Consider the following 59,580-nt stretch of genomic DNA (forward strand, 5'->3'; position numbering starts at 1 on the left):
CTTATTATACACCAGTAGCCAAAATGAGATGTGTTTTCACTCTCCTATTTTCTTTTGTGGTTGTTTTGTACGTGTTTGTAAGAGGATTCCTTTTTGGAGGGGTATTTTTCATCGAAGGGATAGCTCTAATACCAGGGATTTTGGAATATGTTTTATGTTTATGTTTTAGGAACTATAGTTATTTTCTTTAAACACGTTCCCTTAATTTTGTAATAGATAGGTGTTTAGCTTTTGAATTTTGAATGTGATACTCTTTACATTTGTTGAAGATATTCAAGTACGACATTTCCTTTTAATAAACATTATATTCATTTAATTATAAATACGAGGTAGAGGGTTTCTCATTTAGTGATATCAGAGTTTGGTTGATTCTAACTAGACGTGTGTTATGTGCAATGATTGCATTTGTGTGCACTTTGATTTATGCTTGGTTGTGTTGTGTGTCATAACTGCAATTCCCTTTATACTTTGATAATGAGTTGTGTGTTGTGGTATGTTGTTTAAAAGTTGAGAAACATTGCTATAGTAATTGATTATTCAGTGAAATAATTGATTATCTTGAAAAATAATCGATTAAACTGTTCTTGGTGAATTTTCATATCTGCAAAGAAGAAAATAATTGATTATCCATAAGAATAATAGATTATTTCTGTCAAAAAACTCTATATATCATTTTTCACTTTTAAAACTCAAAGAACATAAATCTTTGTGATACCACTTTTGATAAAATCTCTCTAAAAAATGTATCTCTCCAAAATAAGAGGTTTGATACCCTTTGTGAGAACCTTAAAAAAGAATTTAAAAATTGAATTGATCATCATCATCTTCATGGATATATAAGCTAGACTACACTGGTTGATTCACCCATTTGATATATTTTATACATAAGGTGAATTTATTTTTTAATCTTTCTGTATAGTAAGTAGATTTCTTGAGTGTGTTTCTCAACAAGGCAAGAATCTTGTGGTAAGGTGCTATAATAAATTACTTGGTCCAAGAAGTGTTTCTTTAATAAGGGAGTGAATTGCATGTGTGAGTGTGATTGTAAATCCTTTGACATTAGAGATTAGTGAAAAATCTCAGTTCAATTGATTGGGGACTGGATGTAAGTCATACGTAGATGTAACTGAACCAATATAAATTTCTTGTGTATTTTTCTTTATCCCTACACTTGTCTTTACACTCTTACAAATTTGATTATATGCTTACTGTTGTAAGGCATGAATTATAAACTTTGCATATATAAGACTAATAGAATATGATATTGCATGTACAAGGCATCTTAACACCATATCTTATATACAATTATATTTCAATATACTTCATTGAACTTTAGAAAAGCTTTTTAACCTAGAAAAAATGAAAGATTTTTTAATATCCAATTCACCCCCTCCCCCTCTTGGATAGGTAATTTTTTCTAACAAAAATTATTGTGAATAAGTTATAATGTGAATTTATTGTTAATGACTTGAAGTATTTTGGTGATAACAATGTTTAAGAAATTAATGTGTAATATTTATCACATTCAAAGACTAGTTAAGTCATTAAATTAAATGTTTAGTTTGGTGTAAATCTCTTAGTGACTATGATTAAGGTATTAACATATGATTAGATGTTTTCATAGTGATTGTATTTGAGGTGTTATTGGATGATGTTGTGGACATTGTTATGTTTGAACTATGAATATGTGACTCTTGTGGGATACAATGTGTTGTGCTTGAACCATGTGATTGTCACATAATCTGAACTCTAAGTTGAAGCTTAGCAAGGATAAAGTCTCGGCATGTTAGCTTAGTAGTGATATGAGAATGTGTGCAATATGTACTTCTAATATTGTGGTAATGCGATAACTTAATAATCGCATTGGGTCATGTACAACATACATCATATACATAAGTGTTTTGATGGTACAATACATAATACACTACTAGGGGAAGGTCTCCTTGTATAAAAGTTTGGAGATTCATGACCTTGAGGATAGTCGGGTTTGGGAGCCTTAATTCTGCTTATTTGGGTGCATGGGGTGTAACTTGTGCGACACCACTATCCCAATGCGTTCTGGTGTATCTTCTCCTAATATAAAGTGTGATGAGTGTAACACCCCAGTTTTCATACTTTTTATGGAGGGTAATTTAGTAATTTTCATAAAATTTATTAAGGGTAATTTAGTAGCCTAGAACAGGTCGTTCCAGTACTAAAAAGACCTATTTTTGGTAGCCTAGAACGGGCCGTTCCCAATTGGAATGGACTGTTTCAAACTATTAAAAAGGCCTATAACCCTATTTGGAAACGGACCGTTCTGGTTTAAGAACGGGTCATTCCAAACATGGTCGTTGTGAGTTAAAACTCATCTCCAGAACGGACTGTTCTAGTTTAAGAACGGACCGTTCCAGATGTGAATTTTGCACATGATGAAAGGATCCAAAACGGGTCATTTCGGATTAAAAATGGACCGTTCTGGCCACTCTTGAAATCTATAAATAGAAAACTTTAGCACTGTTTCTAGACACACTCTCTAAAGACCAAGGAGAACCAAGAGAAGAAACCTCGCTCTAGGTGTGGAGCATATGTTGGGTAGTGGGATTGGCCCCCAATCCTATGTTTGTTGTATACTCATGTATGAAGGGTTCTTCCCAATTGTATCTGTTTCATCTTTGTTTCTCCCTGAATTTTCTAATTGATGTAATTAGTATGAATGTATGAGTAGTGTTTGTGTTTGGGTCATATTTGCAGACTTTGGTGTTCCTATAGGTTCCTATGGGAAACCCTAAGGGAATGCATTGATGATTATAAGATGAGATTGTTTAAGAGACAAATATATGAGTAAATTGTATTATTTTAAATGTTTATTGTATGAATTAGGGTACTTTGTGGGTTCCTGAGAGAACCCTATGAGAAACAGGCAAAATATGAATGTTTTTTGTTTTGCTTTCTGATTGTTCTATTGTATTCCTTGTGAATGAGATGTACGAATATGTATTTAATTTCGCAAATAGACAAGTGTTGATATGAATTAAAGTGCTTTGTGGAGACTATGTGAATGTGATGAGATAATGTGAAATGTGAATATGAGACATGAGATATGAGGATATGTGATAATGTTACATGATGATGTGATATGATAATGAGACATGACGATGTGATAAGAAAATGAGACATGATAATGTGATATGAGAATGCATAGAGTCGTGACTGACATGCATCATTTGCATAAATGTTTTTAAGGGTACGATATGGAATACATTGTCAAGGAAGGCCCCCTTGTGTAAAAGCTTGGGGATTAGTCCTTGGGGATAGATAGGTTTGTAAGTCTCAGTCTCGCCCATCGTGTGCATGGGATGTATCTTGTGCGGCTTAGCTATCCCGACGAGACCCTAGTAGTATGTCCTTCTAGTAAGAGTGCGCAGAGGGTGTGACCCGGCATGTATTCCTAGACTACTCTCGTGTATTGCTAGCGGTAATACGCCATGTGATATGTGTTACTAGTGTCACATGCATGATAATATGTAGTCCGTGTCCATTACATGTGCATTTTAATGTTACATGTTAAAGTGACTTTTATGTCTTTGATGAGTGGAATGTGATATTGTTTTTAATCTATCTAAGCTATGTACATATACATGTCTTGTTTGTGTTTGGCTATCCGGTGTATTCCTACACCGTGAGCTAGAGTGAGATGTTTCTCACTCCCTTTTCTTTTGTGTTGTTTTCCTTTGGTTATTATACAATTGATCATCAGCATGAGGCTTAAGATTGTTGGTGATGAAGCTTAGGCTTCAGTGTTGGGCTTTGCTCTGATAGGACATGTGATATCGAGGCGTAGATAGAATTAGCTTAGGATGTTATTTCTATTAAATTATTTTGAAAACCTTAACTTTATTTCATTGTAATTTTCGCTAATTATGTTATTTGTTTAAGTTATGGATGTGGTGCTTTCTATCTAAACATGTTTGGTATTTCAATTATAAAAGATTGTGTTATTCAAATTTTATTATTTATGTGTTATGGTATGCGGGGTAGATGGTGTCACAATGAGGGTATGACCTGACAATTTCTCCTAGATTACTCTTTGTGTGCCTTAGGATAATACATCATGATGTGATTTAATTGGCTCTACATACATATGCACATTGAAGTTCATGTTCATTACATTATGTGTGTTAATGTGTAACTGTGTGATGAATTATATTATGGCTTCATGACTAAATACGCTAGGCTATTTCATTATTGTTATATCTTGTTATTTGTTATATCTTGTGGTTGTTATCTCTTGGTATTGTGTATTTGGCTATCCAACCATGTTTTGCACTAAGTCAAAGTGAGATGTTTCTTGCTCCCCTTTTCTTTGTTGCGTTTTGTGTGCTTGTTGTTGTAGGTGAGGGTCATGATGGCATTGATGATGTTGGAGACAAGGCCTAGACCTTGTGTTGAGTTTTACGCTTTAATAGGATGTGACATCGAAACTTTTAGAATTTGAGTTTTTGCTATTTATTTATGTTTAGCACATGATGTTAGACTTCATTTGGTGTTATTTATCGTTATTAAACACTTAGGTCGAAGTATCGTAATTGTTATGTAACATTCCTCTTAAGGAATTTTTTTTATTTAGTTAACTTCTCTTTTATGAATTTTGTTCTTATATTTTAATTTATATGCTTATGGTAACATATGAAGTAGAAAGTGTCACAATAATAATAATAATAATAATAATAATAATAATAATAATAATAATAATAATAATATATACTTATATATAAAAAGATACTTCTTTTAGTAAGTCTCTACATTTGTTAGACCATTATATCCTTATGTTATTATAAAAAAATAAAAAAAATTAATAAAAAAATTTTGTAACTACTATTCCTTTTTAATAACTATCCATTCTACTATTTTTATTTTATTTTTAAAATAAAAATTAAAAAGCACAAAATGTTTTTTCTTTTAGTTATAATACACTGGACATCTCTTTTTAATGGACACAAATTTTAGACTAATTTATTCTATAACTACTTCTAAATCACTCTCTCTTTAATAATATTTTAGTTATTTATTTATTATCTCTTTTTCTATTTCAATGACATTCAGATCTCAAATTTCTCACTTTTTAAGTAACCACTCATTATCTTTCTTTTTTTTTTTTTTTGAAATCTGATTCCAACTAAACCAATCTTTTGTAATTTAGTTTGGTTTGATTTTTACAACTTTAAAAATTTGTTATATAAAAATAGCTTTTGTTGTGAAATTAAAAATAGTTAAATATATGTAATATCATGTTATTTGTGTAAGAACCCTCCGTCAAGAATAAAATTAAAAGTTTACAAATAAATATATAAATAAATATTATATTTGAATGTACAAATCATATTTAAAATTTATATAAATAGATACTTTCAAATATATAAATTATATTTATGATAAATAATTTATATTTTTGCATAATATTATTTTTATTTATTGATAATTTATTTTAAAAATATTTAAAGTTAATTCATAATTGATTATAATAAATAAAAATTGAATTAAATAAAAAATTAAAAAGATTTCTAAAAATTCACAACACTCTCATACAAGATTGAGAATTTTGTTTAATATATATAAGTTGATTAACTAAACATGTCAAATCAATGCCATATATTTATTATCTACTATATGTATTTGAAAATAAAAATATATATATTTATTAAAAAGTGTTGTTTTATTTTATGGGAGTTGCTACGGTACCCTCAAAGATGGAAGGGTTTCAATACATTTTTCTATGTAAACTCATAAAAAATTTTAAAAAAAATAATTTAATTATAAAATAAATAATCTAAATTATACTTATAAAATAAAATGTAAGATAAAATTATAGAGATTAAAATTATAAGTTTTCAATAATATTATAAAATATTAAAGAAAAAAAAATTAATAAATAGTAGAAATAAAAAGTTATTAAAATTACAATATAGAAATTCAAAAATTTAAGACAAAAAGACAAAAAATATACTTAAAAAATTATTAAAATTAAAATATAAAAATTCAAAAAATTTAAGTGAAAAGATAAAAATATACTTAAAAAATTATTAAAATAAAACTATTTAAATATATAATAATATTATTACAAATAAATTAAAATATATAAAAAAAATAAAATGACTAAATAATTTAAAAATTAAAAAAATAAAATATCATAAATATTATTTAAATAAATTACTAAAAATATAAAATATAAAAAACTGTACCGGTACCCTCTCAAATAAGATGGGTACCATAGAATTTCTCTTATTTTATTTGGGTCACTTTCATATTCAAAACCGCAAGCCGAATTGAACCATTCAATCTAGAGAAATAAAAAATAAAACTGAATCGCTAGTTTGAGATTTTTGATCAACTTTTGGTTTTTTATTTGGGTTAGTTTGATTTTGAACACTACTATTTCATTGGGTTCTTATGAATGGATTAGTTTAATAAAAAAAATTATTCTTTTATGTTTTTTCCCTCAAAAAAAGAAAATTTCTTTGATTGACTTGAGTGTTTTCATCCAAGCATATTTCTTCATCTTTACATAGATACAAAGATCTATTCATATATATAAATATTGATGGAGAAAATATAAACACAATAATCTGAAATTGGTTATTATGTATTTATATATTAAAATAGTACTTTTTGCTCTAACTTCAATCAAAACTAAATCTAATTATTGCTTGATTTTAGTGTTGTTTTCTTGATTGATTTCCCAATGAACTAGTATTTTATTTTATTTTGAGTGTCCTTCCATTTTCATTAAAAAATATTATTATCAATTTACAACAACAACGACAACAACAAAAAAACATTATTACCTAGCTTCACTACTTTCTAAATTAATTAAATCATTGATTTTATGAGAATACCTTTTTCCTTTAACGAGTAGTTTTCTTTTCCCGCTCTCACTAGTCACCATCTATTGTTGGATGTTATCATGTAATTAATGACAATGCAGGTAAAGAAGTCTGGATATAAAAGATAGTTTCAATACCAAAATTATTTTGGCTTAATTGCGTTTTTGATCCTTCAAGTATTATAATTGTGTAATTTTGATTCTCAAAATTTTAATAGGGTAAATTTAGTCCCTAAAAAATTGCAATTGTGCAATTATGGTCCTTCAATTTTTAATTAAATAATTTTAGTCCCTTAAATATCATAATTATGTAATTTTAGTCTTTTCTATTAAAAATTTAATAATTTTAATATATATATATATAATATATAATATTTTAAAATTATACAATTATTTATCATTAACACATATATATTATTTTTTAATAAATAAATAAAATTTATATATTATTATTTTTATAATATTACTAATAAATTAATATCAATAATATTATTAGTATATTTATAGATAAATTATTAATATATACTAAGTCATATTTATCAAATTATTAGTTTATCTATAAATATACTAAAAATATTATTGATACTAGTGGGGCCGAGGCACTTCGTGCCTCTATATATGTATTATCTTAAAATTTAAAATAACTCATATATGGAATGAATTCATTTGTTGGCATATAATTATATAAATAATTTTACACAATATGATGTTTTACTATCATAAAATTTTCTTAATAGGAATACCAAATAAAGATTCCACTTCATGACGATTTTTATGTTCCTTGCAATTTATGATAGAAATTAAATGTCATTCTGCTATTACTTTTAGTTAACATTAACATAACTAAAACATATATCAGAATTAATAAATAATTAAATTGAATAATGTCATACTTTTCAATAATAAATTTCAATTCTTTATATAATACATCATCCATAATTTCTTTGACTTTAAAAAGCTACAAAAATAAATAATACAATGTCATGTATCAATATGAGATATTTAAAATTTCATGTAATTTATTTTATTTTATGAAAGAAATAACCATAACCTAAAAAATAGAGATATTTTATTTTGCATGAAAGTTGTCAATATAATAGGTATTACTCAATCTTGCATTTTCAAGTGTCTTAATATTGAGAAAAATATGAGTTAGAATTGATTTAAATGAAGAAATGTTAAAATTATATTTTTATATATATTAAATTGACACATAAAAAATATTTTCACAACCACATTATTATATTACCTTTCTAATTTTTTAGATAACAATTATTTTTTCACCATTTTCCAAATTTTAGTTAATACAACAGAGTTAAACACTACAAAATAAATATGTGACATTAAAAACATAACTTTTGAAACTAACATAATTTCATGGAAAAAAATGATTAAAGTTGAGAAACATATTTAATTTAGTAAACTCAATTTTATTGAAAAAAATAGAATAAATTTAAGATACACATTTAAGTTCAATCAAACATAGTGATATATTATTTGGGTAACATAAATCAAATTTTATGTTTCATGGTTGAATTGTAACATTTTTTAATATATAATATCTACTAAAATTATATTAGATATTTATAAATATATTTAAGTTTTTAAATATATTAAAATAATAAGTTTTCAAATAAAATTTTATAATATTAAATCTATAACTTAGAAAATAAAAATCAAAATAAGAAACAAACATATTTTAAATATGGACATTTAAAAAATTGATTAAACATAAAATGAAAGAAAAATACATTTAAATTTACTATTGACTAAACTTGAAATGAATTCAATGCAAAGGATGTCCTCCAAATATAGTTAAATTTATTTATGTCTTTGTAAATTTTAATACTTTTAAATCGAATAACTTGTAGACATGTTACATGTCATTTTTGTATAACTAATAGCATTGATGCGATGTCATCATTGAGAAAAGAAAAACAAAATTACACTCCTTTTTTGTTTGATGGACTTATGAGTCTTAAGTCATTTCTTCATCCTCATGTAAGTCATGATCATCAAGGGTGTACTAATCATCATAACCACAATCATGCTTCTTAATGGTATCTTTATTGGGGTCAGAGTATTATTCTTCTACACCATGTGTCACTATATCCAACATTAAAGAAGATGACTTAAAATATAATACAACTTGTTTGCAAATGTGATTCATACCAGGATAGAGTGGGGATGAGTTTGGAATAAAGTGAAAGTTGAGAATTGATTGGGATGAGAAAAATGTAGAGAGGGAGAATGGAAAAAAATTGTACAAAGTAGGTAGAGAAAATTTCTAAGAGCGAGAAGATAAAAAATGGATAAAATTATAGAAATATTGTGTAGTTATTATTTTAAAAGAAAGTAATCATCAATAAGGGTAAAATCTTAAGTTATATAAGTTATAGATAGAAGTTATAAGAGAATACTAACCTAGAAACTATGAATGGGAAAGCATAAGATCAAAGGTACTAATGGCCTTCATCGATCAAAACACAATATGAAAGACATTCATGTATATCATTGGCAATGAGTCATGGAACCAGGATTCAAGCGGGTAAGTCAATTTCAACGTGTTTTGACTTTTTTTAGGACAAAAAATATGTTTTTTTTCTTGCTTGAAAGTATAGGGAGTGATGTTGTAGAAGAATCATGTGCAACCCAGTTAGATATGATAATTGTGTGATTTGGTGATAGCGTTGAATGAAAATTTTGGTGAGAGAAAAAAAACATTATGTTACAAAACGTTGGATTGGGACTTATAATAGAGTGATAATGGATTTGGTTTATAATTTTTTTGAAAATAACATACTTAACGACGACTATTTGTGTGATTATTATTTTGAAAAAAAGTAACCACCTTACGGTTATTATTTTGAAAGAAAGTAACCACCTTACGGTTATTATTTTGAAAGAAAGAAACCATCAACATCAATAATAATAAGGGGTAAAATTGGATAAAAGAAAGTGGAGACCAAATATTTATAAGTTTTAAATATTATTTTTTGTAATTTTAAAACTATTAAAAATTAAATAAAATTCAAAATTCAAAATTATGCAAATTTTAAATTCAAATTTTTAATAAAATATGATTATATATTTAAAATTTTAAATCTATCAAGATAATAAGTTTAAAAATGAATTTTTATAATTTAAAAGGAAAAAAATGAATTTGGAAAATAGAGATATCTTAAATTTAAATTTTTAAAAAGTTGAATAAATTTAAATTTACTGTAAAAATAATGCAAAAAATCATGGTAAAAAATGACTAAATTTACATAATTTTATGTAGAATTTTTTTAATGAGCGTGAGAAAATAGAATTGAGAAAAGAGAATCGACCTGAAAAAACATGGTTGAGGAATCTGAACGAAAGAGAGAAAGTCTTAATCCTTAGACGCAATTGTGAAACTGTCAATCCTTGAAATCCTTCCCATGTTGTTATCCCATCTATTCGTACTCATTCTACGTCAAAACCAACGAACAATGATGGTCGTAATGTATACAATTGATGAAATGTTTATTGTGGGCAATTTAAGTGGATTGAAAAATGAAAAAAAAAAGTAGAAAGGTTTGAAGGAAAAACAAAGAGACAAAGACGATAACAGGATATGATAGAGAGAATAAAAAGAAGAAGAAAGGTGTGAGGGGTTTGTTGCGAGAAGAAAATAATGAAATGAAGTGGCTGGTGGGGGAGGAACAATTTGCTTTCTCTCGAATCTCGACTGCCATGAAAAAGGATGTACCATGAAATGGAGGATATATTATGCAGGGATATGAAGTCACTTTAACAAAAAAAAGAGGAAGCAAGAAAGAGAGAATGTGAAAGTACGAACAATGAGTGCAATTACTTAAATAATATGTGGTTAAAAGAAATAAAAGTGAGTAGTTACTTAAATAAAATGACATAATTACTTGTATTAATTATTTAATATGTAATATTATTAAGGATAAAAAGGTCATAGTAAAAGTGGAGACCAAATGGTAGTTACAAACGTTTGTATCCCCTTTATATAATGTTATAGATTAATTTATCAATAATATTAAAATACTAATAATATATAAATTTTATTTATTTAGTAATAATAAATATATATCACTTGATATATTAACAAAAAATTATAATATACATTAAATTAAATAAGCAAATAATTGTATAATTTTAAAATATTATATATATATATATATATATATATATATATTCTAAAATTACTAAATTTTGAATGAAAAGACTAAAATCGCACAATTATAATAGTTTAGGGACTAAAACTATTCAATTAAAAATTAAGGGACTAAAATCACATAATTACAATCTTTTAGGAACTAAAATTACCCAATTAAAACTTTAGGGATCAAAATTGCACAATTACAATACTTGAGAGATCAAAAACGCAATTAAGCTAATTATTTTTCAGTTCTTGAATTTATATTGTTCATGATTTTTTTTCCCTTTTATGTTCTTTCCCTCACAGGAAAAACATATTTCTCTGTTTTACTTGGGGGTTTCCCTCCAAGCATATTTCTCCATCTTTACATACATACATATAAAGATTGATTGAGAACATATGGTCAAAACATTCTTAAATTGGTTTTTTATATATTTATAAATTATAATAGTACCTTTTTATTTAACTTCAAGCCTAATTAAATCCAATTATTGCTTGATTTAGTATTGTTTTCTTGATTGATTTCCCAATGAACTAGTATTTTAACTTATTTCGAGTGTTCTTGCATTTTCAAATAAAAAAAGTTTTTATTACTTATCACAACAAGAATATATATATATATATATATATATATATATATATATATATATATAATCTAGTTTCAGTACTTTCTAAATTAATCATATCATTGATTTTATGAGAATACTTTTTTCATTTAATTCCTCAAATTAGCGGCCAGTTTTCTTTTCCAGCTCTCACTATCTATTGTTGGATGAATAATATAAGCCTTTATTTATCATATATTTAATCAGAATGCAAGTAGTGAAGTGTTGATGTGAAAAGATAGTGAATTAATTTCAGATAGATTGTTTCTGATTATACTAAATGCTAAATCCTATTTAAATTTGAAATTGACATTGATAAACAAACCACAATCTCCGATTTCTTTCGCTTGCTTTCTTTCTCCAAGAATTTTCAGAACAAGTTTAGTCTCAAACTGACCAATGTCTGATGTTTCTCAATTCCCAGCTGGTCTTAGGGTCCTTGCAATTGATCATGACCCCTCAGTTCTTGAATTCACTGAGCAAATATGTAGTCAACTCAAATATCACGGTAAGATAATTGTTCACTGTTTCTTGGACAGAGAATTAATCTCTTTTTTTTTTGGTTAATGATATAGTTTCTATGTTGTGGGCAGTTGTCACATGCACCGAATCTCCATTTGCTTTGAATCTTGTGAGGGAAATAAAGGCTTGCATCGATGTGATACTCATCGAGCTTCACATGCCAAACATGGATGGCCATGAATTCCTTCAACATGCCAAGAAGGATATTCAAATTCCTGTCATCGGTGTGTAACTATACTTGCTCTGTAAATTCTTGTGTATAGATTTTGGTTGGAACTTTGATTTACTTTTCAAGTGTAATGTGCAGTGATGTCTGCTGACAATTCTAAGGGTTCTCTGATGAAGGCTGTGAAAAATGGGGCTTGTGATTATTGGAATAAGCCTTTGCATGTGAATCAGTTCAGGAACATGTGGATACATGCAGCTAGGAAAGCCATTAGTGAAAACAAGAATTTTGTCATATTGGAGAATAATAATTCTGAATTTGGTTCTGCTACTGTTATTGAAGCCACAGAAATATTTAGAGACCAAAACAATAGCAGTTCAAGAGAATCTGATGAATCGGAACATTCTTGTCAACCCCCAGCAAAAAAGCCACGTGTAATATGGACACCATCGCTGCATCGTGAATTTCTCAAGGCAGTGAAGCAAATTGGGGATGATAGTATGATTCTTGATTCATTCTTTTTCGCTGTTCATACAGTCACTGAATTTTTCTTTGGTGGTTTTGTGATTCTTATACAAGGTATAGTCTGATTCTTAAATTATTTTTCAGAGGCTGTGCCAAAGAAAATTCTTGAAGTGATGAATATCCCTGGTTTGACAAGAGATCACGTTGCTAGTCATTTGCAGGTTAGTTTCTGCTTTGGGTATTTCATTTTTCATAATTGCACTTGGTTATGACAAAGATAGCATTTCTCTTAAATTTATTGGCATTGTAACTGCAATATTGACTGCAGAAATATAAGCGTCATATGAAGAGTACATCTAATGGGGCAACACAGCAACAGAATGAAATGAAGAATACATCTAATGGAGCAACACAGCAACAGAATGAGATGAAGAGTACATCTAATGGAGCAACACAGCAACCGAATGAGATGAAGAGTACATCGAATGGAGCAACACAGCAACCGAATGAGATGAAGAGTACATCAAATGGAGCAATACAGCAACAGCATGAGATGAAGAGTACATCTAATGGAGCAACACAGCAACAGAATGAGGTAAAGAGTACATCTAATGAGATGGCAATGCCAAACACAGAATCTGGTGCACTTGTGAGAGTGGACTTCCAATCTTTGGCTGCTCCTAACGATGTTTCCTATAACACATTGACAACCCTTGATACAGAAAAAGAGGCTAACCGTTCCAATCAAGAACAAGGTGTGACACATGGTCATCCTTCTAACATTGCCATTGTCAACAATTTCTCTCAGCCAATCATGGATCCATCTATATATGGAGTGGTCAAGGATACATCGCAGCAGCAGCAGCAGAAGACAATGATGCATCATCAAATTAGTCCTATCAATATTCAGCCATCTTTTGCCACCCAGAATATTAATAATGATTTAATATCACCTCAAACTATTGATGCAAACAACTTAGGTTTCACAAGTGGTGATATGAGATCTTTTTCTGCAGAAGGGTCAGATGCACTAGTTCCCTATGGTTCACAATCTGGTGACTTAATTTATGATCAAGAGTATACCGACATCCTAACTTGGTTACTTGAAGATTCAGCATTTGCAAGAGATTCTACTAACCCAAATTTCTCCAAAGATATAGTTGATCACAACACAACAAATTTGATCAGCTAAAGAGGTTTTATATATAAAGATTCACTGAATACTTTTTGGGGTTTATTTTAAGGAAATTTTTATGTTGATGCCCGTAGCATGAAAATAGATTATATGAATGATTGATCTAAACTTCATCTTTCTTGATATTTTTTTGGGACATTATATTCTGCACTTTTTTTTGTTACAACTATCCAGCATAAGCTATCAACACGCTAACTAGAAATTTGGTATACACTATTATACCCCAAATGTATATAAGGCATTATTGGCTGGAACCAAGTGTTTTTGTTTTTTATCTTCAGTAATTGCTGCAAATATATTTGGGATGACGTTTAAGCTAAATTATAATTGAAATTTGTTGGACCAAATTAAAAGAGCCTTATAAACTAGTTCAGACTTAAGTATGTTTTTAGTCTCTCAAACTTAAGATAAATTTGTTTTTGATCTCTTACATTTAATATTATTTGTTTTAGTTTCTGTAATTTTCAAAAATCTTGTTTTATTCTTTCATGTCACCAGTAATACATCTGAAAGTGACAAATTGAGAGTTATACAGCATCAACCGAGTTTAATGTTATGTTTTCACCAACAGAAATAGTAGTAAGTTTTTGTGCAATAATATTTAACAATTTCCCTAAAAACAATTGAGAATAAGAACTAAAATGAGATATTTTCAAATTACAGGGAGTAAAAAATTCAGTTTTAAATTTAAGGAAGTAAAAACAAATTTACCTTAAATTCGAGAGATTAAAAACATATTTAAGCAACTAGTTTATTATAACATTTTTATGGTTGTAAGCTAATAGCTAGTGTAAGTTATACCACTATAGTTTTTAGGTTATAGGCATCTTTAACTAATTTATTCAATTTAACAAGAGTTAAAATTATTGAAAAATAACTAATATAAAAAGTACATAAGGATGTTGCCCCATTCATGTTACTAATCATAAACTAAAGAGTCTTTTATAAACAAGGTGTAAACCAAATACCAGTTGGGCTCAATCGACTTCCCATCTTCATTCAAGTATTCATGGAAGATGCACCGGGTAAAAGTGTTTAGTTCAGTGTACATGTATCTAGCACTAGCATGATCCTTCACACCCTGAAAGGTTAACAAATTACCCCGTAAATACAAGTTTCAAAGAAAATCAAACACGGATGATATTATAACAAGCATAAGGTTTTGAATCAAAGTACAGATTCATCTCACCAGATTACAAGTACCAAATTGACCATTTGGTTTAAGGATATTGATATTGTTGCTATACACAAAATCATGCCCCATGTTAATAATTGTGCTGGCTAGACTTTGCTCACCATGGTGGTAAGCAGAGGGCTCAGACACAACCAAAAAACTGGCCTACTTTTATTTCTTTAAACAACTTAAATGAGCAGAAAAGAATCTTCCTTTGACCAGGTTTGAGGCCATCAACCAGAGAGGGAATGAACCTTTGAAGATCTGCCTTGGAGAACAATATAAGCTCTATATTGACAAAATCCCTGTGGTTTATATCTGTCCATATTATCACCATGATTACCAGGCTGCAAGAACTGGGGCAGATTTTTCTGAGCAGATTCTCCCAAAATTTCACATCTATCAATCAAAATGTAAAATATTCTAGATTGGTAAACACTTCACACCTCAAAATTACAAATCCAGATCTTCCTATCTTCAGTTTTTTTCTATCTGAATCTCATCTCAATTGCAGTTCCATCTTGCTCATCATCCCAAACAAAGTCTTTTTTATGCTTAACATGATCTCAAAAGCACTCTCTCCCTTCATGAGGAGTACTTGTACCCAAACCCTGTAGAGAGAATGGAAACAAAATAAGCACTCTGAAAGCAGAATGATTCATACTCAGGCTATTAGTCTTTCTTCTCTATGATTCAAAACAAGCACTATGAAAGGAGAATGATTTGTACTCTCTCCCTTCAAGGTTCTCTATGCTTATAAAAACAAACCTTATAGTACTTTATCTTCCAACCATTTGCATTATTCCCCAACTTTTCTCTCTGTGGTTCATACTCGGGCATGGAATAAGAGGACAATATTGTCCCATTAGAATGAAAAGCCTGCAAAGACAGGAAATTCAAAATAATAAATCCATGAAATTCCATAGTGTGTAGAAGTAAACTTTTTTTTCTCAATAACAACAAAACCTACTATCCCTTATTATGGGAGTGGTAAATTCAACCATGAAATATGGAACTTTTAGCAGTGACGACCACAACGAATGAATGAAGTTTATCAGTAGCCCTTTGATGTGGGAACCATCGTGATCCTGAACCACCCATAACGTTGAAACATTAAAATCTCCGTCAAAGGAAAGACTAAAGTGAAGACTATAAAGACAAAACAAAACTTATGATATCTAAATAAATCCACCTGATCAGCTATCTTCATATATAATAAAAGATAAATAATGTCAAAACTCATAAACATAACATCGTTCGAGATTGGGTTAAAAAAATATTTATAAACCAGTAGAGAATGAAGCAATGAGTATATAGAAGAAAAATGAATCGTAGTTGGTTATTTGTTGGCGAGACTAAGTTTGTAACTGGCTATTTAAAGAAAATTCTTACAGCAGTTGTTTCAAAATAGAAACTCTTAGTAAGCGGTTGGCATTTGTGATTGAATTTGAAAGATCATGAGCTTCTAAATTTCTTAAGCAGATTATTTGGGTTTGTGGAAATGTAAAAAATAGCCATCAATTCATCAAAGATTGAAATGTATTTCTTTATAATTACAACTTACAGCCAGGGCCTTAGCAGAATCTCCCTTTGTTAATACTCTAAAACAACCCCAATACCTTAACCTTTTTAAACTCCAGAGCAAAAAATAGAGCCAGAATTATACCAAAGCTACACTACCAAATAACTTTTATAAAATAAACTTTTAGAAAGTCCAATGGATCAAAAGTTCACAAGCTAAAGATCTTGCACCCGTGTGCAACATTTTTAAGAACTAGTACTTGAAAGAGGCTCAACCTTTTAATTCCTATCTATCTTTTCTTACTTTTCCTCTGTATCTCTGCACCTTGACTTTGACTTGCAAAGCCCTTTGCTCCTACAAAAAAGCAAGCAACTTTCACAAAATTCCCTTCATGTATTTTCTCAACAACCAAAACTACTAATCAAAATACATAATTGTTAACACTGGTCAATATTTACATTAATTATGAAGAAATATAAATAGTTGAACACAATTAAGGGTAACAATTTTATCAAACAGTTGGTGTGCAATTTCAAAACATGCAGGAATTACACACAAAAATGGATGCATGACTGTCTAAAGATGAATAAATTGAAGTGCTAAATTAATAACATATAAAAATCAGAAATTAAGGGGAAAATGAGTTCAAAAGACCAAACCCGTTACCATTTTGTGAGAAGAAATGCAAATCTAATATGAGAATTACAAATATAAGAAGAGTTAGTTTAAGAAGAAAGATGATAATTAATAGTTTAATACCTTGTGCGTAGTGTAGCGGTGGTGTTATAGAGTTCAACCAAACCGTCGCTTAGATTTAATTCAGTATTTTTAAATTAAAATTCATTGTCTAAATGGATTTAGATTTTAGACCGGAAAAAACATAAAAAATAAAAATAAAAAAAGTTATATAATTAGATAAAATTTTAAAATAAATTTATTAAATTGACCGTGAATAGTCAATACAGTATGACCGACTCCATGTACTTCGAACTTCGAATCCAAAGCCGACACTTTATGGTTGACACTAATTTCTCGCATTCTTGTAGTCTCAAGATTAGTAGTTTATCGGTTAAATTATTAAATTAGCATCTGAAATCATATGTTATGCTGAATTTAGTTTTTGACTTTAATGAAATTTAAAAAAAGTTTTTGAAAATATAATGTCACTTATTTAAATCTTTTTGTAAAACAAATTCTGTTTTTATAAAATAAAATTGTCTATGTGATACGATAATACCATGGGATATATAAGTGGTATATATGTGAAGTAATACATGACATATATGTTCCATGTGATATATGACTATAAAATATAATATTATTTTAATCTTTGAAAATTATATTATGTCTCTAACATTGTAATTCAATGCTAATTTAGTTCTTAAAATTTTAAATTGATGTTACTTTAATCATAAAACATTGTCATAATTTTATTTTAATCAATTGTTAAGTCAAGAGATGATCCTCTAAATTAAGATTTTTAATGCTAACAAATAAAAAGGTTTTATATAAAAGAAATATATGTGAAAACGTCTTTAAAACTTATCTTTAGGCTTATTAGCTTAAGTGTAAGATAAAAATCGTCTTATAAGACAATTGTTATTCAAATAAAGCATACAATTTATCTCATATACATTAAATATTTATCATTTATTAAGATTAACGATAAAGTTCACTTTAAATGCTTCATTCCTTAACAAATCAATTCAAAATATCATCTTCAAATTCACAAATTTGTTAAAAAGAAGAATCATGTTTTTCATCAAAACCAAATCCCTAAAAATCATGGAGAAAAAGTAACTACTATAGCTACTTTGCGCTGACATTATTTCTGCAAGTTCTGTTTGGTATGGAAAGTTGATAAGTTGAGCTTCTTTGAGATATATCAATATTATGGATCCATTTTTTTTCAACTTCTAGTGGTCTCTAAAGATAATTCATAGTTTCGTTTTAATGTATCATATGTTTAATAATTCTTTTTAGCAATTATGTGTTTAATTGTTTGTGTTTTACACTTTTAGGTTTAGGAATTAAGGTTATAAGTAATATTCAAATAATTATAAGGGTGTCATTTTTTCACTTCATTTAAGACACCAAAAAATTCAAGGTCATTTATGCTTGGTAATGTTATTTTTTAAATAACAAACTGAACGTGGGAAACTAAAAAAATTTCATGTGCCAAACACCTCTAAAAGTAAAATTTAACCAATTATTAAATATTAATTCTAATGTCATTTACTTAACGTTAGATCATGAACATTACACTTTTAACGATCTGCACACGTTACACCTTTAACGATCTACGGATAAATATTAAGTAAGGGGATGTAAATTATGAATTTTATAAAATTGAGAGAATAAAATTATACATTTAAAATTTGGGAGACCAGAATTATGAATTAACTATTATAAGAGGACCAAAAGTGTAATTTATCTTAAGTAAAATATATAGAAACACAAAGTGTCTCTTTTCCATCCCATTAGTTTTCTATATATATATATATATATAAAGATAAAGGGAGTATATTTTTTGGTTTCCATTTTTCTTAATACACATTTTTATAATTGTAACATAATCATTTGAGACTCTCTTTTATTGTTACTTGAATCATGTGGGTGCTTTGGCGAGAGAGATACTCTGACATTAATTCAAGTTAAAAGATAGTCTATATTAAGAATGTGATTAAGGTTATAATAATACATGTTGCCCTTTAAATATGTGCTTAATCTTATCATTAAGCGAGAAAATTTGGTTGTGTGATCTTTGGGGATATTCTTATAAATTAGGTGGAGATAATGTTCTTGATAGTGCAATATCAAATTCTGAGGAGATCTTACCTCATAGATAATAATCACCTAGGGTTTTACTTTGTGGTGTTAGGTTTAAGGCCTATTATGGGTGAGTGAGGTAAACTTGTCTTGACTAAGCTAAGCAAGATACCAGGTCAGGTTGGCTGAGTTGGATGATATATAAGTCCCTCAAACTCCAAGCTCATTTTATGCGAATGAGTTATGAGTTGTGCTTTAAAGGTCATATTTCGCTTTGGGTTGGTTTTAAGGGGCGAGCTTTGCTTGCTTAATTGTAGGAGTAACCAACACGAGGAAGAGGGGCATTCGGTTTCTCAACCACCGACATCACCTAGGGCACCGACTCCCTGGCCTGCCACACATCAGTCACACGCACCGACGAACAGGTCGGCCCATGAAGTCAGTGTTGCTCCTGCCCAGGCTCTAGGCAATCGGACGAGCGTCTGCCGCCATCCTTTTGTGGATGGCATTATGGAGACCCCCTACCTTTCAGCTGGAAACCCCTCGACATCGACCGCTACGACGGCACGACGGATCCGGATGAGCACATCGACCTGTATATTACGCAAGTAAACATTTACACTAATGATGATGTTATTCTGTGTAGGGTTTTTTCAACTTCGCTCAAGGGGGCTGCACTCAACTAGTATACCCAGTAACCTGCTGAGTCGATTGACAAGAAAGCCAAAAAACTTCGAGTAGACAGAACGGTGCGAAGAGGCTTTCAAGAGCTTCAAAGCCTTCCTCACAACTCCACCAATCCTACAGAGGTCGGATCACAAAGCCGACCTCCTACTCTATCTGGTTGTGGCAGAAGGCGCGATCAGCGTAGTTATAGTGCAAGAGCACCAAAAAATGCAGACGCTAGTCTATTTTATCAGCCGAGTTCTCCAAGACACGGAGAAACGATACCAGACGATTGAAAAGCTCGCACTGGCGCTTGTCACCACAGCTCGGCGTCTCCGACCTTACTTCCAAAGCCACCAGGTGGTCGTCAAGATCGACTACCCAATCAAGCAAATCCTGAGAAAGCCAGAGCTCGCCGGGCGGATGATAGCATGGTCGGTAGAATTGTCTGAGTTCGGCATCCAGTACAAAAGTCGCAACGCTCTGAAAGCTCAATGCCTGGCCGACTTCGTAGCCACCTCGGTCGATGAACCACAGGTATGGACTTTACATGTTGACGGGTCCTCCAACTCTAAGGGTGGTGGTGCAAGTATCATCTTGGAAGGACCGAATCAAGTCACTTTGGAGCAGTCCCTCAAGTTTGGCTTCAAGGAGACCAACAACCAAGTAGAATATGAGGCGCTTCTCGCAGGGCTAAGGTTGGCTCGCGATCTCGGAGCACGAAGAGTGAGTTGCAACAGCGACTCAAAACTCATGGTAGAGCAGCTTAGTGGGACATACCAAGCCAAGAATGTTCTCCTGCAACGGTATTTCCACGTGGCATCACAACAGATCTCGTCCTTCGATGAGTTCACTATACATCATGTACCGCGAGAACAAAATACCAGAGCCGATCTCCTATCAAAGCTCGCCAGTACCAAATGCCCTGGACAGCATCGGACCATCATCCAAGAAACCTTACATTCACCCAGTTTAGACGACAAGGTCGTTAACACCAGCGATGGCGAAGAACAAGGGTAGATGATAGGTATTTGGAATTACTTGCAGGCAGGGGTTTTACCCGAGGATAAAGATGAAGCTCGGAAGAAGAGGGTAAGGTCGGCTAAGTTCGTAATTGTCGGAGATGAACTGTTCAAGCGTGGCATCTCCACCCCTTTGCTCAAATGCTTGACTGCACCTCAAGTCGCTTATGTCATCGAGGAAATCCACCGAGGCATATGTGGCATGCATTCCGGAGCACGCTCGATGGCGACCAAGGTACTCCGAGCTAGATATTACTGACCCACTTTGAAGTCGGATTGCCAAGCCTACGTGCAAAGATGCAAAGAGTGCCAACAGTTCGGTAATACGCATTGATAGCCACCCGAAGCTCTCCACTAGATGATATCGCTGTGGCCTTTCGCCCAGTGGGGAATGGACATCCTAGGACCATTCCCCCCCGCAAAAGGTCAGCTCAAATTCCTCTTGGTGGCAATCGACTACATCACTAAGTGGATCGAGGCATGCCCACTCGCCAAGATCACCACTAAGAATGTATAGAAGTTCACCTGGAAGAGCATCGTATGCAGGTTCGGAATTCTGCACTCCCTTATCACCGATAATGGCCGACAATTCATTGCACAAAGCTTCGAGGACTTCCTTCGAGAACTCGGAATTAAGCACCTCCCAACCTCGGTGGAACATCCACAAACCAATGGCCAAGCCGAAGCCGCGAACAAGGTGATACTCCGAAAGCTCAAGAAGTGGCTAGGGAATGCCAAGGGACAATGGGCTGACGAACTCCCCAGCGTTCTCTAAGCGTACCATTGTACCCCCCAATCAACGACGCAGGAAACGCCTTACAAGCTAACTTATGGAGCTGACTCCATGATCCTAGTGGAAGTCGGGGAGACATCCCACTGACCCCATCTCTTCAACCGCAAGCAGAACGCTCAAGAGATAGCAGCTGATCTTGACTTAATTGGCGAGCTCAAAGACGAAGCTCAAATTCATGAAGAAGTCTGTAAACTCCGAGCTTCCATAAGGTACAATACGCGAGTACGACCTCGCTATTTCCGAGTTGGTGACTTGGTGTGGCGACTGTTAGGCGAAGCACGAAAAGACACATCGGAAGGAAAGCTTGCACCCACCTGGTGTGGCCCTTTCCGAGTTGTAGAAGACTTGGAAAATGGGGCATACCGACTAGAAGAACTCAACGAAAAAGCCATCCCGCGAACTTGGAATGCCACGCATCTCAAGTTTTATTTCAGTTAACTCTGTACAAATGAGATGTGCACTCTTTTCCCGACTCAGTCTTTTGTCCCAAAAAATAGAAAAATGGGTTTTGGCTGAGAGGGTTTTTAACGAGGCACACCCACAACATCAATAAAATGACTCATTCTTTTTCTAGTCATATTCTCTTAACTCTAAATTACTTTATCATAAGATTCTTTGTGTTAAGCCGAGGTCGAGTTCGAACCTTGACACAATTCGTTTTACTTTAAATCGAGGTCGAGTCCGAACCTTGGCGTGAATTATTCTATCTCAAGCTGAGGTCGAGTTCGAACCATGGTACGATTTATCTTATATTAAGTCGAGGCCGAGTTCGAACCTTGGCACGATTTATCTCATATTAAGCCGGGGTCGAGTTCGAACCTTGGTACGATTTATCTTATATTAAGCCGAGGTCGAGTTCGAACCTTGGTACGATTTATCTTATATTAAGCCGAGGTCGAGTTCGAACCTTGGTACGATTTACCTTATATTAAGCCGAGGTCGAGTTCGAACCTTGGTACGATTTATCTTATATTAAGCCGAGGTCGAGTTCGAACCTTGGTACGATTTACCTTATATTAAGCCGAGGTCGAGTTCGAACCTTGGTACGATTTATCTCATATTAAGCCAAGGTCGAGTTCGAACCTGGGTATGATTTATCTGACATTAACCCGGGGTCGAATACGAACCTTGGTACGATTCATCTTACATCAACCCGAGGTCGAATACGAACCTTGGCACAATTTATCTCACATTAAGCCGAGGTCGAATTCGAACCTTAGCGCGAATTATCACATATTATGCCGAGGTCGAATTCGAACCTTGGTGCAACTCACTTGAAACTAAGCCAAAGTTTGAACGTGTTTTGAAATCGCAGAAACGGGCTAAAACTAAGCCAAAAAACTGAATTCCATTTCGCGCGCAAAAACAAAAGGTCAAAAGAAAACCATCAAAAGCGCAGAGACGAAAACACAGGGAAACAATATATACACAACAATTATGAGTTCACAACACGAATCCAAAGAGGAAAAGAAATGAGCAAAACTAAATGAACTAAGCTATTACAAAAGATGGCCTAGGCGGAGGCATTCTCACTCGAGCTGTCGTGAAGGTCGTCTTCCTTCACCAGCTTCCCAAAGCGCAACTCTTTCTCTACATGCATTGCCGAGAGGTCGACCCCGGGCGCGAGCAACCTCGCCTGGCGAGCTACTTTGAGGAATCCCCTCTTGTGCTCGAACAGGACAGCTCGCTCAGTGTCGACGAGGTTCTTCTCCAGCTCCGCCTTCGCCTCAGCCATCTTTGCCAGGTCCACCCTCAACGCGGTGACCTCCTCTTCTTTCCCACCAAGAAGCACCTCATCACAAAGACACTTCTCGGCCACCACCACCAAATCAGCCTTCAGCGAGGTCACCTAGTCTTCCAAGGAACGCACCCGACCCTGGGAAAAACTAGCGAGTTCCTGCAACTCACCCACTTGCGCAGAGTAAGTCTCATTAGACCTCAGAGCAATCTCTAAGGACTTCTAAACTCTCTCCAACTCCCTCCTGGTGGCTTGGAGCTCAGCCTCGTTTTGCAGCTTGGCATCACCGAGAGCAGCCGCCAAGGCCCTATTCTCTTCCTTCATGGCAGAACACGCCCATCATTACACAACTGTCACCCCCATTAACACGCCGCCCACGCGTTACGGAAACAAGGTGACAGTTATGACACATGGCAGTATAGCAAGGAAGCGTACGCGAAGAGTCACGGCTCCCCTCCAAGCTCGGCATTAACTCTTTGACCCACAGTCTTCAGAGCTCGGGGGCTAGTGTAACATTCATATCGCGATGTCGAGGTCTAGCTCGGCATCACAACGCAGGACGATCTCGGATACGCACCTCGGACACGCGCTTTGTGACCTCGACCAAGACGAGGTCCGCTACCTAAATAAATCATAACTGATCTCAAGCCCAAAGCCAAGTAAAACCCTAATCCACACAAAGGTATGTGCATTACTTATACGAGACTCATACACTCACAAACACTAACTTTAGTATCGAAGTCTCTTTTGAAGGTACCACCCCCATCTTGGAACAGCAAACGTACCAGTGAAGGAGGCTCGTCGATCTTACCCAGCAGATCGTCCCCTACGACCGATCTCCAGTAAGAACAGTTGGTTATTTGAAAATTCACATGATCTAGGTCGTTCATTAGGGCTTTATTTTGAATGTGGGTCGTTCATGTGGAGAGAGAAAGAACAAAAATTACCTTTTGGTTTTCCCTCTTAAAAATGGATTTTTATATCTATTCATTTTCTTCGCTTTTTCCTCTTTTGTTCAAAATTGCACTTTCCCTCTTCTTTGTGTTTGCAAAGATTTCTTGCATTCTTGCGATTCTTAAAGTTACATGTACTCCTTTTTTCCTTCATTGATTTTTCATTTCCTGGTTTTGTTTCGTTATGGGGAGGATTCAAATGGAGATGATCGCAAGGGGCTATTAAACAGGGAATGTTACAAGTGGGTGAGGAGTGAGGTAGATTAGTACGAGACCCACCTTGATACAAATGATGCGATAGTGGTGTTGCTTGATAGTTGCGCTTTATCTACTTCTTAGGATCACCTGTTTGTGGTTCGTCCTTGTGTTGAGGATGATCATGTCTATTTAGGTGAGAACATTTGCTCTTGTTCATTTATGTGTATGTACATATGCATCCTTTAGGACATGGAGCTTACTCTTCCCTTTAGTGATTTGAAATGTGAGTTCTTGAATAAGGTTCCGTTTTGCAACATCAATTGATTTAATATTATGTTTTCACTAATAATGATACTACTAGAAGAATTCCATGTAACATTTACTAATGACATTTGAGCAAAGGACAAATAACACACACACACACACACACACACACACACACTGAGGACTAAAAACACACACACTGAAGACTAAAAACACATACTAAAAACACATATTTTAAATTTGAGGGATTAAACTAATATTTTTTAATATTTTAAGGACTAAAACTACAAGTTTTTTATTTCAGGGAAAAAATTATATTACACAAAAATTTAATTGATAAATATATATGTTAAATAAAAATTTGAATTAGAAAATAAGTTAAGAGAATCACTAAAGACACTTCTATTAAGAAATAGTTTCTAAAAATACTCTCATACAAGATAGTCATTCTCATTTAATGATAGAGATTATTTATTAGTTTTTATTTACATATAATCATTCTTTTTTAATAATAGAGGTTGATTATTATTTTTTATTTGCACAGTTGATCTTTTTGACTACTTATTTCCTTTAATCTACTATCTTTTATTTTTATATCTAAATTAAATTTGAATTATTATTCTAAAAAAATTATCATCGATTAAAAATATTCTCCTATCACAATATATAAATAGAATATAAAGTTTTGACTTCCATGTTTTAATAATTAATTTGACCTCTTAATATTATAATCACATCTTCTAATTATTTATTTATTTAATTTCAAAAATAAATTTAACTTAAATTTTAATTTTCACTCATTTTGTCGCCTTAATATAAGCAGTTACTTTTTTTATCTTAATATTTTATTTTTGTATTTTTGATTATTTATTAATTATATTTTATTTGATTTGTTTTATATTTTATTTAAATAAAATACATAAAGACAAAAAGTACTTTAACCTTACTAGTTTATCATAAATCTAAAATATAACTTATATGTAAAAATATATTTATTTATTATGAATTAAAGTACATAAAAATAAATATTTATCATGTAAAAAAAACTAAAATAAATATAGTTTCCTTTCTCTTAAAAACCCTCAACAATTTTTTTTCTTTGAGATTTGGCTCATGATATATGTATCTCCTTTTTTTATAAGTACACCTCCTTTATTAATTTTCTAAAAAAAATTCTTTAAATATCCTTAATTTTTTTTTAACTTTACACTTCAAAATTTTAATTTACTACTTTTGTTTTTCACACACTTTTTTCCTTCTATATTTCAGTTTTCACATGTATCTTTTTGTCTTTCTCCAATTTTTTACTTATTTCAGTAGGTAATTTTAGTTCACTTGATTTTTACATTACTCTTTTCTCTCATCATTTCTTTCACCTTTTCATATGCACTCATATCTTAGTACTGGTGTATTACAACATTATAGGTACATGAATCTTTCTTGATAATTTATATCAAATTAGACGTACATTTTTTTTCTTTCAACACTTTCTCTCCTTTCACACCTCCAAAAACTTTAACATTAAATTTAGTGTTTTGAAAAAAGACATTTTGGAACACAAATTTCACTATTTTGAAGTAATATCTGGGATAGTGAAACTAGTGTTTTGAAAAGTATTTTTCGAAATTATATTTTTTACATATTTTTGGAAAGTACTTTTCGAAACACTATTTTATTTTATTTTTCCAAAATTATGTAAAATACCACACTTTTGGAAAACGTTTTCTGGATTAGTAAAGTTAATATTCTAGAAAGTACTACCCAAAAGTATGTTAAAAATCCAATTTCAAAAAATATTTTCACAAACACTAATTTTACTATTCTAGAAAATACTTTCTAAAACACAAAAATTATTTAATGTTTTTTTTCTAGACGTATAAATGAGAGAAGTGCTTAAAGAAAAAATGCACATTTAGTTAAAACTTTCGCCACTATTAAGAAAACTACATATGCCTATAGTGTTGTTGAAAACTAATTTTACATTTCAGGTGTGTGTGAAAACTAAAAGAGAATAGAGAAGATAATAGTGAGAAAACTAAAAGAGGAGAAGGGAAGTGAGTAATGTAAAACTGAAAGAATTAAAATTAACTATCGATATCGGTGGGGGTGGAGAAATGGTAAAGAGATGCATGTGAAAATTGAAAAAAAAATAGATAAAGGAAAAGTAATGAGATGTATGTGAAAACTGGAAAAAAAAAAAAAAAGCAAGAAGAAGAATGAGAAAAAAAAAAGTTCACAAATAAAAAATATTAAAGAAAATAAGGAAAAATGCTATGGGCTCAAGCATATTTCAGAAGAGTCCAGACCCAAGTGTATGTTGGGCCGGGTCGAAAGCCTAAACAAAAACCCTAACAAACAGAGTGAGAAACCCTATTTTTGGTTGTTGAGAGAGATACTGAGACATAGAGAGCGCGGCATAACCTAAACCTATCAATCTTCTCTCTCTCTCTATCTGTGTCTGTGTGTGTGCATCAACCACAACGTGAAGCCGCCATGGCCACCGCAAGAACAGTGAAGGACGTTTCTCCCCACGAGTTCGTCAAGGCTTACTCTGCTCACCTCAAGCGATCTGGCAAGGTGCCACTCCGTTACCCCTTTTCTTCTCTCTCCAACATAAGAACATTGTCAACTTTGTTTATCAATTTAACGCCAAACCCTTTTCTCTGTTCCTACTTTTTGGTGCTGTGCGGACTGTTTCTGAGTTGTTTTCGGGTTTATTCTCAAAGTTGGTTCTTGGGATCATGCTGATTATATCTGTTATTGTTTACTGAGATTTTGTCATGTCCATGAGTGTGGGATGATGGTTTTGTTTTCAAATCGGTGCGTTTTGAATTGGGTTGTGTTGAAGTTTGCAGCTTGATCTACTTTGATGTGATTGTTTTTACTTGCACTCTAGGTACTATGAGTAGGTTTTCTGGGTTGTGCTTGGTAAGGAATAAGCATTTGAGCAAATAAACAAGTGAATTGTTGTGGCATAGAGAAATCGTTGATGGTTTGTGTAAGTGAGTGAGAAGCATTTGCTTGTGGTTGGAGCTTGGTTTGCATCTTTGACTAGTGTGTTGCCCTAGTTCTGAAAAGATGTTTCACGTGGTAGTGAATTTTTTTTACTGTAAACAATCTGCTATTGTGCTTTTAGTTGTTTTGGTTATGATTATTTCTCTTGATAATGTGGTACTATTGCTTGTGTTAATATCATGATGATATGATGATTAATTCTCTTCCAATGTATGTCAGGTCCTTTATAAGCTTCTGTTATTAATATTTCATGTTTATTTCGTTTTGTGTGGTTCTAAACAGATGGAGTTGCCAGAGTGGACTGATATTGTGAAGACTGCAAGATTTAAGGAATTGGCTCCTTATGATCCTGACTGGTACTACGTTAGAGCTGGTGGGTTTATTTTCTTTTCTTTTTACGGTGTTCATGTGTTTTCAATTAAGTGTATATGGCCAAGCATGAGACTATGAAGGAAGTCTTTCTGGTTGTTACTTGTTGAAGTTTGCAATAATATGATGTTTTGTGGGCTTATTTCATTCTTGAACAACTTCAGCTTCCATGGCAAGGAAGATCTATTTGAGAGGAGGACTTGGTGTTGGTGCATTTCAGAGGATTTATGGTGGGAGCCAGAGGAATGGTAGCCGACCTCCTCATTTCTGTAAGAGCAGTGGTGCCATTGCTCGTCACATTCTTCAACAGTTGCAGAGCATGAACATCATTGAATTGGACACCAAGGGGTAAGCTTTTCTCTATTCTGTTAGCCTCCTACAGTTTAAATATTGAGGATCATAGCTATAGTTAAATTAGTCACTGAGGAAATTGAAATTAATTTGTTCATTTTTTGATGTGAATATTTGCCTTTGATTTAATTACCCTTTTAGTCTCTATAATTACATTAACTTTATCTTTTAGTCCTTATGCTTAAAAATGTTACATTTTAGTCTCTATATGTACTTTTTATAGTCCCTGTCATCTATGAAACTATAGGGGTTAAAAAGAAACAAAAAATACCATGTGTAGGAAGTTATGAACTAAAATGCAATATTTTTAATTATAGAAACTAAAAGGTAAAGTTGATGAAATTAATAGGATCAAACGGGTAGTTAAACCTTTGTTTTCATTATTATTATTTTTAATTTTTTATTGTTGCATTGCTTATCTATGGGAATTTTTAACATTGATTTGTCTTTATCTCAGTGGAAGGAAAATTACCTCCAGTGGCCGGCGGGATCTTGACCAAGTGGCTGGACGGATCGTGGTTGCACCTTGATCTGTGAACTGCCGATGAGAGCTAGCCTGCTTCCATGAGGCATATTGAGGTTTTGGGTTCTTGTTAGAGAGATGTGATGATAACAGATTATGCTCAAGTTTTGATTTTAGACCGAGTGTCTTTTATGTGTTGGACATGCTTAATGTTATGTTGCTTCTGCTCTTTTAGATGATACTGCCACATTTAATTTTGAGGTGTTTTTGAGATTTTTGAACATTCTTGTTCCTTCTGTGTCATTTACGTAAGAAATGAAAAGTAAGGGTAAATTGGATTAGACTACTCATCATTGTATTATGATGTCAACATACACTCAACAAAGTTAGTCTCAAGTTATCATTCACGTCACATGAATTCAAGTATTTCCTTTGTTTTGGTTACCCATCAGAGACGGGAATATCCGCGGCCCTCTAAAAGAATACTTCATACTATTATGAGTGTTTGGTTTTCGTTTGGAGATGGCAGAAGGCAAAGGGACGCGTATTTATCTGATTAGTTGCAATGTGTTCTACTAGTTACTATATCATTTGGTAGATAAAGAAGAAATAAAAAAAGGAAGTAGGGAATAGTGGGAAAATTGGAGTTATCGGGTTGGAGTAAATAAAAAAGAAGGTTGGATAGATTTTTTAATTATGTATTAAATAAAAATGAAATTCATATTTTAATTATAATATTAAATTATATATATATATAATTTTTTTTATTTATTATGAAATGGGCTGGACATAAGCCTGCTACGTGACCCGAAACTGAGCCTATTAAAAATGGTCTTTGGTTGGATTTGGTCGAGTTAACTGGTTGAGCGGGTTCTTGTAAAGGATTTGTATGGGTTTGGGTCGGTTGATTCTAATTTTGATTATTTGTTTGATAATTTGATTTCTGTTGGATATTACAGTCATGGGGTAATATTTGTTTATGAATGATGATTTATGTATATTATAAAATTGTTTCAAATTTTTACATTATTATATTATTTACTGTTAAATATGTTACTCAGTCTTTTAATAAGTTTATATTTATTTTTTAGATAAAATTATGTATCTTGTTAAAAAATATTGTATTTATATTTTTCAGAACATCCAATTCATTAAAACGAAGCTAATATGTTGTAAATTAGAATTGTCCGGTTTAAATTGCTGATATTTTTTTGTTGTTAAACTTAATTTAAATTAAACCATTCAAAATTGACTTTTTATATTCCAAATTCAAACTAAGTTGACACAAACATATCTAATGAGATACAAGTTTTTTTGGTTATACTTGATCTCTTTTAATTAATTTATTAAGAAATTTAACCAATATGAAGTGATTCTAAAGCAAGTAGTAAAATCCATGTCACCATTAAAATGATACTTTGGTGGACATACATTCACATTAAAATTCTGTCCATTATTTAGTGAATAGATGTCTATTATTAAAAGAAATAAGTGACTTCGTTGAACTCTGATCCAGAATCCTGGAAAGTCTTACAATGCTAGCCTGTACCATCCAACGTAACTATAATTTGTTGGTTTTGGATGAACATTCAAAGGGACAAAAATTAAATATAGATCCTCAAGTGTTTTTGTAGTGACTTTTTATAGAATTAGAGTTTTACTTCAAGTTATGTAATAAAAATTTTCATTATAAATTGACATACAAGTAAAACTGATATAAATTTAATTAAAAAACAATATCCAAAAACATCTAAAGAACTATGGTTATTAATAAACAATGCCATACCATCACAATTTTTTTTAAGGGAGGAAGAAGTTTTAAAACATTGCAATTCAATTTAATTTACTGGCATTTACTAATTTTCAGAGATGCCAATTTGGTTGAGGGCACAAGTTCATTTTCCTGATAAATAGACACTTTAGTCTGCATCTGGTGCAGCAGAAGATGAAAAGAGGGTGGAAATGTGTGTTCTTACCAAGATAAATTTAGACGAATAGCTTATCTTGTAAGATTGATCTTTGGTCTTCTTCGAGATTGGAATGAATCTTGTTAACTTCTTGTCCCGGAATAGTGTTGATACCTAAAAAAATAAACACTCTAACGATCAAGTTAGTTTAGATGTCGCCTATAGTCTCTCTTTTTCTCTATATAATGTGTACCTCTTTTTCATATTAATTGTATTTGTTCATTTTCTTTAATTTTGTAACTGTCACAATTATCGTGTGTGTTAAGTTCACATGTTGACACCTGAATTCGGTATATGAACTTATTATATCACCTTGGCAATATAAATGTTTGATATCATCAACATGACAATAATGTAAAATATATGATCGAACTTATATTATCCAACGAGGTTGGTACATAAATGTATGGCCAAGTTTACGTTGTTTGCGAGGTTGGTATAGTATCCAAATAACATATTTGGTGTAATGGAACCGAGAAACAATGGGTAAAATATAACTTCAAAATACTTCGTGCAAAAATGAGATATGTGTGAAAGTCACGGTTAACCAAAAGTGTTGGTCATTTTGTTGTGTTATCTTATGCACACGTGCACGTACACACATATATATAGAGAGATTGAGTTACTTACTCTAAGAGTAAGTCTTTTTAAATTTATTCCACTAAATAACTCATATTTTATATCAAATTTCAACAATATAACCATTGAATAAAAAATTCTTAATGCATAAACCAAATTTGCAAACTTTTAAAAAATTTGAAATTTATTTGGTACTTAGTATCATTAATTCAAAGTAACGTATAAAATATTTTTATTATTATCCGTCAATTTGAATTGATGAAATGAAGTATTAAATAATTTTTAAATTTCTTAAAAATTTACAAAACTAATTTATGCATCAAGAATATTTAATTTTAATTAAGTAAACTTATTATTGAAGTAAATGAATCACTTCTCATATATATATATATATATATATATATATATATATATATATATATATATATATATATATATATATATATATATATATATATATATATCTGTGTGTGTGTGTAGATTAAATAATTCCAAGAGTAACTCTTCATAAAGTTAATCCACTCAATAATGTATGTTATGTTTCAATAATCTAACCATTAAATTAAAAGTTCCTAACGTATAGATCAAGTATAATTTTTTAAAATTTTAAAAATTATTTGATATTTCATTTTAATTAATTCAAATTGACAGATAATCATAAAAACATTTTATACATTGATTTGAATCTATATAAAGAAGTATTATATTGTTTTCAATTTTTTAAAAGATTTGTAATCTTGATCTATATATTATGAACATTTAATTTAATGGTTGAATTATTAAAATTCAATATATATCATAAGTTATTGAGTAAAGTAACTTTACCAAGAATTACTCTAGAAATTATTTGATCTCTCTTCATATATATAAAATTAAAAAATATAATATCAGTGTTATAATAAAATTAATAAAATAATTATAACATATTTAATACATTAAAATTTATCAATTTTTCTGTTTTATTTAATTCAAAATATATTAAGTGAAAATTTTATTTTTTCTTCACTTCTTTTTCACCAAACAATCTTAATTTTCCCTATTTTTTAAATATATTTTTCTTTTTTTTTTCCCCTCTTCTCTCTATTTCCTTTTTCTCAACCAAAACACTAGAAAGAATCCAAACCGGCATATGCAAGTATGTAGCTTTTTATTAGGCACACGTTTTAGAGGATGTATTTAAAAGCTGTAAAAATTATATTATTTCAAAAATCAATTGTGTATAATCAATTATAATCGAAATAAACTTTTGTTCGAGCAAATTTGTTGAAAAAAAATTATGAGATATTTAGTTTTGTTTAGATACAAAAAAAAAAGTTTTTATTTAGTAATATAGTTATAGGAGAAAAAAACTGTTAAAAAATAATCATAAGCTTCAAAGTTTAAGATTTATAAAAACTTGCTTTTTTAGAAAAAGAAAATCTGTTTATAATTTTCTGTTATTGTCCCAAACAATTTATAAACAGTTTTTTTTTCCCGACAACAATAGCTGAATCTAGGCAAAAGAGCCTTTCCCAAACAAACTCCCTTTGTGTTTTGAATTCTGAAATAGACAAATAGATTGAGATCATTGCGTTGATTTCAATGATTTGTATTACTTGCCAAATTTGAATATTGTTTGTATTACAAGCTCTCATACTTAATGGCTTTCGACCAATGTTCTCAAGTCTCAACTTTTACCTTCACTATTGAGTATTGAGGACCTGTTTGAATAAATTTTTTCATCAACACTTTATCTGATGACTTATGAGAGCATTTCTATTTCATCTTATTTTCTTATAATTGTTAAAGGAAAAACTTATCCAAATATGGACTTTCTCAAATTAAAAATCCTACATGTTTTTTTCTTCCAACTTAGCATAATCGATCGAACAGTTGCAGCAAGAATGTCTAATTTGATTCTGTTCATAGCAGAAGATTTTCATATCACATTATTCTCATGTACAATAAGACATTAGAAACCAAGAGAAGATTAATTTATTTTTCTATATAAATTGGATAGTACAATCCTTATCCTTACTCATACAGCCACTTAATTTCAAAACAGGTCTCAGTGCTACCCTTTGGAAGCAAAAGTTTCAGCAACACCGCTTGGATAGTAGAAACAGGAAGTTAAACCAAAGCAAAATTTCAGTGCCTAAAGTGCCTCACATTGGTAAAGAGTAGTGAAACACCATACTTATTACAACAGTCTATGGCATCCTGGTCTCTGATACTCCCACCTGGTTCTGCAATAACACCAATCCCGCTTTCACATGCTTCTTCCACAGCATCTTTCCAAGCTGTTAAAAAATTAATATACATCTTTGTCAAAAAAAAATAAAAAGAAAAAAGAAAAACACAATCTATCCCTTACCTATTTCTACTTTGCTACCAATATAGATTATTTAACAATTTACCATTATTTGCTGATAGTTTGATAGGAACTGAAAATGTAAGAATAATGTTCACTCAACAAAAAAAAATGGATCTCAGCTTATTTCTCTTCGTGTGCAGACTTTAGTTTCTGTGCCTAACAATGTCTCAGTGACCATCTTCTCAGAATGTATACATTAAACAGAATTGCTAATCCATCTACCATTAAATGTATTCTATACAACACAGCAAACACAATGAATTCCTGTTTTGCAAATATTTTATGACTTGACACTTACCAAATGGGAAGAAGGCATCACTGGCCAAAGCGGCCCCTTTGACATCATCTCCAGCTTTCCTTATTGCAATTCTCAAACTCTCGACACGGTTTGGTTGCCCGCTTCCCATACCTAACATACAGTTGTTCTGCAAAAAATCATTAACAAAAGGGATGAGATTCTTAAACCTGTTTCATTGCAGCATAGAAAAGTTTCATGCTATGAGAGATGACAACCTTAGCAATCACAATAGCATTGCTTTTGACATGCTTCACACACAACCACGCAAACTCCGCATCACGAAGCTCATTATCCTGTGGAGCCTTATCAGAGACTACATTGAACTTGATGTCATGTGGGGTTAAGTCATCGGAATCCTGAGCTAACCATCCTCCACCAACTTGTCTTAGAGAAAGCTTTCCTGCTTCATTCTTTTTTGCTTCAAGAATCCTTAGAGTCTTCGACTTTCCACGAAGAACCTCAAGTCCCTTCTCTGTATAGCTGGGTGCAACCACAATTTCATAAAACATTCTTGTCTCCCCATCTGTGGGACTTCTAAATTCTCGAATTTCTTTAGCAAGTGCCTAAGATATATATATTAAAAAGAATTAATTATGTATCATTGTTCCTCCTTGTTGCCAAGACAGGATCTTAAAAAGTAAGATAGGGAAAGTGCCTCTATCTTCATAAACAAGATAATGACATGTGACCCTAGTCCTTGGCTTAAAATGTGAAACCATGAGCTGGGTCACCTGGCATCACTTGAAAATAAGAAAAAATATAAAACTTTGAATTATGACAATAATGCAAAAAAAAAAAAAACGGTAAAATAATCATTATCCTACTAGGTGGAGTTAACTATTTGAAAACTGTATACCCAGATCAAATGCTTGCCAAATAGCACATGTTCCCTGGATACATACTCGGTAAGAGATTCCAGATTCCTAACAGACTAAAATTCATATAGAATATTTACCTCATCAATTTCCACGTTGAAGGCTACAATTCCCCCAAATGCACTCACGGGATCAGCTTTAACAGCCAGTCTGTAGGCTTCAAGAATATCATCACGTGATGCTACCCCACATGGATTTGTATGCTTCACTACTACACAGGTGGGGTTCCTAAACTCACATACACAGTTCCAAGCAGCATCAGCATCCAAGTAGTTATTATATGACATCTCCTGCATGATAATGTTACGGATGTAATGTAAGGGGTATTAACTTACATGAGGATTGATAGAAAATGTACAAATTTGAGTAAAAAAATCTTATCCCCAAACATTATATAATAGCCTTTAGAATATCTGAAATACTTTTACTAACTTGCGAGTAGTTTTAGATCATTAGACAAAAGAAATTAGTAGCTGACTCCCACCTTTCCATGGTGTTGGATAGCTGTAGCAATTCCACCAGTGTTAACCTCGGAAAGACTTTTGTCAACATAGAATGCAGCTTTTTGATGAGGATTTTCACCATAACGAAGAGAACTTTTGAGTGAAAGAGGCACTGTCAAGCTAGGAGGGAATTTATCTGTCATCAAAATGAGAATAAGTCGATCTGGTCAGCACATAAAGAATTAATAATAGCACTTGAAATATTTGAATTACACACATTTTGTATGCCATGAATTGCTTGACATAATTTACTGACTTTTTTTTTTGTGATACTGTAAGTTCTTTTAGAATTAAATACATTATTTTTAAATTAGTTCACTGATTTTAAAAACTTCAAAATTAGAAAATATATTAAAAATAGTACACCAATTAATCTGCTGGCTGTAAATTTAGCTTTTCCATTCTAGGATTATATATTTATAAATTATTTACATTTTACTGTAATTAACGTTTCCATCTAACAAGTAACATTTGAGTGTGAATTAATAAGTAATAATTCCTCACAAACTTGAAGCAAAAGTACCTCCCACACTCTGCTTCCACAACCACTCAGATACTGCAGAGTCATAGGAAGCAACATGCTGAAAAGCTTTCCATGCAAGCTTTAGCCTGAACTTTTGATCCTCCTGGTTTCCTTTAAGAAATTCCAGAAGGGCAGGGTAATCTTCTGTGTCAACCACTACCAAAACATCCTTGTGATTCTGCTCGAGTAAAAATATATCACCTTATGTTTAAGATATTTCAATAGAAAACTGAAGATTTCAGCTTAAAGACAGTATGAAATGCACAAAGGTTCTTTTACTTTCTACAGAAGAAGTTTATTGCAATTTGGCCAACATAATGCATTCAGAGCAATTTTACAGAACTTTTGTTTTAATGACAAGATTTATTTTATTCAAAGTTTGGCAACTGCCATTTTCAGTAAAATAAACCACCTTTGCAGCAGCTCTAATCATGGCAGGACCACCAATGTCGATATTTTCAATTCCATCCTCAAATTCAACACCACCAGCTGATGTGACGGTATCGTAAAATGGGTACAAGTTTACCACCACAACATCAAAAGTACCTGAAAAGGAGAAGATTAAGCAAAAGCAATAAAAAGCAATCTCACAAACTGAACAAACACAACTCCAATTCAACACAATGAATTTCTTGCATACTTACCAATCCCATGTGTACTGAGGGCTTCAATATGATGTTTTTGGTCCCTTCGAGCAAGGATTCCACCATGTATATTAGGGTGCAAAGTTTTGACACGACCATCAAGCTGTGAAGAAGGCCAAAACATTCCCATTACAAGCTTGTACAAATTTAAACAAAGTTCAAAGGAATTAGTGGACATTCTGCCAGAAAAGCAACTCTGGATTTGCACCAAGGTTTGACCTCAAGATGCATAGCTTACTGTCCCTAAACTTGTAATATATTCATTCTGTTCTGAGGGTGTCAGTTTATATATATTACAAAAGCAGGTAGATTATCATACAGTGGCTAAGGTGAATCACTCTTCCAAGTGGTTTATGGTGGTCTAGTAAAGATTATTTGTTAGATTTATTATTAACATATTTAATGGTTCAGATGAGTGACCTGTGATAGTAACAATTTTGTTAAATAAAATACTATTTTTGAGCATAATTGTATTTTATCCATTTATCCTTGTGTGTAAAAATAATGTTAAGCTGAGCTCCCAGGAAGTTATTCTCAGCGGCGGTGGAAGGAAGCACGGGTCGATGACAGCTCTGTCGGCTTGTGGCCAATGGTGTTGTTGGGTGACAGAAGCATGTGTGGGGTCAACAACAGTTCTGCTGGCTCGTGGCCAATGATGTTGACTCCAACGTCACAGTTGGGCGGGGCAAGGTGTCGTGACCCCCCTCTGTCCATGTACCTTGGCACTTCAAAGACGACAAACTCATTAAAACTGGATAACCGGATCCACCATCCTTAGTCATTGCCACCCATAACTTCAACCCTGCCATCACAATGGATTTGCTCATGGATACCACATTCAACTCTCTTTGCATCTGGCGATGCTATTGATGTTCATGGCCATGTCAAAGAGGAAGAGGGAGCACCGTTAAGGATATAACAGTCATTTATTTTAAAAAATCTGACTTATTAAAAAATAACCTATTGTTGCCGGTCACCATGAATGGTCCACAGTAGATCAGATACAAATCTTGATCGCCCAAGAACCCATCAATCTAAACTCTTCAACTTTGACAGCCCAATATTAAATATTGGAAATGTTTGCTTAAAGTTCTATATATAAGTAACCGAGAGATAAAGGTCATGATGCTAATACAGACTAAAGATAAGCAACCATTGATGGCTTAAGTACAGCTAGTTCAGTAGATACACTATAACAGCTAGTTCAGCAGGAAAACATCAATATAAAACCAAAATCTTATATTCCAAAAATACATTAAAAGAAACATATAAAAGCAACTAAAAACAAGATTAAGGCCCTGTTCGGATAAACTTCTCCATAAGAACTTCTAGAAGAAAATAAGAGTAAAATGAATTAAGCCTCTTTTATAAGTTAAAATCAACTTATGCACATTAGCTTTTGGAGAAGTTAGACAAGAGTTGTTATAAAAGTTAAAAAAGTTGATTTTACTATAAAGGAGAAACTTAACTCATTTTACCTTCTTATTCTCTTTCCTTAAAGTGCTTATGGAAAAGTTTATCTAAATAGAGCCTAAACCTATAATAATTCGTAGACATATTGTCTGAAGTTCCAATACAAGAATTGTTCATGAGATTTTGGGAAGGATAACTTGAGCTACAAAGCGCACACACCATTTCAGGGAATTGAGTAAGCTGCTCAACTTTAGTAACAGCTACTCCAGCACTCTCCAATGCAGAAGCTGTTCCTCCAGTTGAAACAATGGTGTATCTACAATTTTATTAGAGGGACGGTCATTAATTCAGTATAGCAATTGAAGCTGCTTGAAATGCATAAACCACGTCATAAAAACAGGTGTGTCTAAATTGTATCAAGAAAAATAAAGCATGAATATGAGAAAGAATGGTATTCTAATATGTTATTGTTATGATACAGGCACTCACTAATTGTAATAACTCACCCTAATTCCTGGAGCCCATTGCCAACAAATGCAAGATCCTTTTTGTTTGACAATGATATCAAAGCTTGCTTGGTTCCTGTTTAACAGCAAAACACAGTAGGCCAGAAACTGTTAGTTACATTTAAAATATAGAAAAACATCATTGAAGGGTAAAACATACTATATTTGGCACATAAAATTTATCAGCAAATATGGTATTGTCAAAACTAAATCACATAGAATAAATCCAAATTCACCCTAGAATAAAATCAACTGGTTTGTGCATGGTATATAGAAAAGGCAAATTATCCTCATGAAGTGCAACAGACAAGCTTGGGTGGAGATTTTGGCAATGCTTGCCTTCTATGTCATGCTTGTAGCAGCTAAAACAATACATATACTTAAATAGGTCCATCAATAATATGCCAACAATTCTTCCATGTTGGAAACTTAGGTTGTTGTACGGAACAAAGATGATTGTCCCATAAACAGTTATCAATTATGCAACTCTGCACTGCATTCAAACTTTAAAAAAGTGATACTCTTAGAAGTTGAAAGGAGAAGACATTTCAGCATAGCTCTAGTCTGGACAGGCAAATTTGAAGAGACGAACAAAAGTTGACAAATGAATGGTTGCTAAATGTGAACATAGTATGGTGTGTTGGCAGATTAGGTAAAAAATTACAGAGTTTAGTTGCATATCAGCCATATTGAAGAAGTATGATTACTGATAGAATAACAAAATTCACATCCTTCTGCTTCATCACTCGGTGCAAAACTAATAGGTAAAGTACAATCTGACTTTAATAAGTTTAAGTGTCTATGGCAGGGGGGTTCTTAGAAATCAATAATGAGCAAAACATCCACACAGAATCAATTATTCTTCATACTACACTCCAGGGAATAATGAATAGCTTATTTCTGAAAGGAAAAGGTCTAGTCGCATTAGTAAGCCTAAAATCTCAGCAGAAATCAGAGAGGATTAATCACACAGGTCAATAAACAAAAAAGTAAAGTGACATCAATAGAGAAATATAACAACCCTTTGAGGAGATTAGAATAAGAAAGATATTAATTTAAGCCGACCCATTTGAGGCCAAACACATGGTGTTCTATAAATCACCCTATTTGATTAAAAAAAAAGCCTTTTTTATATTAGCATTTGCGGTAAATAGAAAAATTGAAAACACATAAAAGGGGTGGTGGGAATGAAAGTACCAGGAGAAGAGGAAGCAGAAGCAGTTTTTGACACTGTTATAGTATCAATCTCAGTCATGGCTTTAATAGGAATACACCTGAAGTTCAGTGAAGATGACGGCACCTGCACATACCCATTTGAAAATCAATACTATTGAACAACAATAAAATCAGATATATGCAGATAAACAATAATATATATATATATATATATATATATATATATATATATATAAGAGTAGCGTAACGATAAACAAGAGAGTGAAAAATGAAGAAGAATACCCAAGTTGTGGAAAAGAGATGAGAAGAAAAGTTATGGGGAGTTGCGAGGGAAGAAGGAGAGTGAAAGGTTCCACAGAGAATGCGAGTGGAGGCGGAGGAAGCACCGGAAACAAACATTCTGAGTGTGTTAGTGTGACACAACCAATGAGTTATGTTTAATAATTCTTTTGACTTAGGTTTGTACTTTTCACTAAACGGGGTTGTGTTGTTTTGCGGTGTTCAATGGACAATGTCTTACATAAAACCCAACTCTTCGAAGGCCTCAATATTGCTAAGAGAGATTCTTTTTCTCTTTTTCACTTTATATCCACCAAAATGGTCTAGGTAATTCATGGACTCAATATTCCTTTTATGTTATTTTAATTTAGTAGTTTTATTATGGTGAAAAATCACTTTGTATCATACATGTAGGGGAAGTTTTTTTTTTTTTTTTTTTTTTGTGAAAATTGGTAAATATTTGAAGGGAGTTGAAGCGTAATTTAATATTAATTAATTAATTAAATATTAAATTAATAGAATAAATAAAAGTTAATAAATAAAGATAATGTGATAAGTAAAAAAGAGAAATAACGAAATGTTTACATCTTTATAAATAAATACAAAAATTAGAAGGTTAAAGTATTTTGCCTTTAACAATAGTTATATCTTGGATTACTATAAAATTTTGTATATATAATCTAAGAGTAAAGCACTTTCGATTTAATGGTTGGATTATAAAATTCACATTTAGTATAAATAAGTCAAACAAAAAATGAGACGAGAATGATTATTAAAAACTTAACTTATTATTTATCATACGTTTTTTTTTATAAGTATGGCCTAACAACCTCTTTGAAAGCCTGACTTATTAGTCTATTTTAAAACATTTAAATTATTAGTGTTAATTGGGTCATTAAACTTAATTTTTAAAAAAAATAATTTTTTTTAAATATAATTTATTCAATATTATTAAAATTTAAATTTAAAAAATATATAAAAAAATTGAATAATTTTATATTGAAAAAATAATTCGTGTGTAATTATGTATGTTGATATATACTTAAGCACAAATTGTTATAATAAAAAAATTAATTATATAAAAAATATTTTAAATATTAATAATTTATTTTTATTTTATATTTTTAATAATATGTATATATATATATATATATAATTTTATATTACGTAAATAAATAGACAGATTTATCATTTTTATAAGTTTTTTTTCCCTCGACAACAACGTTAGTTTGATAAGCTAATATCATATTAAAAGAAAATTAAAATCACGATAAAAAAAAAGGTATAATCAAGCTTCAGATTCAAATGTCTAAATATCATAATCGTTCTTTTTAACTCAAGAATGTGAAATCAAAAGTTAAAGATTATATACATTGATTCATTGAATAAAAATAAAATTTCTCTCTACATACTTAAATGGATATTTAATAGGAGAGAAATTTTTTCATATACAACAATCATAATTTCTTGAAATTATAAATTTGGAAATCATAATTTCTATTAATAGCTAAAATATACATAGTTACTCATAAAGGTTCCTAAAGATATTCATATAAAATTATTGGAAACTAAATATTTTCATATTTGATTATAACTGTATATTTGTATATAAATATTTTTTTACAAAAATATCATTTATTAAAACAAAATCATTAGATATATTTATTTATTCAAATCTTATTTCAAATATGATATTAAATTATTTTAAAAAGTTGAAAAATTATAGTTAAAACTATTTAAATATATAATTCAACAAAAGAAATAAACAAAAAAAAAATGTTACCTTATAATTAAGAATGATAAAAATATATTATTTCATTTCATTCAAATAAATAAATAAATAAAAGTGTTAATAAACACTATTAAAGTGTAGAAACAAAACAAATTTTAATAATATTATTAAAATTAACAAGGTCAAAAAATAATAGGATGTAAGCAGGTACAAGTAACCCACGAACCTGAATTGACGCAAACTAACCCGATGAGTTCAGATAAGATTTTTTCAGTATTCAGGTTAGACCCAACCCAAACCATTGTACGGGTCGGATAATGGGTTTTGTGTTTTCAACCTATTACCAACCCGACCCAACCCGATCATATATTAGAATAATAATAATAATAATAATAATAATTATTATTATTATTATTATTAATATTAATATTATAATAATAGTGTTTGAATGATTATTTGCTCAAGATAATACTCACTATTACTCTTACTTAATAACAAGTTTTATGTTTTAGGTTGATAGCATTGTAACAATATAATATATTTATTTTAAACTTTTATTTTGTATTAATTAATATTAGTTTTTTGAGTTGATAATAATGTAACAAATTAATAAATTTATTTTATAATTTAAATTGTATCATTATTTGTTTTATAGGTTAATAGCATTGAATTTGTAATCATGTATCAAATGATTTACATCTATTTTTTAATATTTAAATTTTTACAAAAAAAAAAATATAATTATGTTAACCCGATTAACCCAACCTAACTCATTCATGATTGAGTTGGGTTGGATTGAATTTAAAAAAAAAATACACAAATACGACTCAACCCAACCCATTAAACTTTGATTGGGTCGGGTAACAGATTTTTCCAAACCCATGTCCAACCCAACCTGCTTACACTCTTAAGAAATAATAAGATACAAGAAAAAGAGGGGAAAGTGAAGGGGAGAGAGAAAGAGGGAGGGAGAGAGGGGGAGTGGAAGTGAGAGAGACAAAGAGAGAGTGATATAGAAGGAGAAGAGAAAGAAAACAAGAGAGGGACTTTAGAGTCAGAGAAGTTTTTTCTCCTTCTAATTCTGTTGGTTCTCTCTAGACTCTTCTTGTAACTGAGTTGAGTTGAGAGAATGGTGATTCGAGGCCTTAGGATTTGAGAATTTTATTTGGAGAAAGTTATACGACAACCCCAAAGACTTTGGGTTTTCCTTCCTCTTCCCTTGATTTCTAAGTGATTCGAGGTAAGGAAAGTTTGTTGATAAATAATTGTTGTTTGCTACCTAGAATCATTATTTGTAGTTGAAATTGTTTGAAATCATGAGATGATAATGTTGTTGAAAGTGTTGTTCTTAAAGGTGCTTTGGGAAGACTTAGTGATCTTGAGTTTTTGTGCATGATGTAATTTTTACTTGAATTAAGTCATACAGGTTTCTTATCTACTAAATGTTGAACTACATGTTGGATTGGCTAAGTTAATTGCAGGTTTTGAGCCAAATTGTTGATTATGCTATGTGTAGAAATTGTCATGGCGTTGGACATGCATTCATGGCGCTAAACATTGTAACATTCTTAGTTTTCTGATATTATTAAAATTATATTTTGATTAATTAAAAAGGGTTTTATAAAATATTTTAGAGACTTTTAATAATTAGAGTATTTTTAATAAATATTTTTAAAATTATTTTGTATAATATTTATTCAATAAATATGTGTTTTTATAATATTTTATAATATTAATTATTTGGAGAAAAATATGTGTTTTAATTATAATTATTTATATATTCTATTTTAATTATAATTATGTTGGAAGAAATATATTTATTTTATAATTATATTATTTATTTGTTAATTATTAATTATTATATTTTGTTATAGTTATTTAGATTGGAAGAAATATGTTTATTTGATATATTATTTATTTATAAGTTTTAATATTTGAGGAAGAGGAAAAGAAAACTATGGTTAAAATATTTTTGCTAAAGGGTTAAGTGTGAGTTGAGATTTTTTTAAAAAAAAGTTAGGGTAGTTCTTTTATATTAGACTTCTCATTTTTATATTATGTATATGCCCTGAAGAATGAACAGGAGAATCATAACTTATAGGAGTGAGTTTGTCAATTTTTTGGTTCGACCAGTGAATCGATGGGTTAAACCGGTTCAACCACATTTTCTATTTTTATTTTTTAAGGGACCATAGACCACAAAAATAACAATAAGAATTGAATTGTTAATCAAGTTTTTTTAATTTAAAATTAAATTAAATTGTTAAAATATTTTATTCTAAGAAACTTAAACAAATTTAATATATAATTTTATAATTAAATATTAGTGGATATCTGTTTAATTAAGATGTGAATATAAAAATTATTCATATCTATTATCCTTAACATTTGACTATAAAAATTATCTGTATTTATTATTCATAAATATTCATTTTTAACTCATAATAAATTTTATTTACAAATATATGCAAGTGCATATATTTTTAACATCCCTACTTTTAGCACATGCATGGACTAGCTTTTATGCATATGTATTTTTTTACCTATTTAAGGGCACACTCGTAATCTTCTAGTAATCTGGGGGTCGAACGAGAGCTTCAGGTGGATGCTTCGCACGAATCTCGATAGTAAATAAATGAACAGTGCATACCTTATTGTACGTGACCTATTTATACTACTTGTAATGGGTCCTGAATGTGGTGGGCCTCTTCTGACACTTACCAAATTAGGTAATACGGTGCTAATCGGTTAATTATGCATTAATAACGTGTTTGTCCTTGTTAATCATGATTGTCATCTTAACCACTGTCTGGTCTTATCGGTCGTTGGCCGAGCCGAGAGGTGTAAGACCGGATTGCCTTCTCGGGTTTCGGCCTCTCGCCGAGCTGAGACGTTATTAAGAAGGCCAGCAAGTTACGCTATCCTGGCCAAGCCCTTGGTCTTGTAAGTTCGCTATCACGGCCACTACCGTTCCGAAATAGTTGTTGCTCTTTATGCTTCGGCCATCTCGGCCGCCGAGATGACCGAGACTAATGCATGAACAACCTCTATCTCGACTGTCTTGACCGATAGGGTATCACGTGGCGTCCCATGTGGTTGATAAGATCCTTCCTGTACATTTTTTTTTCTGGTTTCTTTTACTTTGTTTTGTCTACTAAAGAAAGTAATTTAAAATATATATAAGAAGTTCTTAAAAAAATGTTATTACGCAAAATTAAATTAACCATTCATATTTAATATATACCGACAAATTTATATTGATTAAATATAATATATTTATTTAATTTAATAGATATAAGTTCTAATATATGTATATTAGACGTACAAATTTTATAGACGAATCTATTCATAATAAAAAATTATATTATTATAGAAAATATAAATATGTTATATTTCCTAAATTGAATATCTAGTAAATACAATAGATAAATTATTTAGAGAAAAAATTTATCTTAATGATCTCGATCAATTTACTACCGTCCTATTCTTATCCATATAGTTGATAATGTTATACATCTATCTTTTAATATATCTTTCTTTTATTTATTTAGATTAAATTTTAATATTTTATATTTAAGGAAATTGTTGATATACCGTTTAAAACAATTTTACATCTTACACCATAATTTAAAGGAATTAATGTAAATCTATGTAAAGATATATACTAAGATATTAGTTTATTTTTAAATTGTTATTTAACTTGATGAATCTGATATTCAAGTTAAAAAATTGAGAAGTTGTTAGAATCCATCCTAACTTATCCTTGACAAAATTATAAAAATATAAGATATTATCTTTTTAAAAATAATATCACACCATTGCTTTGAATTTTATTTCCCACCCACAATATAAAAAAGTATCCGCCCAAAATACAAAATAAATCCAGTTATCATACCTCACTATATATATATAATCAAAATCGTTCCTATTACCTTTCATACTCAAAATCACTCTACTCACATTCTACTCAAAATCACTCTACAGTATAGGAGTTTCTATCCACGTTTCTTTTTGATTTCTGAGACAATAGCTCCACAGGTTTCTTTTCTCCTTAATTCTTTGTTTTACAACGTGTTCTTTTCATTTTCTTTAAATAAATTATCACATTATATATATAACACTTTGTGGTTTTCTATTGTTTAGAGGAAAGACTTCAATCTTGGAAATTATGGATCATGAGAAACAGCATAAAGTTGGTGATGATCTCACAGAGGATGAACGAACAATAATTCAACTTCTCAACATTATGACACAAGAAAAAGATCCACATAAATGGCATGAAAATATTTTTGGCAAATCATTGATAGAAGGGTCATCATCATCATCAATATCAACAATGAAGGAAGATGCTGAAACATTAGTTGATTTGTTAAGTGCACACCAAGAAGAGAAAGGTAAATCAATGATAGAAGAATCACCATCAATGGTGGCCTCCAACATTGTCTCACAAGAACGCGTTTTAAATTTGCCACCACTTGAAAGTGTCAGAGACTATATATTAGAGTGTGGTAAGCCTCTTAAAAAGAAATTGGAAACTAGTGATGTGAAGACAGATCAAAATAGGATTTTCCTCCCTAAAAAGCACGTGGAAGAATCGTTCATACCCTTACTGAGGAATGATGAAAATATTGAAGAAGGGATACAAGTTTGTGTCTATGATATGCATGGCAACACCTACAATATGGAGTTCAAGAAGTGGGCAAAAAAGTACTATGTGCTTAATCGTGAGTGGAAAAATTTCATCAAAACCCATGTATTACAAAAGGAAGATTTGGTCACAGTGTGGATATTTCGTCATTCAATAACCCACAAACTTAGTTTCGTTGTTGAATACGAAAAGATAGAAAGGTGACGAGATATTAGATTGATTTAGAAAATATCATTGTTAATCTTTTGAATTTTTTAAAAGTATTTTTATGAGTGTAACACTATTTTTTTTTGGTTATTAGTCAATCAATTTATTCTTATTTGAATAATTTCTGAATAATTTTTATTTTTAGATTTCTTTTTAGTTGTATAAATATTCTCAGATTGGCAAACACAATGGTCTCGAGTGCTTAATTTCAATCACAATAGCATTATTCTGTTATATACTTCATTAATAGCATTAAATATTTCAATCAATACACCTGTTCATCTCTATTTTATTTTATGTAAATATTCAAATGATTTACTCATAATGATATTTACGCGTCATATGAAGCTAATTTAATCAATTAAGACATTTATATTCCAAGCAAAATTGAGCTGAATGGATACAACAAACTTCTGAGTAAAACAACATACCACACAAATAATTCAAATATAAAGACACTTCAAAGAAACTAATATATAATGGTTACTAAAAATGTATTTATATTATACCAAATTTTATTATTAGCGACAATTATTTATTTAGAAAAACTTAAGTCTCATATAGACTAGAAATAAGATAATTAAAGAGTATATAAATGGATGATAACTCTCACCTTACAAGTTTGTTTTGTAAGGCTAAGTTAGACCTATAATTTATTCTTCTAAGTTGGTATTAGCAGATTATTCACCTGTTTACGGTGGAATTCGTTTTATGGGTTCTTTTTATTTAGACTAGCACAACAAGTGTTTCAATTTAGGCATATGTTTCTTGAATTGGAATGAAAAGGAATGGAATAGAATGATCAAGGATTACTGATTTCTAAGCATTCGTCAATGATTAACACGTAATTATTTCCATGCACGTAAACACTTAGATGAATAGAATGAACAATAATGAAATTAGCAATACAAATCATGGTTCACTTTTACAACGTTTAGAACAATACAACCTTGATAATGATCTAACACTACAAGACTAAGAACAAAGAACTACACTAATTCTACTCCTATAAAAAGAAAATGAAAATGGCCGAGAAGGAATCATACCCAAAAACAATTCCAGGCACGAAAGTTATATGCGCAGGCAGAGAGTGTTTCAGAGTATAGTCTTAGTATGAATTTTTCGACTACGTGAAAGGCTAAACTTTGCCTATTTATAGAAACTCTCGAGAGCAGTTATCTTTCGTGTGCATGCGTCGTGGGTGTGTAACCGCTCTCCATATCAGATACGTGCTCTAAAGCGTAACTTCCCATAACCGTTCTTTCCACGTGTTTTAAATCTTTTCGATTTACTTTTTACGAACTGCTCCGTTTCGATTCCAACTCTTTTTGGAAACCTGTAGTAACCTCCTTTGCCTATTTTCGAGTGTTTCTTTCTCAGATTCGGCTTTCGAGCGTAAATAATTGAGATCCTTGGTACACTCCCGGTAGGTGTTGTTCGAGTAGCTTTCCCAAAGCACAAACACCCCTTTTTCGAGTCATACGGTTTTCGAGTGACCCTAACATCACCATTACCAAACTCAATAGTCTCTAAACTTGAAGGGATGTATTGGGAAAAATCTAAATCCCACATCGAATATTTGATAAAATAATTAATAAGGAGATAAGATAATTAAAAAAATATATAAGTAAAAGACAATTCTCATCTTACAAGTCTCACATCGAATAATGTCACAAAAAGGTATACACTTTTTTCGACCATTATAAAGATTTTTACCAGCATTCAGAATAATTACTGTTAAATGTTTTAGTGACACTACATACAATGACTATTGTGAAAATGCCGCTAAAAGATTTTGTAGCAATTTTTATTACCACTAAAAATCATATTAAATGCCACTAAAAATCTATTTTGTTGTAGTGAATTAACATGCAAATGTCCAAGTAAAATAAACAATTTTTGGTATATAATATTTTATCTGTATAAAAATGTGATTTTAATATTTTTTATACTTTGAAATAATGTCTTTGCATAAATAATGACATCATATTATATATATAATATATATATATATATATATATATATATATATATATATATACGCTGTTGAATTTTTTTTTTACAACATCTATAGCTATTATGTAAAATTGTAAGTTGTGATAGTATTATATTAGTCCTAGTCATTTTTTTACGCTGAGTGAGTTGTTAATGAGAGTGAGTTTCTTTGGATAGAGATCTAATTTGACCCTGGAAAGATTTTATAGAGTTGAGTTGTCAAGGTTTCTATTTTGAACAAAGTCTCAAAAACTCATTTTCCTCAACTTTCTAGAGAGAGGATTCTATAGAGAAAGTCTTTGGTCCATGAGCTCTTTTTTTCTTTCAATCTTCTTTTCTTCTTCCCTCAATCCTTATCTAAGTTGTGTTGTTTTTGATTCAAGTAGTGAAAACCTATAATCAAGTCATTGATTTTGTAACGGAGACTTGATCTTCCTTCTCTTCTACCTCAAACTCAAGCTACCCCAAGGTAAGGGAAGCTAGATTTATGTTATCATTGTTATATGTTGAATTTGTGGAGCGTTTGTCCTTTCACTAAGAAGAAAGACGAGAGTAAAAGGTTGTGCATAGACTATCATTAGTTGAACAAGGTAATGATTCAAAATAAGTATCCTTGCTTAGGATATATAACCATGTGGACTAGTAAGTGAGAGTATGTGTGTATTTACTAAGATAAACCTTAGATCAAGTTGTCACATAGTTGAAGCCAATGTGATGATTGATGTCTTATGTAGGAAATATTTACATATGGCAACCTCAAGGATAGAAAGTTGGATTTATTCGCAAGAGTTTAGGTATATGATCGTAACATGTGAAATTGCCCCTAACAATGTGAGACTAGGTATGTTAAGAGTAACTAGTGACCTATTGGTTAGGTAAGATCAAAAGGTTGTGTGACACCCTCTATCCCGCATCATATATTCAACATAAAAAGCACATAATTCTCTTTAAAATAAAATAAATTATTGAAATAAGACGTTCTCTTTCGACTCATGAGTAGAGAATTCACATTATAGAAATCCTTTCATAGAACATAAAATCACTTAAACATAAATCCTTAGGTAAAAATAAATAACATAATGAATTTCATCAAAACACAATAAACGAAAATTCTCTAATGTTAAACCTTGGTGTCACATAGTCTAATCAGAGTTTCCCGACTAGACTTCCTCATCAAAACCTTTGGCATCCTGTTGAGGCTCACCTGCACATCACAATAAAACAAGAAACACAAAAAGCAAAGGGAGTGAGAAACGTCTCACTTAGGCTCGATGCACAGAAACAAATGTTAAATAGCCCCCACATATAATACATGCAACATACATAGCATACCCAAAGAAATCATAATCACCCTCATGTCTCGATATCATGCATACTACTCACTACATGCATGTGGCACCATATGGAATTCACATATTTCTTGTCACTGGTATGCTGATACAACAACACACCTGGGGCACATGTAATCATAAAAATATCACTAGTGGCCCAAAGACACACCTAGAATTCACATGAGTGGACTGGTAGGTGACCTCAACGACACACCTAGAATAATTCAGTACACCAACATGTGACCTAAGCGGCACACCTAGAGTCACATATGCTCATGATGCATGTCACACATTCACTAGTCATGTACTCTTAACTTATGTTGTAACACACACTTGCCACATTCACTGTAAAATCATAACCTTCATCACATTCCATACCAACACAAGACAACAAATCACAGATAACATATTGATACATGAGATATAGGTTGGGGCATCATAAAGAGTGAAGGAAAAATTGCAAGCATGGAAGATCACGGCCGTGACTGGTGAGTCACGCCCATGATTCACTCGCAAAAAGTGAGGATTCTCAAACAGGGTCAATCACAACCGTGACTCATGCGCGAAAGTGAGGGTTCTCAACAGAGTCAATCACGGCCGTGATTCACTCTGTCCCAACGCGAAACCGTAAAATCTGCATACTACAAAATGAAAACTCCACCACCTTTACACCAATTCATCAAGTTTCATAACTTAATCAGTACAAATATTTCATTATACGCTCATAACACAAAATAACACTCAATTTAGTCATTAACACATTAAATCAAACCAATTAACCACATTCCTAATTCTTTCCATTAGGGTTTTCCATAGGAACCCATATAGCACTTTATGTCAAATCAACACTCGTCAATTTCAGGGAACAAAATACATATTTGCACTCAAAATGAAACAAAGAATACAAAGGAACATTCAGAAATCAAAACAGAAAACTCTCACAAATCCCTAGCATACACACACATAGGATTGGGGTCCAATCTTGACTACCTAACATTTATCCCCGCACTCCGAACGAGATTTCTCACTTCCTCCTTACCTTGATGGGCAGAAGTCAAAGCACAGGCAGTTTCCGAGTAGTCTCCTTCTTCTGATTCTCCTTGGTCTTCAGAGAGTATAGAAGGGAAATGAACAGAAAGAAAATGGGTACGTGAAACTGACTCTAACAACTCCCTTTTACTCAATTAATAAAATAATAATAACCCAATTACCAAAACGGCCTTCCTTCTCCTTTTATAAAACACTTAAAATAAAATCAAAATACACTCCTCCCTTTTAATAAAAATATCACAAACTTAAACCTTTAATAAAATACATCTTCATAAAATACACCCTATATTAATAATCAAAATATTAACCAAGACCATGTTTTATATTAAAATAGAGCTCATATGATTGATTAAATAACATCAAAATCCTTACAAAATACATTTAAAATATTAAAATAATTATTAGCATATCATTAATATGAACTAAGAAAACTAGGGTGTTACTGGTTGACCATAAGGGTGTTCATGATGTGGTTTGGCTTGATTTTTGCCTTAAACTCATCCAAACCAAACATGAAAATTAAGTGTAGTTTGGTTTTAATATGAACCCCGTAGGATCAAAATTCCAGCATCCCAAATTATGAATTTCTTTGGATAATTTATAAGAAAATAAAGAAATTAAAAAGGATAAAAATATGGATTGAGGTAAGAAATGAAAAAATAACGTCATAATTTCTGAAGATTCATAAGTTGAGGAGGATTTCATCAGGTTGGGTTTAATTTTTGTTTTTAAAATTTTTTATTTATAAATTAACTAAAAATATGTAATATTATGTTTTTTATTTAAGACCTTTTGTAAAAAAAAAAATACAAATATGAAAATATTTTGATTACTTAATATATTTAACACTCATTTATATTTTACTATTTTATTAAACATATTTATTTATTATAATTTTAATTATCATAATATATATTTTTTCTCATATATATAAATAGTCACTGAAAAAATTATTTTTGAAAGTTATATATAAGTCATAATTTTTTGTTCTAAAATTTAGTTGAGTAGTTTATAATTTCATAAAACACTTTTTATGTTATGTGTCAATTTGTATATTTGCACTATGCATTTGAAATACACACACACGCAAATAAGTGAGGTTTGATTTGGTTTAGAGTAGTTTTACATTTTAATCCGAAAATTGAACCAAATAAGATGATTTTGAAAATTTAAAAACCAAACCAAACTACCAATTTATAATTTTTTTTTATCAATTTTTGGTTTTATGGATCAATTTATATAACGATCTATCATGACCACTACACTTCGTGAATCATCTAGCAGTAGAACTATTCATATGCTTAAGATTTTACTCTCACACTTATACCATGACATGTATATAAGTGCAACTAAAAACAACTATATAAATATATAGTATATGTATAATCATCCAATATAAAACATATAAACTCCTAAGTACAGGTAAAACATTACTATACAAACCATCAAAAGCAATACAAGACAAGACTACACCACTAAAATGGTCCTACAACATCTCTCAAAAGTTTGCTCTAGCTAACTCTAACTTGATCCCATAAAAATCATGATAATCGCAATTCAAATCACATGGAAAATACGTAAGGGTAAGCTAGATTTTAAAAACATACTTAAGTTTTCAAAAACATACCTATATTATTATCCAACATGTAAACCAACCAAAAAAACACCTGATGGTTTACAACATTCACCAAACAACATAGCACCCACATGTTGAAAGCTACACACCAAGACATATCGTACAATAATATATTCATCCAATGCATATGAACATGCGAATCAACTACACGTCATATGCTTACACCTTAACTAATGTGTCATCACACATTCACTTACGAAGATCTCCTAATAATATGAGCAGTCTAAGTGACTCCACCCTACTGAACAAATCCAATTGTTTTCGCACCTGAATCGTTGGCTTGATCACAACAAAATGGGATAACAGTCCCTTATTTGGTTTCTCGAGTTTTGTCACTTACACTAGGAAAGTTCGGCTCCACTGTTAGGAATAGTACAGTTAGGTATAGGCTTACCACGACCTTGGCATGCATGACCAAGTCACATGGAGTTCGCCCACTAATTATCCTGAAGGAACCACACAATCTTTCCAAGTACTTGGGTAATAGCCCTCAACATCTTACCTTATCCAATCACGAACTATGGACCTAAAAGAGACTTAACTTACCTCAAAACTCTCTCCAAGAGACACAACTACTCATGGAGGGTTTTCTGTCAGTACTCTACCTAAGCACCACCCTAAGATTCCCTATGTGGAATTTTCAATTTTCAAAAACGTTTTCTCTCCTCAAGTTTTAAGTTAGCCAACATGCCTTAATGCTCAAAACATTCTCGGCATCCACAGCTTAACATCATCATCTATATACATTAACCCAGGTCATATAGAGATCAAATTATGCCATCATACATAGCATACCAATGATAGACAACTTCATCATAATAGCATATCAATACCTATCCACCACTCCAACCATGCAAACTTTAGTACATTTATCATACATAGCATATCAACTCTAGAAAACTTAATCATAATAGCATATCAATAGCTATCCACCATTCCAACCATGCAAACACTTCATCATACATAGCATATCAATACCAATTTCAACTATACAAGTATAGCATACCAATTCTTATCATAATCATCATACATACAACATGCAATAGACACAAATACTCTATTCATGTTTACCATATTCATCCATCACACAACATGTATCAACACACAACTTATCAAAATCAACTATTGTACAATGACATCTCCCACATAAAATATCACATAGAGTTATGAAGAATTCAAGTTCTAATTCTATCATTTACTATACTGAAAATCACAAAAACTACAATAATTTAGCTTAAAGTAGACAACTTGACCTTTACTTACTAAAAAGGTCATAACTTGAGTTCTAAACCTCCTTTTTAGGTGATTCCAAAGCCATTGAAAACTAACATCTAGGACTACAACTTTTATAAGACAACAAAGTCTAATTCGAAAAGTACTAATCCATTCATACATTTCAAAGAAATTTAGTGGGTTCCTTCTAGAGACATCCTTGATTCTCATCTCCAATTCCGCAAAACCATTTTAAAATGACTCAGTTGTTTCCTTTCAAAGACCCCCTAAATCTTATTTTTAATTCCACTCAGTCGTTTTAAAACCACCTAGTCGTTTCATGACAAAGTCCATCTTTATTATTTTTCCATTTGGAGGTTTTCAAACCTCGTTATTCCATCCCAAGCTCACCTACAAGCTCCAAACTCAAATCTAAACCATGAAAGCTCATTTAAACAACAAGAATACATCAATTTCAACAACAAAACAACTCATAACAAGCATTTGGGTACAAAATCAAGATTTTTCCTCAAAAGCCCCAAATACTTCAAAAATCTCTAAGAAACTAAGAACACCAAGTTTCTCCTTGCAAACCAGTTTAACATTCAAATGATTGTGCATCAAATGAGCATTCCTACTACGAATGTAACATGAAAATCCATACCAAGATCAAGTCCTAGCTCCCTTTACATAGATTTCAAGCTACTCGAAAGTAAAAAAGAAAAACGAGGAAGGTGCTTTGTGCTTCCATCAACAAAGGAGAGGAAGAACAAGGAAATGAGCTTAGAGAACTCTACAACAGCTGGATCAATTGAGCTCCAACCATTTTCAAGAACCACTAGTCTCTTGCACTCTAAGTTGCTCTCAACAAAAAATCACACTCTAATGTTCTTGGGGTCTAAGAGAAAAAGACTAATGCTTATCAATTAAAGTTTGTCCACCCCCAACAACAAGAGCCTAGTGTTACAATTTATAGTTTTTTTGTTTTGGTTGGCTTAATTTTGAATGCCTCTAGTTTACTAGTTCTTCCTTGGACTCATTGTTATGCAATTTTTATTATGTTTATAACCTTTTTTTTTATTCGAATGTAAGTTAGTTTCAATAATTTTCACATAGGTGAATTTAACGAGATAAGTTTCATGTCTTAAATTAATAATAGAAAAGGATTCAAAATTGTATTCCAAATTAAAAAAAATGATAATTTTTTAAAAGGATAATTGGCCCAAATTTTAAAGATAAAGTATTAAAATGAATTTTTGAAAGATAAAGGATAAAAATGAATTTTAAAAACAAGGTAAAAAATAAAAAATATAATTTAACATATAATAATAATGATCATTTTTTTCTAAATAATAACTCTTCTTTTTAAAATATGTTTTGTTTAAAAAAAAAATTATTTGAAAATACAATAATAATTATAAAGAAAATTAAATTTCTTCTTCGTTTTTTTTTCTTTTGAGGGCTAAAATAAACATTTTAAAAAGACATCTTAATTTTACATGCTGAGATGTAACCATCTTTGTGATGTAGGATGCTAGCATTGAACATAACCTAACACTAACTATATGATATGATAATTAATATATAATAATATTTAGACTAGATTGTACTTTTAATTTCTATTTTTATCTTATTTTTATTATTTTTATTATTTTTATGAAATAAAAAATAAACTTAAATATTAATTATTATGTCATTTATTTAATGTTATATGATAATTAATGTACAATTTCATTGATTAATGGATAAATATTTAACAAGAAGACAAAAAAATTTCGATTTTATAAAATTGGGGACTAAGCCTTCAAATTTAAAAAATGGGAAATCAAAATTGTAAATTAAAAAGGAGACCCAAAATATAATTTAACTAAATATCTTTTATTTCATTACAATTTTCATAATTAATGGATAAATATTTAATAAGAAAATAAAAATTACTAATTTTATAAAAATAAAAATTTTAAAATTGAGAATTAAAAAGATACTCAAAATCTAAATATCTTTTATTTAACTAGTATTTTTGTTTTGCGACTTCATTTTGGACGTTATAAATGTTCATTTTTATCTTATTAAATTTCATTGTAGTCCAATATATGTTATAAAATTATCACAATCTACCATACTATCTTTCTTTTAAAATAGTATATCTAACTTTTATTTATTCTCCCATTACTACATGTCATAGGCACGCAAACTTTCTTTTATCATATTAGTAATTGTAAAAAATTTATCTTTCCTTTTATCATAGCAGTAATTGTAAAAAAAATTTATTATAAGAGAATATTTATTATCTATTTATAAGAAAATATTTTTAAAAAATTAATAACCAAACAAGAAGTAAATCTAAAATAATTATCATTGACAACTCATGTTTTAGAAAATATTTAATTTTAATAAGATGATAGGAAAACATGTATTTCAATTGTAAACGGTAGACATTACTCGAACGTTAATATAGGGAGATTGATCTAATTGGCAATGCAACACCTTAAACAAAAAGTCAGTTAGGAATTATGGTAACAAGCTAAGGATACAGTCTATCTCACCAAACTTATCAACTGCAAAATTTATCTTTCCATCATTATGATTAGAAAGATTATATCATTACAATTTACAATATTATCGTTTATTAAAAAATTATCATCATTTTTAATACTTTCTATTAAATCTTTGGAAGTTGTTTTAAAATTCACTTCCCACTCAATATAAAATTAATTTCGGTCAATGAAATTCACTTTCCGCATATTAATTTCGCTCAAAATATAAAATTATTCTTGTCATCCTCACTAGTTATAATCATTGTAGTACTTTCTAATTTTGAATCCATAGTTCACCAAGTATCTTTTCTCTAATTCTTTTTGTTTTGAGAAGGCCAACAAAATATTTTATTCAAACACTAGCTCCAAAAAGGTTGATTGAGTCTTGAATCATTAATGTCAGGTTTATATTTCTTAGCATTAAATTGAACATAATTCCTAGTATTCCAAATTATCCAGAGTTTAATATCACACTCCCTTCCAAAGCATCAACATTCTTGATGTTGATGGATATGACTCTTAGAATAGTAAATTTGAGTCTAACTCAATCCTACAAAATTAGTTTAAAAAGTGAGGGTTATTTTTCACATATATATTATTTAATTGTCTAATTTCTAGTTAATGTGAGACTTAGGTTTTTTCCAATATATCTTCTCACGTCCAATACTATTGAACTTGATATGGATAAATGGTTGGTGACCCTTCTTTTAAGGATCTAGGATATGTGGTCCTTTTTAAGGATCTTGGATAGCTATGATATTATGTTTGCTTCAGAATATCTAATATGCATAAAGAAGAAAATTCATGTCATTGTAATATTGATGATAGATTTCATATAAAATTGATCAAAAGAAGGGATTTATATACATGCTAAAGGAATCAATTATGTTGGACAACTCATGCAAGAGTTGTGTGAAGAAAGAGAAAATTCTACCTAAGATTTACAAAATATTCTCTCCAATCTATTTGATATATATTTTGAATAAATAACTATTATGTAATCAAATTAATCATATTATGGTAATAGCCCCCCACAAGTGGGACTTGAACATCACAAAGTCCCAACTTGGAGACAAAAGAATTAAAGGAAGTCGAATGAAGTGGCTTGATAAAAGCATTTGCAAGTTGAGATGAAGAAGAAACGGGTAAGAGAAGAAGAAGGAACGGGTAAGAGATAAAGGAGCCCATATTGAATTTTCTAATGAATAACATGACAATCAATCTTTGTGTTTTGTACTTTCATGAAATGTTGGATTATGAGCAAGATATATGGCTAACTTATTATCACAGAAAACTGAAGCAGGAAAATTCAAAGAAGTTTTGAGATCATTGAACAAATAATGCAACCATTGTAATTCACATGTGAGACTTGCAAGAGCTAGGTATTCAACTTCAGAATATGATCTAGAGATAGTGGAGTACATTTTAGATCTCCAAGAAATTAGAGAGGAGCCAAGAAACACACAATCCAATAATAGACTTGGGAGAAATGGGGCAGCTAGCCAATCAGAATCTACAAATGTAGACAATTTAAGAGATGCTGAAGAAGAATAAAAGAGACAACGACTAGGGGAGCCTTTGAGATAGCAAAGAATTCTAGTGGCTGCTTGATAATGAATGTCTAGAGGCTTGGAAACAAATTAACTTAACTATTGGACAGCATATGAGATATCAGGCCTAATTGTTGTGAGATACAATAAGCGGCCAATGTGACACCCTCTACCCCAACACATAAATAAACAATAAATACAAAAAGATAATTTCTGAGTAAATAGAACTTTCTTAATCAAAACCATGTTTCACATGACATAGGAGTAAAGGATTCACATCCATCTAACATAACTAACTCAAGTGTGGAAATTACAAAAGAAATAGAATCAAAGTTTTCCAACATGAATAAAAAACAATAAAGTCCTAAATTAATCCTAACTATGCACTGATGTCACATATCCTATCAGAGCATGCCCAACTAAAGTCTAAGCTTTATCACCAACATTCTCATGCTGATCACCTACAACACGAAAAACATACATAGAACAAATAGGGGAGTGAGAAACATCTCACTCGAGTTTAAGTGTAAAAATAAATGTTAGATAGCACACACAAAAATCATAACACAAGTACAAGTACAATCCATACAGCCAATATCACACACATAATCACTTATCATGCAATGATGTCATGGACTCGACTCTTTATGCATGCATGTGGTGTGAGTCACGTGTCTCATAATCACATATCACTTGGTATGCTGTCGAAGCAACATACCTGGAGTAGTTTAGGATTACATGCAGGCTCAATCGTGCACTCTCAACTAGAAGGATGTACTGCTAGGGTCTTATCATAATAACGAAGCCGTGCAAGATATGTTCCATGCACACAAATGGACAGAACTGGGCCTTCCAAACCGCGTTATCCCCTAGGACTCCTCCGAGATGTTTCACTCGAAGGGTCTTCCCTAACGGTGTACTCCATATTGTATCCTATCACATAAATTCATATGATTCATGTCACACATTAACAAATCCATGGGCTCAACATTTCACTTATCATATCATGTCTCATGTCACTTGTTCATATTTCACATTTCTCATTGTCATATTCATAAGGTCACGCACATAGGAATTCTTTTTAATATTACATTCATAAGAACACATAATTCACATCAAATTAGTACAAGACAGTTCACACCTAATTCTACCTCCAAACACACAAGAAAACATGTAGACATCAGCAGGGGTTGTGCCTAGCACGCCCCAACTCGCGTCTGACGAATTAAATGTCACACCAAAAGCGAAGCAACGCGCCCAACATGCCTTGAGTGCCCCCAACAAATTCAATGTCGCAC

At 31.1% G+C, this 59,580-nt stretch overlaps 4 protein-coding genes across 16 annotated transcripts; 2 read left to right on the forward strand and 2 right to left on the reverse strand.

Annotated features, from left to right (window-relative positions):
* The first annotated feature begins 11,910 nt into the window (after nucleotides 1-11,910).
* Nucleotides 11,911-14,092, forward strand: LOC145952642 (uncharacterized). The gene is made up of 5 exons (XM_083065473.1): nucleotides 11,911-12,131; nucleotides 12,217-12,369; nucleotides 12,453-12,809; nucleotides 12,921-12,997; nucleotides 13,105-14,092. Exons 1-5 carry the CDS (start codon nucleotides 12,023-12,025, stop codon nucleotides 13,966-13,968), a joined length of 1,560 nt encoding a protein of 519 aa, XP_082921599.1. The 5' UTR covers nucleotides 11,911-12,022; the 3' UTR covers nucleotides 13,969-14,092.
* On the reverse strand, nucleotides 13,060-17,695 carry LOC114915092 (DNA topoisomerase 2). 13 transcript variants are annotated; one of them, XM_083065479.1, is made up of 7 exons: nucleotides 17,334-17,404; nucleotides 16,971-17,021; nucleotides 16,147-16,233; nucleotides 15,914-16,024; nucleotides 15,592-15,756; nucleotides 14,940-15,052; nucleotides 13,060-13,600 (listed from the first exon to the last, which is right to left on the reverse strand). In XM_083065479.1, the coding sequence occupies exons 1-5, from the start codon at nucleotides 17,334-17,336 to the stop codon at nucleotides 15,712-15,714; spliced, it is 297 nt and encodes a 98-aa protein (XP_082921605.1). In that variant the 5' UTR covers nucleotides 17,337-17,404; the 3' UTR covers nucleotides 13,060-13,600; nucleotides 14,940-15,052; nucleotides 15,592-15,711. The 13 variants fall into 13 exon arrangements, 7 of the variants coding, with proteins under 7 accessions (XP_082921605.1, XP_082921603.1, XP_082921601.1 ...); XM_083065477.1 differs by having other exon boundaries at nucleotides 15,400-15,756; nucleotides 17,334-17,403; XM_083065475.1 differs by having other exon boundaries at nucleotides 15,161-15,756; nucleotides 17,334-17,403.
* Nucleotides 17,696-27,438: 9,743 nt separating this feature from the next.
* Nucleotides 27,439-29,614, forward strand: LOC109788217 (small ribosomal subunit protein eS19x). Its single transcript, XM_020346898.3, has 4 exons — nucleotides 27,439-27,647; nucleotides 28,368-28,458; nucleotides 28,619-28,802; nucleotides 29,263-29,614. Exons 1-4 carry the CDS (start codon nucleotides 27,564-27,566, stop codon nucleotides 29,333-29,335), a joined length of 432 nt encoding a protein of 143 aa, XP_020202487.1. The 5' UTR covers nucleotides 27,439-27,563; the 3' UTR covers nucleotides 29,336-29,614.
* A 4,151-nt stretch (nucleotides 29,615-33,765) lies between these two features.
* Nucleotides 33,766-40,593, reverse strand: LOC109788223 (AICARFT/IMPCHase bienzyme family protein). The gene is made up of 12 exons (XM_020346902.3): nucleotides 40,388-40,593; nucleotides 40,127-40,229; nucleotides 38,930-39,005; nucleotides 38,643-38,739; nucleotides 37,011-37,113; nucleotides 36,779-36,912; nucleotides 36,367-36,544; nucleotides 35,825-35,979; nucleotides 35,421-35,630; nucleotides 34,681-35,028; nucleotides 34,466-34,592; nucleotides 33,766-34,093 (listed from the first exon to the last, which is right to left on the reverse strand). The coding sequence occupies exons 1-12, from the start codon at nucleotides 40,502-40,504 to the stop codon at nucleotides 33,942-33,944; spliced, it is 1,800 nt and encodes a 599-aa protein (XP_020202491.1). The 5' UTR covers nucleotides 40,505-40,593; the 3' UTR covers nucleotides 33,766-33,941.
* Between the last annotated feature and the right edge of the window lie 18,987 nt (nucleotides 40,594-59,580).

This window comes from Cajanus cajan, chromosome 10, assembly GCF_000230855.2.
Source record: "Cajanus cajan strain Asha chromosome 10, NIPB_CcT2T_4, whole genome shotgun sequence".
Classification (NCBI taxonomy): Eukaryota; Viridiplantae; Streptophyta; class Magnoliopsida; order Fabales; family Fabaceae; genus Cajanus; species Cajanus cajan.

Bases quoted from the DNA above. Each gene is read 5' to 3' on its own strand.
- LOC145952642 (XM_083065473.1), top strand. From the start codon at position 12,023: ATGTCTGATGTTTCTCAATTCCCAGCTGGTCTTAGGGTCCTTGCAATT. The intron at 12,132-12,216 runs GTAAGATAATTG...TGTTGTGGGCAG, and splicing joins TAGTCAACTCAAATATCACG to TTGTCACATGCACCGAATCT. The intron at 12,810-12,920 runs GTATGATTCTTG...ATTATTTTTCAG, and splicing joins GAAGCAAATTGGGGATGATA to AGGCTGTGCCAAAGAAAATT.
- LOC114915092 (XM_083065479.1), bottom strand. The intron at 16,234-16,970 runs GTAAGAAAAGAT...TGGGTGGTTCAG, and splicing joins TGCAGAGATACAGAGGAAAA to GATCACGATGGTTCCCACAT. The intron at 15,757-15,913 runs GTTTGTTTTTAT...TTCTCTCTACAG, and splicing joins GGAAGATAAAGTACTATAAG to GGTTTGGGTACAAGTACTCC.
- LOC109788217 (XM_020346898.3), top strand. From the start codon at position 27,564: ATGGCCACCGCAAGAACAGTGAAGGACGTTTCTCCCCACGAGTTCGTC. The intron at 28,459-28,618 runs GTGGGTTTATTT...GAACAACTTCAG, and splicing joins CTGGTACTACGTTAGAGCTG to CTTCCATGGCAAGGAAGATC. The intron at 28,803-29,262 runs GTAAGCTTTTCT...TCTTTATCTCAG, and splicing joins ATTGAATTGGACACCAAGGG to TGGAAGGAAAATTACCTCCA.
- LOC109788223 (XM_020346902.3), bottom strand. From the start codon at position 40,504: ATGTTTGTTTCCGGTGCTTCCTCCGCCTCCACTCGCATTCTCTGTGGA. The intron at 36,913-37,010 runs GTAAGTATGCAA...TCTCCTTTTCAG, and splicing joins CCTCAGTACACATGGGATTG to GTACTTTTGATGTTGTGGTG. The intron at 34,094-34,465 runs GTAAGTGTCAAG...ATTTTTTAACAG, and splicing joins TGATGCCTTCTTCCCATTTG to CTTGGAAAGATGCTGTGGAA.